Below are 68,123 nucleotides of genomic sequence, written 5' to 3' on the forward strand. Positions count from 1 at the left end.
CCTCTGCCGCCATCTGCTGGTGGAAAACGAGTACTGCAGGCGGCCGGGGGGCGCGCAACGCGCGGTGACGCCCGCGGGCGCCCTCTGCCGCCACCTGCTGGTGGGAAGCAAGTACTGCAGGCGGCCGGGGGACGCGCATGCGCCGTGGGGTCCGGTGGCGACCTCTGCCGCCACCTGCTGGTGCAAAACGAATACTGCAGGCGGCCGGGGGACGCGCATGCGCGTTGGCACCCGCGGGCGCCCTCTGCCGCCACCTGCTGGTGGGAAAGGGGTACTGCAGGCGGCCGAGGGGCGCGCATGCGCGGTGACGCCCGCGGGCGCCCTCTGCCGCCACCTGCTGGTTTTAATCGGGTACTGCAGGCGGCCGAGGGGCGCGCATGCGCGGTGACGCCCGCGGGCGCCCTCTGCCGCCACCTGCTGGTTTTAATCGGGTACTGCAGGCGGCCGAGGGGCGCGCATGCGCGGTGACGCCCGCGGGCGCCCTCTGCCGCCACCTGCTGGTTTTAATCGGGTACTGCAGGCGTCCGGGGGGCGCGCATGCGCGGTGACGCCCGCGGGCGCCCTCTGCCGCCACCTGCTGGTTTTAATCGGGTACTGCAGGCGGCCGGGGGCCGCGCATGCGCGGTGACGCCCGCGGGCGCCCTCTGCCGCCACCTGCTGGTTTTAATCGGGTATTGCAGGCGGCCGAGGGGCGCGCATGCGCGGTGGGGCCCCGGGGGCGCCCTCTGCCGCCACCTGCTGGTGGAGAACTAGTACTGCAGGCGGCCGAGGGGGGCGCATGCGCGGTGAGGCCCGGGGGCGCCCTCTGCCGCCTCCTGCTGGTGGAAAACGAGTACTGCAGGCGGCCGAGGGGCGCGCATGCGCGGTGGGGCCCGGGGGCGCCCTCTGCCGCCTCCTGCTGGTGGAAAACGAGTACTGCAGGCGGCCGTGGGGCCGTGCATGCGCGTTGCTTATTACGTCGTTGTTTTTTTTGCTGTGTAATTTCCTACGCTCCTAGATTTTTCTTCATATGTAAATCACACAGAATCACAGATCTTCTAGGTTGGAAGAGACCTCAAGATCATTGAGTCCAACCTCTGACCTAACACTAACGTTTGAGCTAATTCCCGTGGAAAATATTTCATTTACTTTCTTGGTTGTATTGTCCTTTCTATGTTCAAAGCTGAGGCATAAATACGGTAAATTTTGCTTCTAGAAACACCCCAGTTCTTTTGTCTGCACTCTGCATGCTGTAAACTAGGGATAGGCACAAAAAAAACCAAATAAATAAATAAATAAAAGAACACAGCTGCTGCTGCTCCTGCTCTCTTTCTTGTGGTTTGCCCCCTCCTCTTTCCCAGGTGATTGGGTTTGGGTGCTGGGCGGGGCCAAATGGTATAGGAGCCCCAGGCATGCCATCAGAGAGCTCCTTCTGCCCGGGCTGCTCTTTGGGGTCAGTGCTTTGTTGATGCTTCTGTTAGCTACATGCAGGGTTCTTTTGGTGGGTCAGGGTCTGGTACGATCTTTTAGAGGAAACCGATCTAGTAGTATGTGCATTTATTGCTTGAAGCTCTTTGGAGGTGATTAATTGTTATAGCACATTTATGGATAGGATGTCAATGTTATTTTGTGCGTTTGCTTTGTTCTAGGTCCCTCGTGATTTTTGCAGGGTTACAGGGCAGATGCCACCAGATCTACCCCTTTTGTTGTTTTTGTTTTGTTTGATTTTTTTTTTTCTTGATTTTTCTTTTTCTTTTTTGGAAGGGGGTTTGGGATTTGAGCATCTCAATTTTGCGGGTTTGGGATTTGAGCGTCTTAATTTATTGGGTTAGGGGTTTTAGGCATAGGACTTCAGGGGTTTAGTGTGGTAAATAGTTTGGGTTAGGTCCGTAGGGGTTTCGAGGATGTTTAGGGATAGGGCTTGAGGCTTTTTTGTGTAAGGGCGGGAAGGGCTAGGGTTACAGTGAGCGCTGTTAAATGTAGTTCTCGAAAACTCGGCCTCTGATTGGCCGTGCTGGCTGTCCAGGGAATTCTGGTAGGTGTAGTTTTCCGGCACCAGGCTTCCGGTAGGCCGTGTTGACTGCCCGGAGCATGCCGGGAGATGTAGTTCTGGGACTCCGAACTTCCGGGAGGCCATGTTGGGTGCCCGGAGCATGCCGGGCAATGTAGTTCTGGGACTCCGGACCTCCGGGAGGCCATGTTGAGCGCCCAGAGCATGCCTGGAAATGAAGTTCTCGGGAACCAGGGTTGGGCTTAGGGACTAGGGCTGGGGCTAGGGTTAGAGTTTAGGGTGAGGGTTGGGGTTAGGGTTAGGGCTAGTGAATGCTGGTTCTCTGTGTTTGCAGATGACGGTGAGCGTGTTTAAACTAATTCCAGTTGAAGAAGTTTCAGTTACTTGCTTGGTGCCGTTATCAGTTCAACATTAAAAGCTGCAGCAAAAGCAAAAGGGGATTTTTGCTTCTAGAAACACCACAGGTCTCTTGTCTGCTCTCTGAATGTTTTTGAGATAAAACAGATTTTAAAAAACAAAGGAAAGGAAAGGAAAACAAAACAAAACAAAACAAAACACAGCTGCTCCTTTTGCTCTCTTCCTACTTTCATGTGCTTTGCCCCTCCCCTTTCCCAGGTGATTGGGTTTGGGTGCTGGGCGGGGCTAAATGCTATATGAGCCCCAGGCATGCCATCAGAGAGCTCCTTCTGCCTGGGCTGCTCTTTTGGGGACAGTGCTTTGTTTTTCCTTCTGTCCGTTGCAGGGTTGTTTAGGCAGGCTGGAGTCTATGGATTTCTGGATTTTAAGTGCTTGGAATTCACTTAGGAGAGGGATGTTTAGTAGGGGCTGCTGGCTCAGTTTGGGGCGCGGTTGTCACTGCAGTTATTTTCCTACAGCCAATAGAGTAAAATTCCAGTTTGCCTTTTAGAGGTGCTATAAGTGGGTAAAGAGAACAGATGGAAGCGTGTGCCACGTGGGGTAGGCAAGCGGCTGAGGTACAGGAGGGGATGAGAGCATGTGATTTTTTTTCTGGGGATGAAATGGACTCAATTTTGTTGGTGTATAATCTGTTCTGCTCCTAGATTTTTCTTTCAATGTGAAGAAAAGTTTGAGCTAATTCCAGGTAAGAAAGTTCCAGTTACTTGCTGGGTCGTATTGTCCTTTTAATATTCAAAGCTACAGCAAAAGCGTGGGGATTGTTGCTTCTAGAAACACCCCAGTTTTCTTGTCTGCACTCTGCATGCCGTTGAGCTAAAGCAGACTAAAAAATAAATAAATACAGGAAACACACACACAAAAAACAACAATAACAAAAACAACAACAACAAAAAAAACACACCATTGGGTGATGTGTTGTGAACGCAACGATCATTTAATCCCTTTGTTTTCCCAGGTGGTGTGGATGATACTGGTTGCAGTGTTGGAGCTTGGATTTGGAGAGGAACAGGTGAGCATAGTTGTATGTTGCATCAGCAGTAGTCAGCATTGTGGAGAAGGTGGGCATCATGACCGGCATGCTAGTGAATGCTGGTACTCTGTTTTTGCAGCTGGTGATGAGCCTGGCAATTGACTAAGATGACGACCAGTGCCTGTGTATTTCTTGAGGCGGAGGGAATTTACCATGCAGCAACCTGAGAGCTAAGTTGGGGGGCACCTGGTATTTGCATATCTGGGGTGGCTAATGGGAGCTGGGAGCCAGAGCAGCGTGGAGCCAGCTGGCTGAAAATACTTGGTGCCGCTGCGAGGGTGGTTCAGGCTGGGTCACGTTCAGGCTGCTTGTGGCTGGGTCACCAGGCTAATAGAAGCAGCGGGATTATTTTGTAGCGTGAGTGCGTGCGCCAGGCAGGACAGTTTCCTTCTGTTCGTCTGTCCTGTAGTGTTGCTTCTGCAATGTCTGTTCTGTGCTTCTCGGGTCTTGATATCCTTCTAGCTTTTTACACTGGACAGACCAGACAGGCGACTTGGTAGCGGTGCTGAAGGGCCTCAGTGCTTGTTTTGTCATCGTGGCTCTGATCCGAGCACTTCTTGTCTTGCAGTCGCTGCTTGAAGTGCAGTTCTGTTTCAGGTCTCGTGCATCATATTCGGTTTGAGATCGCATCTGTTTCCATCCTCGCTCTTGTGGAAGTCATCTGGGCCGCATCAGGAGCTCTTGCTTGGGAATTGATTTCCTAAGCGTCGTCTTATGTGATTAAGGAGGTATTGGGGAGGCAAGGACAGTCCCCAGACAAGGACTGTATATCTCGAAACAAGACACCGGAACTCACGATAAGGAAGCGGCAGACGGACAGAGAAACAAATGTAAGGACTATAAATCTCAAAACTGGACGTTGGAATTCATTATAAAGACACAACAAAGGGAAGAATTAGCAACAGCCAGCTCTTGCGGTTAAGAAACATGCCAACTCAGCGGATTCCTGACCAAAGGTGAAAAGTACAATGTGAGGAAGACTCGGGGTCTTCCTCCCAAAGACCCCTGCCCACGTCCCAAAGGCCCCTGCCCACAGTTCTTGGGAGGCTCTACTCAGGCGCAAGGTGCCAAAAGGCTAATTAGCATGAGAAGCGAGGGAAGGCGGGGGTAGGCAATGAATATGTATAGGCGCCGGTAGAATATTGATAGATTGATTGTATAAATTCAAGACTGCTTTCTGCTTTGGGTATGCACGATAGGTGGAGAGATCCCCCCGTGCATCCAGCGCTGCAATAAAGAATATACCGCTTAAAGGAATTTCGGCTTCGATCTTTGAATCATATGGGGTTTTCAGTCCCCATCCTTCTGGTCTCTTGTCTTGAAGGAAGGCTTTTTAGGCCTCCATCACCCCAGTTCTGGCAGTGTCTTCCAGTCGCGTGTCGTGACATTTGAGTCTCTCCTTGGGTCTGGTGCAGAGCACCTGTTGTGACTTGCTGTTGCCATAGGGCTTCCCTCCGGGGGTCACTTTTTCTTGCGCCTTGTGTTGTGTGTTTTGTTTGTAGTGTTTGTGGCGTGGCTGTGTGTGTATGTGTTTGGTCTGGAGCTGTCCTGCCTGGCAGTTAGTGATGACAGCTAACGTGGCAGTGCATGGGTGTGCTAATACATTGTCCGGACTGTGTTGGCGAAGACATCTGGTCTGCCTCTGCGCACGTACTGAAGGGCAGCAGGCACAGTCATCTCTGTGGTGTTTGTCAGATGTGCGTGTGGGGGGGAAGAGTTGAGCTGCTTGTGAGCAGCTGCTCGCATAGTGCTTGAACGGTGTGCTTGAGGAGGAGGTCTGTGGAATCTTGAAAGCTTACAGATAAGGGGTTTTTGAAACTTTTATTTTTATTTCTGTCCTGTCCCCAGTAGAGTGTAAACCTTTGGAGGAACCAGTCACAGGAAAGAGCTCCTTCCGGAACTGTTCAGCGCTCCGTAGGCAGCTCGGTGACTGGCTTGGTCTACTCCTGAGGTGTGCTGAGGTATGGGGGCTGCTGTTTTGAAATGATAATATTGTAAACGGGGTCCCTTTGTGTTGTTGAGGGATGGGTGCTAATGCTGGCAGCTGAATGATTATCTTGTGACCGTTTTCATTTGTTAAAGCTGAAACACAGTGTACAACGCGGGACTTGACCGGAGCTGCTTTTGGCAAGGTGAGCGATGAACAGATGTAGCAGGTACTTTAGGGGTGCAGTTGTCACTGCAGTTACTTAACTGCACAAAGTACAGTAAAAATCCTGTTGATATTTCAGGGGTGTTGTAGCTGGCCTAAGAGAGCAGATGGAAGCATCTGCCTCGAGGGCAGGTGAGGGAGCAGAGGTTAGGGAGCAGATGAGAGTAACTGTCCCAGCTGTGCTGTGGCTTTGGATGCTGCTTCAGCCTATGCTTTTCTTTTTGTTTCACAGGTGTGTCGCACAGGCTCAGAGGGGCCAAGCTGCACTCTGAAGAGCAGCACGGGAAGGGCGGGCTGTTTGTGAGCTGGATTGGAGCAGAACTGCCAAGTAGCACGAGGTGACTGCGAAGGGTCTTGCTTTGCAGGTGCCATGGCAGGCTCTCCACAGAAGCGGTTGAGGATTTGAGAAGAGGTTGCAGATCATCGAGGAGCGACACGTGCAGGGACGGCTTGAAAACGGTATGGCTGCTTTCTCTTCTGTTTATCAGGTGTCCCAGGCGACGTGGGCTGTGATGTTAGCCTTTAGGATCGGAACAAAGCAGGTGCTGATGGCGGTCTTCTTCGGTAGGCAAAGAGGTGCCCGAAGCCCCCTCCTGTGCAGCCTGAGCACGCCTCGCTGAGGATGAAGCTTGCTTTCCAGCAGTTCTGGAAACTGTGTTGAGGCTGAAATGCTGCGTCTGTGTTCGGGTTGGGGTTGCACCTTGGTGAGTGTAGGGATGGGTTTTAAGTGGGTGCAGCGGAGGGCCCGGCCCCAGTGTCCTGTAGTGTGTTTTGACCCATCAGCATAGCCTTTTGGTTCTCAGATAGCCTGCTGAAGTAAGTGATTTTTGCTGCGAGTGGAACGGAATTGATTTTGTTGGCGTATAATCTGTTCTGCTCCTAGATTTTTCTTTCTGCGTAAATAAAAGTTTGAGCTAATTCGAGCTGAAAAAGCTTCAGTTACTTGCTTGGTTGTGTTGTCCTTTCAATATTCAAAGCTGCAGCGAAAGCATGGGGATTGTTGCTTCTAGAAACACCCCAGTTCTCCTGTCTGCCCTCTGCATGCTGTTGAGCTAAGCCTTATAAATAAGTAAATAAACCACAGCTGCTGCTCCTCCTCTTTCTACTTTCATGTGCTTTGCCCCTCCCCTTTCCCAGGTGATTGGGTTTGGGTGCTGGGTGGGACCAAAAGGTATATGAGCCCCAAGTATGCCGTCAGAGAGCTCCTTCTGCCTTCTGGGCTGCTCTTTGGGGGTAAGTGCTTTGTTTTTCCTTCAGTCAGTTGCCGGGTTCTCTAGGCAGGCTGGAGTCTATGGATTTCTGGAATTCTAAGGGCTTGGAATTCACTTCATAGAGGGATATGTAGCAGAGGTTGCTGGCTCTACTTTTTTTTTGGGATGGTGGGATACGCTCCTGTGTTTGATCTGTATTTTAATCTCTAGATGAATCAACCCACTTGTGTAACTCTCCAGAGGACTAAAACCAGCTTGATGACATGCTACAAGAGGCTTGACCGTGTTGGTGCAGTATTACCAGGAGACTGAGCAGGGTCACCTTTTTCATCTGCAAAGGGTATGTCTGCCATTACCCCTGCCGGGGCTGCTATGCATTCATGGCCTTGTGGCATTTGTGGACTTCAGTTTGTTTGTTTGTTTGTTTGTTTGTTTGTTTTATTTGTCTGGCTCTGGTCTCTGTGTTTGAGTCCTCTGCATGTGCCGCACTGTTTGCGTATCCATTGTGGATGTGACCTTCTCTCTTTGTTTCTTGTAGCTCAGGGCGTAGGCACGGAAGCTTGAACGAAGCATGAGGGTGAGTGGACAGCAGTGGGGGCCCCGAGTTGCTCGGTGGACTGTGTGAGTCTGCTTCAGCCGTCGGGCCGGCTTTGCAAGTGCCTTGCGACAGCAGAGTACGTCTCCTGCCACGTTTCTGACACGTGCCAGACGTCAGCGGTTCCAGGGTTCCAGTTCCTGAAATGCTGGAGATGCTCGGAGCACGAGAGGAGCTGGGGCGGCTTCGGGGGGCTGGGGGAGAGGGGACAGGGGAGAGGGGGGGCGGCTGCGGCGGCGGGGGGGGGCAGAGAGGGCAGCAGGAGGAGGTGCCGTTGCGTGCGCGTGGCCGACGCCCCTCTGGATTGGCTGGAGTGCTCCGTCCCGAGGCATGCTGGGAGCTGTAGTTCTGCGCTGCCGGGCGGCCACGTGGGCTCCGGGCTGCGCGGCCGGGCCGGGGCCGGGCCGGGGCCGGGCCGTGCGCGCCGGGAGGCGCAGGTTGCCGCTGGCGGCGAGCGCGGTTGCCGGCGGTGAGGCGAGCGAGAGCCTCCGGGGGTGCCTCCTCGGAGCGTCGGGCCGGGAGGGGCGGGGGGTGTTGAGGCCGGGCGCGGGTCCTCGCTGCGCTTGATCGTTGGGCTGCGCCGCGCCGCGCCTCGGAGGCTTTCCTCTCCCTGCGTCCTGACAGCCGGCTCTCTCCTTGTGCTGCGGTTCACCGGGGCAGAAGCAGCTCCCCGCCGCTAGGACCCCTGCGGGGTTTGTTGCCGAGCGAAGGTGGCGCACCGGGTAAAGCGAGGAAAGCCGCAGCTGGCGTGCTGCGGTCGCAGGGTTCTCAGGAGAGAGAGCAGCCCGTCCGTCCCGACTGCCCAGGTAAGTCGCAGCGACCTCGGGGTGGAATCAAGGCGTGCTCGTAAGCTTCCTGCAGCCCCGGCTCCAAGGCTTCATTGAATTTGCGGAAGCGCGAGCTGCTCGGCGCTGGGAAGCGCAAAGGGAAGGAAGGCACGTAGTGCCTGCCGAGTCGTAGTAGCCTCTTAGACCTAGAATGAACTGGCCTGTCAGGCTCTGTCTGTTGCTCAGTCTTTGGTACGAGAGGCTAAACTTTGTCCCGCCTCAGCTTTCGGAGTTGTCCTAGGAATAGACCGGTGCTTGCGGGGCTTTCCAGGACGCTGGTTGCGGTCAGTGAGGACAGACGTGAGAGGCAATTTCTGTCTGTCTGTCTGTCTGTCTCTTGGTTATGTCCCAAGAGTTTTTTGCTTGAACTGTGTGCAATAAAGGAGGCCTTGGGCCTGTACTGAGCAGCGAGAGAGAGCAAAGCTCTGCGTAAGCACTGGCCGTGGCAACGTTGCTTGGGAGTTGAGCGGCTGGGGGTCTTTCCAGAGGTGGGGGGTCTTCCCAGCGGAACTCGGTACGCAGGCAGAAACGTGACCTTCGAGGTCTTTGTTTGTCTTGCGCTGCAGCTGTGGTATTTGCCCCATAACTGTATGGAGTTGCTGAATTCTAGAGGGGATGATGATAGAGACGTCCCTGGTTCAGCCTTTTTTTGCCGCAGTCCTTGCAGAAGTTGTGGAAAAATGAGTAGTATCCTTCTCTTTAAGTTCACCTTTTAAAGAGTTCTTCCTGCAGACTCCTGTCTCCGTGGTTTAGGTACGTGATTTGTGTGAAACAGAGCCAGGCTTTCCTGTTAACGAGTGCCCTGATTGAAATTCCCTGTTGTTGGAGAACAAGAACCATCAGTGGTGCTTGGCAGTTTAAAACCTCTTGGCTTACGCAAAGGCTAACTTGCCAAAGCGAATGGGAAGTAGCCTAAAGTTCAGTAAATGCGCTGAATAGAAAAGGCCGTCTTCTTGACGGGAAAAGAGCTTTGCAGAACGTGAGCTTTGTTTCCCGTAGGGCTCCCTGCTTGCCCACCTGTTCAGCGATTACTGCAGGCTTTGACTGGTCCCCTCAGGCCCAATATCGCACACGTGCTGTGCTGCAGACGGTGCCTTAGCTTCCTTGCCGTCTCGTGCTGCGTTACTTGTACCTGCGGAAAACTTACTTCAGTGTCACAGAAACCCCGTGGGAAGCGTTCCCGACTCACGCCGGTAGGACCATCCCGTCGCGGCTGGTAAAATCCAGGAGCAGGACGATGCTTGGAAGAACGTCACCTATGGAGGAGAAGACAACAGTCTCCTTCCTGTTAGGCAACAGGTTTCCAAGACTGGTTTCCCCACCCCCCTGTGCGTTTTGAAGGAGGCAGTCCCTAAGCTGATGCAATCCAACTATCCAACTGCATCTAAGATGCTGGTTGTTACTTCCATAAGCTATAAAGGAACTTAATGTGTTCTGTGTTTTTAGGTCGAGGCTCGTGTGCGTGAGTTTGGCTTGTCGCGATGGCCGGTGTAGATGATCGCTCACGTGCCCCAAAGCTCCTTGTGCTGATGCTGGATCTGCCCCACGGTAAAGGACCGCATGCTGTGTGTTCAGCTTTTCTTCCTTACCGTGTCGTCCGTATGTATGTATGTATTTACTTCTCTGAAGGAAAGGGTGGATTTTTCGTGGGTCCCTCTGTGCGCGTCTCGAACCAGGCTGCAGTAAATACGCGTAAGCGAGTAGGCTGCTGCAGCGCGTCCTGGACAGTATCAGGGTGCTACTCTGCTAGCAGTGGAGAGCTGGGTGAAGGTGCCCAGGGTAAGGGCTTGTTCTGCCTCAAGTTGAACAGAAAGTTTCAGGAGTTGAGCATCCCAGGGGATGTTTGTGGGACTGCTGTTAGACGATAAAGGTTCGGATGGCTGTCGACGAAGGGGATTTTGTTGGTTCTTTTTCGATAGCTGTTCCTGCCAAAGATCGCGTCGGTCACAAAAGGTAGTAGTAACCTTGCGGTTTCTATGTTCTGTAGCGTTTGTACTAAAATACACTGGCAGATGAATAAATGAGCAGGTACAAATACACGTGACTCTGTAGCTGAGACTAAATAACGTGCAGTTTCTTCTGTGTTTTATCTTTCAAAGCACGTTGTTGCTGAGCGCCTGAGCTTTTTGCTCGCATTACCGAGGAAAGGAATGGCAGTGCTTCTTCCCCCCTCATCTCTCTTTTTTTTTTTTTTTTTTTTTTTCCCCCCTCTCCTCTTCTTCCTCGATGACAGGGTACTCAATGTTTTCCTCGGATGTCCACGTGAAAAACGAAATAAATAAATAAATGCTGATGGTGAAGACACTGACAGAATTGGGTGACATTTTCAAGGTAGAGGAGGGGCGAAGAATGTGGAAATTCCTGGTACATTAGTGGTGCTCTGTTAACAAAACTGACGTATACGCCACTTGCTGTTCCTAGTTTTTTGGTTTGGTTTTCCTTTCAGTAGTCTCCCCGAAGGCTTTTGCGGACACACGGTGTATCTTTTCTGTTCTTTTCAGTATTCTGAAAAGTATTCAGTATTTCTTTTTCAGTATTCGTTTGTCAGGAAAGACGACCGTGCAATCCGAGGGCTGTGGACAACCATCTACCAGGTGGTTGTTGCAGCCTCCATCGGTCATGTTATTTGTGCTTTTAGCTCGCCCTCTCCTGTATCTTGAGTTGAATTTTTTTTTTTTTTTTTTTGGCAACACTATGTTTGCAGTGATAGCATTGCTGCCGAGGTATTTTTGACTAAAAATGATCTTAACTGTAGTAGTGAATTCACAGAGTGTGGCTTTGTGTAACGACTCCCGCGATCACAACTTTTTTTTTTTCCTTTGTCACAGATAGGAGGAAAGCTCTTTCCAGAGAGATGGAAAGAAAGTTGTTTCAGAATACGTTCAGAATGTCTGAAGTTGTTTTGGAATTTTTTTTTGTTTTGTTTTTTTTTTTTTAGTAGTTAACAGTAGTACAGCCCACAGAGCAATTTCTTTGTGCGTGAGAACTCGCGGGTTAACTGAAAGTTACTTGTTTTATTATAAAACTAGGATTTGAAGCCACGGGCATTCAGAAATGCATATGATATGTCTTGTCACAGTCTTCTAGATCAGCTAACCGGAATGAGAACCAATCTTCTGAAAACACACAGGGATATCGTGGGGCAGGATGAAGGTAAATGGACACAATTATTTATTAATATTCTGGTACAGCTATTTAATTCACCTAAGTAGTGTTTCTGTCCTCGGTGTGGGAGAGGAAGTAGACTTTGCATCGTTTCTTGGGTCAGTCGTCCTTCCCTAGATTCCGAAGGAAAAGAATGAAATTTCTGCCTTCTGTCACAAAACATGTTGTGCGTGCTTGGAATTTGAAAATTAAGTTTCATGGGTGAGCTTTCCTGTGCAACAGGATGCAGTAGATGTTCTTATAGTGATGGTGAAAGGAAAGAGGGGCTTTATTTGCCTTTTGCTTTTCCTTTGTTTTGTAGAGGGAGGAAATAGTGATTTCTAGATCTTAAATGCTAACACTGGAAATGGAAGCATGCGAGGCTTGTATTTCCTTAGTCTTAAGGTAGACTAAATTTAGATACCTTGTTCTGCTGCAGACTGCCTTCACGGCGTTCCTGTTGCTCAAAGGGGAAATCATCAGGAGTAGTTGAAAATGATGCCTTCACCCCTTCGGGAGATTGATCCAGATCAACCAAAAAGGCTTCTTCATACACTTGGCAGTCTGTTCAAACAGGATGAGAAGGTAGGAGAAGTCTTGCTATCTGCTGTATCATTATTTGAAAAGTAACTGAATTGTAACACGGAGGCAAATACTCTGGTAGTGAATTGACGAAGCAATTGTTTTTTACTTATATTAAAAAAAAAAAAAAAAGTCTTTTCAGGGTACGATGATAGATGAAGCAGATAAATTTGTTGCTGGGCCTCAGAATAAGATCAAGCGTCCTGGAGAGCCCAATACTCCAGCATCACTAAAGAGAGAAGGCGTAGCACGTCGCCGCTATTGCGACGGCCACAGTCACTGTTGTGACAAACCATGTTGGTGGGAAAGGGCCACCCTGTGCTGCTGGATCTCCGTCACCATATCTGAACCTCAAAGGCATGCCAACAAATAAAGGTGTGTTGGAGTTGTTGTAGTACAGGAACTTGTGTGGTCATAAATGGACATAGTGTGCAGGAAAAAAAAAAAAGGTCTCCGTGCTTTCTGTGTTAATTCAAAAGGACACGTAAGTTTTAGAGTTAATTGGGACTGAATTTCTTTGGTCGGCTTAGACAAACAGGCTGTTGCTATAGGTAACGAAGTCCTGAATGAGCAATAATTTGGAACTGTTTCTAAAAAGTGCTGAAACCTTTCACCACGATGGTTTGGCGGTAGCAAGGATTTCATTTCAGCTTTTAATTCTCATTTGTGTATTCTATAGTGGGGAAGGGAGAAGTGGGGAAGGAAAGTGTGTAAAAAAAAAAAAAAAAAAAATTTTTAAATTTCTCACAAATAGTAATTTACCCACCTGTTGCAGCAGAGTCGAAAGAAAAATTTGCTGGAACTGGGGGAAGGAGGGGAAACTTTAGTTTGCTTTAGTCACTGAAATGGGAATACAGCAAATAACTTCACGACAGTCATATGAGACGGTAGCAGCCCAAAAGGAGGTATTCCTGTGGTTGCGTCAAAGGGTGAATAAAACTACTGAAGTGATCTGACAGTGCTGAGTAACTCTCTCCACAGTACTTTCAACAAGAAGGGATGCAGAATAATGTCCTTCTGTGTTTTTTGATCCTGCAGTTATATGCACTACTAAGCTCCTTCTTAATTTTCAGACACTGGTATCAGTACTGTCCAAGATGGTAATGGAGAGAAGAAAGCAGAAAACTGTCAGTTGCTGGAAGAGCAAATTGATGGCTTGTCTGTGCAAATGGCTTCTTCGGTTCCAGCTGTTAAGGGAGAGGATGAAATGTCACCTGGTGACTTAGACTCTCTACATGATGAGTTCAATTGCTTAAATGATGCAAAGATGGCTTGGATCGTAAACCTGGTACCAATGCACTTGTTCGAGGGCCTCTAAATTACAGCGTGGCTGGAGATGACCAAAAACGAGTGATGGAGTCTACTTCTGAATCTGTGCCAAATTGATTTAAAATAACACCTACAATGTTGGAGGGAAGCGATGCTGGTATTAAAATCAGAGTGGTGAAAGAGGTTTGCAAACGTGGAAGAAGTAAGTTCTTTATTAGTGTATTAAAAATAGGCTAGGGGTACAGAAGACTTTTTCTTGAAATGAGGATCTATTTTGAAAATAAAACCTCAGATTTGGAATGATTTTTGATTACTCGTGTACAAGTAGTGGAAGAACAAGAAAGTAAGTACATGTATTCAGAGTCCAACTTTATATCCTCACCGTCCTTACTGCAGCACTCTTAAGCAGGCTTAGTCACAGCACCATTCGTGTTTTCATAGTTGGTTCAGAGAAGAAAACACAGAAACCAATGAAAAAATACTGTTGTTTCACATCTAAGGTGTCCGGTTCATTCTTTTGCGCTACTTTTTTTTTTTTTGTTGTTAAACTTTATACGAGACAATCGTGCTCATGCTCCACATAGATCGGTCATCTTGTAAAGAGTAGTTATCTTAAACCTCTGCTTTCAAAAATGACAGCTCTAGGTTGAAACATGGCTCGGTATCCCTTTGTTTCTATTAACTGCTGATCATGGCAGCGTGTTCGTGGAGATACAAGGCTTCTCTGCTGATTAAACCTAGTCTGCATTTTCCAAGGGCAGGTGTTTCTAGATACTGCTCTTTTAAGAGAACAAAATTCAGCGTTACATTTGAATATCAGCTAATCGATATCACTTCAAATTATTGGTATGCTGGCTTTTTTTTCTTACGTGCATTACTGTATGCAGAAATGGGAAACTCTAGGCTTTGTTGTTTTTCCTTTGGCTGTTGAGATTTACTGAAAATGCATTTACAAGATCTGTTTCTAATATCTGTTTGGATCTCTTCTTTAAGATCGTGAAAAAAATCTTCTCTCTTCTTGAGGAGGTACGTACAAGGACGGATGGAAACTCAGAAGTATTTCATTGAATTTGCTATAAGGGAAGGAGCAAGGTTTGTATAGATACGAATGATTCGGAGTTAAACGCTAACGTTGTTCATGATAGCAAATCTCAGTCTTTTCCAAAACAAGTGTTTTGTTTTGACATACCTAAATTATTACAGTTTCAGCGGTCAAACTGCCGTTGTATTTTCTGAAGTAAATGGTCGTTACCTAGAGCTGAAGTGTGAAATAGAAAGATACGGGTGGTTATGGAAGAAAGACCCAGAATTTGCGTGGGTTGGGGAAAGATGGCTGTATCAAATTAAATTTGCCATTCTGATGTCAGAAATGAGGGAAGCTCTTCCATGCTGGAAACAGAGAGCCTCCGCTAATACTGTTTGTCGTGGCCAAATAATACTGAGTTATTTAACTGCTGTTTTTGGAAGAAGAAATGAAATTACTTCCCTAGGTTTAAAAATCGTGTCTTAATACAGCACTTAGAGAGAACGCTAGAGGAGCTAGAGTTCAACAGCCTACCCAACAGAGTTAATCAGGTGAACGGTAGATAATAGTGTACCAGCCAGAGGAATACGGACCGGGAATGAGTTTGCTGTGCCGCAGAAGAGTGGAAGAGGACGTAGCTGTTGCCCTCGCCATCCTGGCGGTCAAGTGATCTTACTGTCAGAGTCCGAGAAGAAGCAGCAGAGCTTTAACTTTACGAACCTCTATCGGCAGAAGCTGGGCTGTAACCTTAAGGACGTGCTATGAAAGGTGTGGCTTTTTTCCTGTGGAGGGTGCTCTTTGCTCAACAGGCTGAAAAAAATAACCATTGCTGCCCCTCCTGCAGGTGGTGAGAATTTACTCACTTGAATACTGTCATTAGCTGTTTTACGTGCAATAGGCAGTGGATCGCACTAAAATGGGGCACTGTCAAATGCACACAGTGTCTGCATTGTGGAGAGATCCCATCTGTTGTGTCCCCCCCCTCCCCCCCCCCCCCCCCCCAATAAAAAACCAACCAAACAAACAAAACTCCCAGAAACACCTGCACTGGTAATATTGCATGTTGCCAGCACAGAGACGAGGGCCTTGTTCCCGAGAACTGCTAGCCATGCCTTTAAACTTGAGATTCAGCGTAGATCGAGAGTAAAGAAACTGCTGTTGTGTTAATGAAAGCTAAAGACAGCCCTGTGACTGTTACCACTTGGTGGTTACTAAACAATCTACCTCAGACTCTCTTCTGTTTTTATCTGCAGACATTATGAAAGCGCACCTGAGGCTTCCCAGGTCCCTGACTTCAGTTCTCTTTCCTCCCGTGAGGAGGACGGAGATTCTTCAGGTGGCCTTGCCTTGGCACACGCTGTGCTTTGGAAGCACTAAAAAGAAATGCTTTTAAAAGTGTGCATTTATTTTAATGTTCATACAAAAGAGATTGGTTTTGAACAGTGTTGTTACCGGATCACTAATTTGATATTTTAACTGTATGCATTTTTTTGAACATAGGTGGGGGTGTGTGTGTGTGTATATGTGTATATATATATATATATAAAAAAAATAAACCGTTTTATTAATTCTCGTTAAGTGCTGATCTGAGGAGTCTGTAATGGGCAGCGCTGAATTCCTCAAATTGTCTGTCACCAACAGACCGCTAATATTTTTTGTGAAACCAGTCTGCATATCCTGAAACCCCACTTCTGGTAATAGCTGCGGAATGTGTTTGTTACTTACCTCCCGGTAGCACGTACCCTGGAGCACCTGCCTCATCAGTCAGCTCAGCCTGTACAGGGTGTACATTTTTGCTCCAAGGCTAAAGTGTTAAAGACACCAAGTTCCAGCTTACCAAATCCTTGGTTACCCGAGTTAATATCCTCCCTTCCGTTCCTCTTACTCTTTTGTTCAAAGGTAATGTTGTGAATCACAGAAAATGCAACGAAGACTGGAGCACCTGCACGTAATTAATATTTTCCTTTTAAACGGTAATATGCCAGTAGTAAGTGGCTCTTCAGATAATTTTATTTTCGGTTGTTCTCATTTAAAAACAGTCTCCTGCTCCTTTAACAGCTTTCTTTTAAAAGACAGGTTGAAGTTGTGCTGGCGTTAAGAAGCTCTTCACAAGGTACTGGGGCTGTCCTGAGGATTCCACTTGACCAGCCAGCAGAAGAGGCAGGGAAACATACTTACATTGATGGCCTGAACTTCTCTTCCTATTACTCTTTTTAGTACTAGCCAGCGTGTGTGAGACATCTTTTCCTTCTCCTGTGAAGCAGTGGGCTGGTCTTTCTGGAAGAGGTTGTTTGACCATTGGAATTACACCAGTGAGATTCAAGAAGGAAATAAAATCCAAAAGCAGCAGCGTATCTTTATTACTACGTTAAGTGAGAAAGTGACACTTGGAACGAACTCGTTATAAACAATTCTGAACTCTTTTCTTAGCGGGAACGTACTTATCTGTACCGTTGAACGTACTTGAAAAAAACAAACAAACAAACCACAGGAGTACCTTGGAATACATAGGGCGATTCATCCCTTCAGGATCATTACACGGCAGCTGTATGTCACCACAATACACCTCTTTTGCTTAATGGTGGACTTCTCAGAGGGAATTTACTTGGGTCAGGTATACTGTGTGTATGTGGTTTTATGCACGTAGAACTGCCTGTACTACACTATCTTTTAAATAGGTGGTGGTAAGAGGAGACAGCTTTCTTCTAGTAGATTCTTCCTTAAGTTTCTTTAGTGATTCCGGGGGCGCTCACTTGACCGTGATGTGCCTGACCTGGTTAGCATCTAAACCTCCTCCTCTGATGTGGTACAGCTGTCTGCTAAATTAGTTACAGAAAGATGGTGACTTTAACTCAGACAGTTCTCTCTTACCTCGCTATTGTTTTATCTGGATAATTTGAATTTGGATTAGAGCAGCGGAGGGAAAAGATGCCTTACACTGAAACGGACGCGAGTCTGTGAGAAGAAAGCCAGGCGTCCTTGGAGACTGTGCCAATGAAAAGGGGAAGAAAAATGAGTGGAATAAATCTGAGTGCACATAGTCCTGCATCCCGAAGGGAGCACAGAAGGAAGGTTGCTTGCTTAGAAGAGCAGTGGATGCTTCGTGCCCGCCTTAAAGAGAATATTAACAGAGAGAATTCTTTGTAAGACAAGCTGCCCCGCGGGGTGTGGGTAGCAAATACGTTGGAAAAAATACAGCCACAAGCTCCGAATGGCACAGTAGGCGAGCTGTGATCCGCCCGACAAGGCCTCCCGCGGGCGCCCTCTGCCGCCACCTGCTGGTGGAAAACGAGTACTGCAGGCGGCCGAGGGGCGCGCATGCGCGGTGGCACCGGCGGGCGCCCTCTGCCGCCACCTGCTGCTGTTACTCGGGTACTGCAGGCGGCCGAGGGGCGCGCATAGCGCGGAGACGCCCGCGGGCGCCCTCTGCCGCCACCTGCTGGTGGAAAACGAGTACTGCAGGCGTCCGGGGGCCGCGCATGCGCGGTGGGGTCCGGTGGCGCCCCCTGCCGCCACCTGCTGGTGGTGAAGGGGTACTGCAGGCAGCCGGGGGGCGCGCATGCGCGGTGGGGCCCGGGGGGCGCCCTCTGCCGCCACCTGCTGGTGGGAAGCGAGTACTGCAGGCTGCCGGGCGCCACGAATGCCGCATGACGCCCGTGGGCACCCTCTGCCGCCATCTGCTGGTGGAAAACGAGTACTGCAGGCGGCCGGGGGGCGCGCAACGCGCGGTGACGCCCGCGGGCGCCCTCTGCCGCCACCTGCTGGTGGGAAGCAAGTACTGCAGGCGGCCGGGGGACGCGCATGCGCCGTGGGGTCCGGTGGCGACCTCTGCCGCCACCTGCTGGTGCAAAACGAATACTGCAGGCGGCCGGGGGACGCGCATGCGCGTTGGCACCCGCGGGCGCCCTCTGCCGCCACCTGCTGGTGGGAAAGGGGTACTGCAGGCGGCCGAGGGGCGCGCATGCGCGTTGGCACCCGCGGGCGCCCTCTACCGCCACCTGCTGGTGGGAAGCGAGTACTGCAGGCGGCCGAGGGGCGCGCATGCGCGGTGACGCCCGCGGGCGCCCTCTGCCGCCACCTGCTGGTTTTAATCGGGTACTGCAGGCGGCCGAGGGGCGCGCATGCGCGGTGACGCCCGCGGGCGCCCTCTGCCGCCACCTGCTGGTTTTAATCGGGTACTGCAGGCGTCCGGGGGGCGCGCATGCGCGGTGACGCCCGCGGGCGCCCTCTGCCGCCACCTGCTGGTTTTAATCGGGTACTGCAGGCGGCCGGGGGCCGCGCATGCGCGGTGACGCCCGCGGGCGCCCTCTGCCGCCACCTGCTGGTTTTAATCGGGTATTGCAGGCGGCCGAGGGGCGCGCATGCGCGGTGGGGCCCCGGGGGCGCCCTCTGCCGCCACCTGCTGGTGGAGAACTAGTACTGCAGGCGGCCGAGGGGGGCGCATGCGCGGTGAGGCCCGGGGGCGCCCTCTGCCGCCTCCTGCTGGTGGAAAACGAGTACTGCAGGCGGCCGAGGGGCGCGCATGCGCGGTGGGGCCCGGGGGCGCCCTCTGCCGCCTCCTGCTGGTGGAAAACGAGTACTGCAGGCGGCCGTGGGGCCGTGCATGCGCGTTGCTTATTACGTCGTTGTTTTTTTTGCTGTGTAATTTCCTACGCTCCTAGATTTTTCTTCATATGTAAATCACACAGAATCACAGATCTTCTAGGTTGGAAGAGACCTCAAGATCATTGAGTCCAACCTCTGACCTAACACTAACGTTTGAGCTAATTCCCGTGGAAAATATTTCATTTACTTTCTTGGTTGTATTGTCCTTTCTATGTTCAAAGCTGAGGCATAAATACGGTAAATTTTGCTTCTAGAAACACCCCAGTTCTTTTGTCTGCACTCTGCATGCTGTAAACTAGGGATAGGCACAAAAAAAACCAAATAAATAAATAAATAAAAGAACACAGCTGCTGCTGCTCCTGCTCTCTTTCTTGTGGTTTGCCCCCTCCTCTTTCCCAGGTGATTGGGTTTGGGTGCTGGGCGGGGCCAAATGGTATAGGAGCCCCAGGCATGCCATCAGAGAGCTCCTTCTGCCCGGGCTGCTCTTTGGGGTCAGTGCTTTGTTGATGCTTCTGTTAGCTACATGCAGGGTTCTTTTGGTGGGTCAGGGTCTGGTACGATCTTTTAGAGGAAACCGATCTAGTAGTATGTGCATTTATTGCTTGAAGCTCTTTGGAGGTGATTAATTGTTATAGCACATTTATGGATAGGATGTCAATGTTATTTTGTGCGTTTGCTTTGTTCTAGGTCCCTCGTGATTTTTGCAGGGTTACAGGGCAGATGCCACCAGATCTACCCCTTTTGTTGTTTTTGTTTTGTTTGATTTTTTTTTTTCTTGATTTTTCTTTTTCTTTTTTGGAAGGGGGTTTGGGATTTGAGCATCTCAATTTTGCGGGTTTGGGATTTGAGCGTCTTAATTTATTGGGTTAGGGGTTTTAGGCATAGGACTTCAGGGGTTTAGTGTGGTAAATAGTTTGGGTTAGGTCCGTAGGGGTTTCGAGGATGTTTAGGGATAGGGCTTGAGGCTTTTTTGTGTAAGGGCGGGAAGGGCTAGGGTTACAGTGAGCGCTGTTAAATGTAGTTCTCGAAAACTCGGCCTCTGATTGGCCGTGCTGGCTGTCCAGGGAATTCTGGTAGGTGTAGTTTTCCGGCACCAGGCTTCCGGTAGGCCGTGTTGACTGCCCGGAGCATGCCGGGAGATGTAGTTCTGGGACTCCGAACTTCCGGGAGGCCATGTTGGGTGCCCGGAGCATGCCGGGCAATGTAGTTCTGGGACTCCGGACCTCCGGGAGGCCATGTTGAGCGCCCAGAGCATGCCTGGAAATGAAGTTCTCGGGAACCAGGGTTGGGCTTAGGGACTAGGGCTGGGGCTAGGGTTAGAGTTTAGGGTGAGGGTTGGGGTTAGGGTTAGGGCTAGTGAATGCTGGTTCTCTGTGTTTGCAGATGACGGTGAGCGTGTTTAAACTAATTCCAGTTGAAGAAGTTTCAGTTACTTGCTTGGTGCCGTTATCAGTTCAACATTAAAAGCTGCAGCAAAAGCAAAAGGGGATTTTTGCTTCTAGAAACACCACAGGTCTCTTGTCTGCTCTCTGAATGTTTTTGAGATAAAACAGATTTTAAAAAACAAAGGAAAGGAAAGGAAAGGAAAACAAAACAAAACAAAACACAGCTGCTCCTTTTGCTCTCTTCCTACTTTCATGTGCTTTGCCCCTCCCCTTTCCCAGGTGATTGGGTTTGGGTGCTGGGCGGGGCTAAATGCTATATGAGCCCCAGGCATGCCATCAGAGAGCTCCTTCTGCCTGGGCTGCTCTTTTGGGGACAGTGCTTTGTTTTTCCTTCTGTCCGTTGCAGGGTTGTTTAGGCAGGCTGGAGTCTATGGATTTCTGGATTTTAAGTGCTTGGAATTCACTTAGGAGAGGGATGTTTAGTAGGGGCTGCTGGCTCAGTTTGGGGCGCGGTTGTCACTGCAGTTATTTTCCTACAGCCAATAGAGTAAAATTCCAGTTTGCCTTTTAGAGGTGCTATAAGTGGGTAAAGAGAACAGATGGAAGCGTGTGCCACGTGGGGTAGGCAAGCGGCTGAGGTACAGGAGGGGATGAGAGCATGTGATTTTTTTTCTGGGGATGAAATGGACTCAATTTTGTTGGTGTATAATCTGTTCTGCTCCTAGATTTTTCTTTCAATGTGAAGAAAAGTTTGAGCTAATTCCAGGTAAGAAAGTTCCAGTTACTTGCTGGGTCGTATTGTCCTTTTAATATTCAAAGCTACAGCAAAAGCGTGGGGATTGTTGCTTCTAGAAACACCCCAGTTTTCTTGTCTGCACTCTGCATGCCGTTGAGCTAAAGCAGACTAAAAAATAAATAAATACAGGAAACACACACACAAAAAACAACAATAACAAAAACAACAACAACAAAAAAAACACACCATTGGGTGATGTGTTGTGAACGCAACGATCATTTAATCCCTTTGTTTTCCCAGGTGGTGTGGATGATACTGGTTGCAGTGTTGGAGCTTGGATTTGGAGAGGAACAGGTGAGCATAGTTGTATGTTGCATCAGCAGTAGTCAGCATTGTGGAGAAGGTGGGCATCATGACCGGCATGCTAGTGAATGCTGGTACTCTGTTTTTGCAGCTGGTGATGAGCCTGGCAATTGACTAAGATGACGACCAGTGCCTGTGTATTTCTTGAGGCGGAGGGAATTTACCATGCAGCAACCTGAGAGCTAAGTTGGGGGGCACCTGGTATTTGCATATCTGGGGTGGCTAATGGGAGCTGGGAGCCAGAGCAGCGTGGAGCCAGCTGGCTGAAAATACTTGGTGCCGCTGCGAGGGTGGTTCAGGCTGGGTCACGTTCAGGCTGCTTGTGGCTGGGTCACCAGGCTAATAGAAGCAGCGGGATTATTTTGTAGCGTGAGTGCGTGCGCCAGGCAGGACAGTTTCCTTCTGTTCGTCTGTCCTGTAGTGTTGCTTCTGCAATGTCTGTTCTGTGCTTCTCGGGTCTTGATATCCTTCTAGCTTTTTACACTGGACAGACCAGACAGGCGACTTGGTAGCGGTGCTGAAGGGCCTCACTGCTTGTTTTGTCATCGTGGCTCTGATCCGAGCACTTCTTGTCTTGCAGTCGCTGCTTGAAGTGCAGTTCTGTTTCAGGTCTCGTGCATCATATTCGGTTTGAGATCGCATCTGTTTCCATCCTCGCTCTTGTGGAAGTCATCTGGGCCGCATCAGGAGCTCTTGCTTGGGAATTGATTTCCTAAGCGTCGTCTTATGTGATTAAGGAGGTATTGGGGAGGCAAGGACAGTCCCCAGACAAGGACTGTATATCTCGAAACAAGACACCGGAACTCACGATAAGGAAGCGGCAGACGGACAGAGAAACAAATGTAAGGACTATAAATCTCAAAACTGGACGTTGGAATTCATTATAAAGACACAACAAAGGGAAGAATTAGCAACAGCCAGCTCTTGCGGTTAAGAAACATGCCAACTCAGCGGATTCCTGACCAAAGGTGAAAAGTACAATGTGAGGAAGACTCGGGGTCTTCCTCCCAAAGACCCCTGCCCACGTCCCAAAGGCCCCTGCCCACAGTTCTTGGGAGGCTCTACTCAGGCGCAAGGTGCCAAAAGGCTAATTAGCATGAGAAGCGAGGGAAGGCGGGGGTAGGCAATGAATATGTATAGGCGCCGGTAGAATATTGATAGATTGATTGTATAAATTCAAGACTGCTTTCTGCTTTGGGTATGCACGATAGGTGGAGAGATCCCCCCGTGCATCCAGCGCTGCAATAAAGAATATACCGCTTAAAGGAATTTCGGCTTCGATCTTTGAATCATATGGGGTTTTCAGTCCCCATCCTTCTGGTCTCTTGTCTTGAAGGAAGGCTTTTTAGGCCTCCATCACCCCAGTTCTGGCAGTGTCTTCCAGTCGCGTGTCGTGACATTTGAGTCTCTCCTTGGGTCTGGTGCAGAGCACCTGTTGTGACTTGCTGTTGCCATAGGGCTTCCCTCCGGGGGTCACTTTTTCTTGCGCCTTGTGTTGTGTGTTTTGTTTGTAGTGTTTGTGGCGTGGCTGTGTGTGTATGTGTTTGGTCTGGAGCTGTCCTGCCTGGCAGTTAGTGATGACAGCTAACGTGGCAGTGCATGGGTGTGCTAATACATTGTCCGGACTGTGTTGGCGAAGACATCTGGTCTGCCTCTGCGCACGTACTGAAGGGCAGCAGGCACAGTCATCTCTGTGGTGTTTGTCAGATGTGCGTGTGGGGGGGAAGAGTTGAGCTGCTTGTGAGCAGCTGCTCGCATAGTGCTTGAACGGTGTGCTTGAGGAGGAGGTCTGTGGAATCTTGAAAGCTTACAGATAAGGGGTTTTTGAAACTTTTATTTTTATTTCTCTCCTGTCCCCAGTAGAGTGTAAACCTTTGGAGGAACCAGTCACAGGAAAGAGCTCCTTCCGGAACTGTTCAGCGCTCCGTAGGCAGCTCGGTGACTGGCTTGGTCTACTCCTGAGGTGTGCTGAGGTATGGGGGCTGCTGTTTTGAAATGATAATATTGTAAACGGGGTCCCTTTGTGTTGTTGAGGGATGGGTGCTAATGCTGGCAGCTGAATGATTATCTTGTGACCGTTTTCATTTGTTAAAGCTGAAACACAGTGTACAACGCGGGACTTGACCGGAGCTGCTTTTGGCAAGGTGAGCGATGAACAGATGTAGCAGGTACTTTAGGGGTGCAGTTGTCACTGCAGTTACTTAACTGCACAAAGTACAGTAAAAATCCTGTTGATATTTCAGGGGTGTTGTAGCTGGCCTAAGAGAGCAGATGGAAGCATCTGCCTCGAGGGCAGGTGAGGGAGCAGAGGTTAGGGAGCAGATGAGAGTAACTGTCCCAGCTGTGCTGTGGCTTTGGATGCTGCTTCAGCCTATGCTTTTCTTTTTGTTTCACAGGTGTGTCGCACAGGCTCAGAGGGGCCAAGCTGCACTCTGAAGAGCAGCACGGGAAGGGCGGGCTGTTTGTGAGCTGGATTGGAGCAGAACTGCCAAGTAGCACGAGGTGACTGCGAAGGGTCTTGCTTTGCAGGTGCCATGGCAGGCTCTCCACAGAAGCGGTTGAGGATTTGAGAAGAGGTTGCAGATCATCGAGGAGCGACACGTGCAGGGACGGCTTGAAAACGGTATGGCTGCTTTCTCTTCTGTTTATCAGGTGTCCCAGGCGACGTGGGCTGTGATGTTAGCCTTTAGGATCGGAACAAAGCAGGTGCTGATGGCGGTCTTCTTCGGTAGGCAAAGAGGTGCCCGAAGCCCCCTCCTGTGCAGCCTGAGCACGCCTCGCTGAGGATGAAGCTTGCTTTCCAGCAGTTCTGGAAACTGTGTTGAGGCTGAAATGCTGCGTCTGTGTTCGGGTTGGGGTTGCACCTTGGTGAGTGTAGGGATGGGTTTTAAGTGGGTGCAGCGGAGGGCCCGGCCCCAGTGTCCTGTAGTGTGTTTTGACCCATCAGCATAGCCTTTTGGTTCTCAGATAGCCTGCTGAAGTAAGTGATTTTTGCTGCGAGTGGAACGGAATTGATTTTGTTGGCGTATAATCTGTTCTGCTCCTAGATTTTTCTTTCTGCGTAAATAAAAGTTTGAGCTAATTCGAGCTGAAAAAGCTTCAGTTACTTGCTTGGTTGTGTTGTCCTTTCAATATTCAAAGCTGCAGCGAAAGCATGGGGATTGTTGCTTCTAGAAACACCCCAGTTCTCCTGTCTGCCCTCTGCATGCTGTTGAGCTAAGCCTTATAAATAAGTAAATAAACCACAGCTGCTGCTCCTCCTCTTTCTACTTTCATGTGCTTTGCCCCTCCCCTTTCCCAGGTGATTGGGTTTGGGTGCTGGGTGGGACCAAAAGGTATATGAGCCCCAAGTATGCCGTCAGAGAGCTCCTTCTGCCTTCTGGGCTGCTCTTTGGGGGTAAGTGCTTTGTTTTTCCTTCAGTCAGTTGCCGGGTTCTCTAGGCAGGCTGGAGTCTATGGATTTCTGGAATTCTAAGGGCTTGGAATTCACTTCATAGAGGGATATGTAGCAGAGGTTGCTGGCTCTACTTTTTTTTTGGGATGGTGGGATACGCTCCTGTGTTTGATCTGTATTTTAATCTCTAGATGAATCAACCCACTTGTGTAACTCTCCAGAGGACTAAAACCAGCTTGATGACATGCTACAAGAGGCTTGACCGTGTTGGTGCAGTATTACCAGGAGACTGAGCAGGGTCACCTTTTTCATCTGCAAAGGGTATGTCTGCCATTACCCCTGCCGGGGCTGCTATGCATTCATGGCCTTGTGGCATTTGTGGACTTCAGTTTGTTTGTTTGTTTGTTTGTTTGTTTGTTTTATTTGTCTGGCTCTGGTCTCTGTGTTTGAGTCCTCTGCATGTGCCGCACTGTTTGCGTATCCATTGTGGATGTGACCTTCTCTCTTTGTTTCTTGTAGCTCAGGGCGTAGGCACGGAAGCTTGAACGAAGCATGAGGGTGAGTGGACAGCAGTGGGGGCCCCGAGTTGCTCGGTGGACTGTGTGAGTCTGCTTCAGCCGTCGGGCCGGCTTTGCAAGTGCCTTGCGACAGCAGAGTACGTCTCCTGCCACGTTTCTGACACGTGCCAGACGTCAGCGGTTCCAGGGTTCCAGTTCCTGAAATGCTGGAGATGCTCGGAGCACGAGAGGAGCTGGGGCGGCTTCGGGGGGCTGGGGGAGAGGGGACAGGGGAGAGGGGGGGCGGCTGCGGCGGCGGGGGGGGGCAGAGAGGGCAGCAGGAGGAGGTGCCGTTGCGTGCGCGTGGCCGACGCCCCTCTGGATTGGCTGGAGTGCTCCGTCCCGAGGCATGCTGGGAGCTGTAGTTCTGCGCTGCCGGGCGGCCACGTGGGCTCCGGGCTGCGCGGCCGGGCCGGGGCCGGGCCGGGGCCGGGCCGTGCGCGCCGGGAGGCGCAGGTTGCCGCTGGCGGCGAGCGCGGTTGCCGGCGGTGAGGCGAGCGAGAGCCTCCGGGGGTGCCTCCTCGGAGCGTCGGGCCGGGAGGGGCGGGGGGTGTTGAGGCCGGGCGCGGGTCCTCGCTGCGCTTGATCGTTGGGCTGCGCCGCGCCGCGCCTCGGAGGCTTTCCTCTCCCTGCGTCCTGACAGCCGGCTCTCTCCTTGTGCTGCGGTTCACCGGGGCAGAAGCAGCTCCCCGCCGCTAGGACCCCTGCGGGGTTTGTTGCCGAGCGAAGGTGGCGCACCGGGTAAAGCGAGGAAAGCCGCAGCTGGCGTGCTGCGGTCGCAGGGTTCTCAGGAGAGAGAGCAGCCCGTCCGTCCCGACTGCCCAGGTAAGTCGCAGCGACCTCGGGGTGGAATCAAGGCGTGCTCGTAAGCTTCCTGCAGCCCCGGCTCCAAGGCTTCATTGAATTTGCGGAAGCGCGAGCTGCTCGGCGCTGGGAAGCGCAAAGGGAAGGAAGGCACGTAGTGCCTGCCGAGTCGTAGTAGCCTCTTAGACCTAGAATGAACTGGCCTGTCAGGCTCTGTCTGTTGCTCAGTCTTTGGTACGAGAGGCTAAACTTTGTCCCGCCTCAGCTTTCGGAGTTGTCCTAGGAATAGACCGGTGCTTGCGGGGCTTTCCAGGACGCTGGTTGCGGTCAGTGAGGACAGACGTGAGAGGCAATTTCTGTCTGTCTGTCTGTCTGTCTCTTGGTTATGTCCCAAGAGTTTTTTGCTTGAACTGTGTGCAATAAAGGAGGCCTTGGGCCTGTACTGAGCAGCGAGAGAGAGCAAAGCTCTGCGTAAGCACTGGCCGTGGCAACGTTGCTTGGGAGTTGAGCGGCTGGGGGTCTTTCCAGAGGTGGGGGGTCTTCCCAGCGGAACTCGGTACGCAGGCAGAAACGTGACCTTCGAGGTCTTTGTTTGTCTTGCGCTGCAGCTGTGGTATTTGCCCCATAACTGTATGGAGTTGCTGAATTCTAGAGGGGATGATGATAGAGACGTCCCTGGTTCAGCCTTTTTTTGCCGCAGTCCTTGCAGAAGTTGTGGAAAAATGAGTAGTATCCTTCTCTTTAAGTTCACCTTTTAAAGAGTTCTTCCTGCAGACTCCTGTCTCCGTGGTTTAGGTACGTGATTTGTGTGAAACAGAGCCAGGCTTTCCTGTTAACGAGTGCCCTGATTGAAATTCCCTGTTGTTGGAGAACAAGAACCATCAGTGGTGCTTGGCAGTTTAAAACCTCTTGGCTTACGCAAAGGCTAACTTGCCAAAGCGAATGGGAAGTAGCCTAAAGTTCAGTAAATGCGCTGAATAGAAAAGGCCGTCTTCTTGACGGGAAAAGAGCTTTGCAGAACGTGAGCTTTGTTTCCCGTAGGGCTCCCTGCTTGCCCACCTGTTCAGCGATTACTGCAGGCTTTGACTGGTCCCCTCAGGCCCAATATCGCACACGTGCTGTGCTGCAGACGGTGCCTTAGCTTCCTTGCCGTCTCGTGCTGCGTTACTTGTACCTGCGGAAAACTTACTTCAGTGTCACAGAAACCCCGTGGGAAGCGTTCCCGACTCACGCCGGTAGGACCATCCCGTCGCGGCTGGTAAAATCCAGGAGCAGGACGATGCTTGGAAGAACGTCACCTATGGAGGAGAAGACAACAGTCTCCTTCCTGTTAGGCAACAGGTTTCCAAGACTGGTTTCCCCACCCCCCTGTGCGTTTTGAAGGAGGCAGTCCCTAAGCTGATGCAATCCAACTATCCAACTGCATCTAAGATGCTGGTTGTTACTTCCATAAGCTATAAAGGAACTTAATGTGTTCTGTGTTTTTAGGTCGAGGCTCGTGTGCGTGAGTTTGGCTTGTCGCGATGGCCGGTGTAGATGATCGCTCACGTGCCCCAAAGCTCCTTGTGCTGATGCTGGATCTGCCCCACGGTAAAGGACCGCATGCTGTGTGTTCAGCTTTTCTTCCTTACCGTGTCGTCCGTATGTATGTATGTATTTACTTCTCTGAAGGAAAGGGTGGATTTTTCGTGGGTCCCTCTGTGCGCGTCTCGAACCAGGCTGCAGTAAATACGCGTAAGCGAGTAGGCTGCTGCAGCGCGTCCTGGACAGTATCAGGGTGCTACTCTGCTAGCAGTGGAGAGCTGGGTGAAGGTGCCCAGGGTAAGGGCTTGTTCTGCCTCAAGTTGAACAGAAAGTTTCAGGAGTTGAGCATCCCAGGGGATGTTTGTGGGACTGCTGTTAGACGATAAAGGTTCGGATGGCTGTCGACGAAGGGGATTTTGTTGGTTCTTTTTCGATAGCTGTTCCTGCCAAAGATCGCGTCGGTCACAAAAGGTAGTAGTAACCTTGCGGTTTCTATGTTCTGTAGCGTTTGTACTAAAATACACTGGCAGATGAATAAATGAGCAGGTACAAATACACGTGACTCTGTAGCTGAGACTAAATAACGTGCAGTTTCTTCTGTGTTTTATCTTTCAAAGCACGTTGTTGCTGAGCGCCTGAGCTTTTTGCTCGCATTACCGAGGAAAGGAATGGCAGTGCTTCTTCCCCCCTCATCTCTCTTTTTTTTTTTTTTTTTTTTTTTCCCCCCTCTCCTCTTCTTCCTCGATGACAGGGTACTCAATGTTTTCCTCGGATGTCCACGTGAAAAACGAAATAAATAAATAAATGCTGATGGTGAAGACACTGACAGAATTGGGTGACATTTTCAAGGTAGAGGAGGGGCGAAGAATGTGGAAATTCCTGGTACATTAGTGGTGCTCTGTTAACAAAACTGACGTATACGCCACTTGCTGTTCCTAGTTTTTTGGTTTGGTTTTCCTTTCAGTAGTCTCCCCGAAGGCTTTTGCGGACACACGGTGTATCTTTTCTGTTCTTTTCAGTATTCTGAAAAGTATTCAGTATTTCTTTTTCAGTATTCGTTTGTCAGGAAAGACGACCGTGCAATCCGAGGGCTGTGGACAACCATCTACCAGGTGGTTGTTGCAGCCTCCATCGGTCATGTTATTTGTGCTTTTAGCTCGCCCTCTCCTGTATCTTGAGTTGAATTTTTTTTTTTTTTTTTTTGGCAACACTATGTTTGCAGTGATAGCATTGCTGCCGAGGTATTTTTGACTAAAAATGATCTTAACTGTAGTAGTGAATTCACAGAGTGTGGCTTTGTGTAACGACTCCCGCGATCACAACTTTTTTTTTTTCCTTTGTCACAGATAGGAGGAAAGCTCTTTCCAGAGAGATGGAAAGAAAGTTGTTTCAGAATACGTTCAGAATGTCTGAAGTTGTTTTGGAATTTTTTTTTGTTTTGTTTTTTTTTTTTTAGTAGTTAACAGTAGTACAGCCCACAGAGCAATTTCTTTGTGCGTGAGAACTCGCGGGTTAACTGAAAGTTACTTGTTTTATTATAAAACTAGGATTTGAAGCCACGGGCATTCAGAAATGCATATGATATGTCTTGTCACAGTCTTCTAGATCAGCTAACCGGAATGAGAACCAATCTTCTGAAAACACACAGGGATATCGTGGGGCAGGATGAAGGTAAATGGACACAATTATTTATTAATATTCTGGTACAGCTATTTAATTCACCTAAGTAGTGTTTCTGTCCTCGGTGTGGGAGAGGAAGTAGACTTTGCATCGTTTCTTGGGTCAGTCGTCCTTCCCTAGATTCCGAAGGAAAAGAATGAAATTTCTGCCTTCTGTCACAAAACATGTTGTGCGTGCTTGGAATTTGAAAATTAAGTTTCATGGGTGAGCTTTCCTGTGCAACAGGATGCAGTAGATGTTCTTATAGTGATGGTGAAAGGAAAGAGGGGCTTTATTTGCCTTTTGCTTTTCCTTTGTTTTGTAGAGGGAGGAAATAGTGATTTCTAGATCTTAAATGCTAACACTGGAAATGGAAGCATGCGAGGCTTGTATTTCCTTAGTCTTAAGGTAGACTAAATTTAGATACCTTGTTCTGCTGCAGACTGCCTTCACGGCGTTCCTGTTGCTCAAAGGGGAAATCATCAGGAGTAGTTGAAAATGATGCCTTCACCCCTTCGGGAGATTGATCCAGATCAACCAAAAAGGCTTCTTCATACACTTGGCAGTCTGTTCAAACAGGATGAGAAGGTAGGAGAAGTCTTGCTATCTGCTGTATCATTATTTGAAAAGTAACTGAATTGTAACACGGAGGCAAATACTCTGGTAGTGAATTGACGAAGCAATTGTTTTTTACTTATATTAAAAAAAAAAAAAAAAGTCTTTTCAGGGTACGATGATAGATGAAGCAGATAAATTTGTTGCTGGGCCTCAGAATAAGATCAAGCGTCCTGGAGAGCCCAATACTCCAGCATCACTAAAGAGAGAAGGCGTAGCACGTCGCCGCTATTGCGACGGCCACAGTCACTGTTGTGACAAACCATGTTGGTGGGAAAGGGCCACCCTGTGCTGCTGGATCTCCGTCACCATATCTGAACCTCAAAGGCATGCCAACAAATAAAGGTGTGTTGGAGTTGTTGTAGTACAGGAACTTGTGTGGTCATAAATGGACATAGTGTGCAGGAAAAAAAAAAAAGGTCTCCGTGCTTTCTGTGTTAATTCAAAAGGACACGTAAGTTTTAGAGTTAATTGGGACTGAATTTCTTTGGTCGGCTTAGACAAACAGGCTGTTGCTATAGGTAACGAAGTCCTGAATGAGCAATAATTTGGAACTGTTTCTAAAAAGTGCTGAAACCTTTCACCACGATGGTTTGGCGGTAGCAAGGATTTCATTTCAGCTTTTAATTCTCATTTGTGTATTCTATAGTGGGGAAGGGAGAAGTGGGGAAGGAAAGTGTGTAAAAAAAAAAAAAAAAAAAATTTTTAAATTTCTCACAAATAGTAATTTACCCACCTGTTGCAGCAGAGTCGAAAGAAAAATTTGCTGGAACTGGGGGAAGGAGGGGAAACTTTAGTTTGCTTTAGTCACTGAAATGGGAATACAGCAAATAACTTCACGACAGTCATATGAGACGGTAGCAGCCCAAAAGGAGGTATTCCTGTGGTTGCGTCAAAGGGTGAATAAAACTACTGAAGTGATCTGACAGTGCTGAGTAACTCTCTCCACAGTACTTTCAACAAGAAGGGATGCAGAATAATGTCCTTCTGTGTTTTTTGATCCTGCAGTTATATGCACTACTAAGCTCCTTCTTAATTTTCAGACACTGGTATCAGTACTGTCCAAGATGGTAATGGAGAGAAGAAAGCAGAAAACTGTCAGTTGCTGGAAGAGCAAATTGATGGCTTGTCTGTGCAAATGGCTTCTTCGGTTCCAGCTGTTAAGGGAGAGGATGAAATGTCACCTGGTGACTTAGACTCTCTACATGATGAGTTCAATTGCTTAAATGATGCAAAGATGGCTTGGATCGTAAACCTGGTACCAATGCACTTGTTCGAGGGCCTCTAAATTACAGCGTGGCTGGAGATGACCAAAAACGAGTGATGGAGTCTACTTCTGAATCTGTGCCAAATTGATTTAAAATAACACCTACAATGTTGGAGGGAAGCGATGCTGGTATTAAAATCAGAGTGGTGAAAGAGGTTTGCAAACGTGGAAGAAGTAAGTTCTTTATTAGTGTATTAAAAATAGGCTAGGGGTACAGAAGACTTTTTCTTGAAATGAGGATCTATTTTGAAAATAAAACCTCAGATTTGGAATGATTTTTGATTACTCGTGTACAAGTAGTGGAAGAACAAGAAAGTAAGTACATGTATTCAGAGTCCAACTTTATATCCTCACCGTCCTTACTGCAGCACTCTTAAGCAGGCTTAGTCACAGCACCATTCGTGTTTTCATAGTTGGTTCAGAGAAGAAAACACAGAAACCAATGAAAAAATACTGTTGTTTCACATCTAAGGTGTCCGGTTCATTCTTTTGCGCTACTTTTTTTTTTTTTGTTGTTAAACTTTATACGAGACAATCGTGCTCATGCTCCACATAGATCGGTCATCTTGTAAAGAGTAGTTATCTTAAACCTCTGCTTTCAAAAATGACAGCTCTAGGTTGAAACATGGCTCGGTATCCCTTTGTTTCTATTAACTGCTGATCATGGCAGCGTGTTCGTGGAGATACAAGGCTTCTCTGCTGATTAAACCTAGTCTGCATTTTCCAAGGGCAGGTGTTTCTAGATACTGCTCTTTTAAGAGAACAAAATTCAGCGTTACATTTGAATATCAGCTAATCGATATCACTTCAAATTATTGGTATGCTGGCTTTTTTTTCTTACGTGCATTACTGTATGCAGAAATGGGAAACTCTAGGCTTTGTTGTTTTTCCTTTGGCTGTTGAGATTTACTGAAAATGCATTTACAAGATCTGTTTCTAATATCTGTTTGGATCTCTTCTTTAAGATCGTGAAAAAAATCTTCTCTCTTCTTGAGGAGGTACGTACAAGGACGGATGGAAACTCAGAAGTATTTCATTGAATTTGCTATAAGGGAAGGAGCAAGGTTTGTATAGATACGAATGATTCGGAGTTAAACGCTAACGTTGTTCATGATAGCAAATCTCAGTCTTTTCCAAAACAAGTGTTTTGTTTTGACATACCTAAATTATTACAGTTTCAGCGGTCAAACTGCCGTTGTATTTTCTGAAGTAAATGGTCGTTACCTAGAGCTGAAGTGTGAAATAGAAAGATACGGGTGGTTATGGAAGAAAGACCCAGAATTTGCGTGGGTTGGGGAAAGATGGCTGTATCAAATTAAATTTGCCATTCTGATGTCAGAAATGAGGGAAGCTCTTCCATGCTGGAAACAGAGAGCCTCCGCTAATACTGTTTGTCGTGGCCAAATAATACTGAGTTATTTAACTGCTGTTTTTGGAAGAAGAAATGAAATTACTTCCCTAGGTTTAAAAATCGTGTCTTAATACAGCACTTAGAGAGAACGCTAGAGGAGCTAGAGTTCAACAGCCTACCCAACAGAGTTAATCAGGTGAACGGTAGATAATAGTGTACCAGCCAGAGGAATACGGACCGGGAATGAGTTTGCTGTGCCGCAGAAGAGTGGAAGAGGACGTAGCTGTTGCCCTCGCCATCCTGGCGGTCAAGTGATCTTACTGTCAGAGTCCGAGAAGAAGCAGCAGAGCTTTAACTTTACGAACCTCTATCGGCAGAAGCTGGGCTGTAACCTTAAGGACGTGCTATGAAAGGTGTGGCTTTTTTCCTGTGGAGGGTGCTCTTTGCTCAACAGGCTGAAAAAAATAACCATTGCTGCCCCTCCTGCAGGTGGTGAGAATTTACTCACTTGAATACTGTCATTAGCTGTTTTACGTGCAATAGGCAGTGGATCGCACTAAAATGGGGCACTGTCAAATGCACACAGTGTCTGCATTGTGGAGAGATCCCATCTGTTGTGTCCCGTCCCCCCCCCCCCCCCCCCCCCCCCCCAATAAAAAACCAACCAAACAAACAAAACTCCCAGAAACACCTGCACTGGTAATATTGCATGTTGCCAGCACAGAGACGAGGGCCTTGTTCCCGAGAACTGCTAGCCATGCCTTTAAACTTGAGATTCAGCGTAGATCGAGAGTAAAGAAACTGCTGTTGTGTTAATGAAAGCTAAAGACAGCCCTGTGACTGTTACCACTTGGTGGTTACTAAACAATCTACCTCAGACTCTCTTCTGTTTTTATCTGCAGACATTATGAAAGCGCACCTGAGGCTTCCCAGGTCCCTGACTTCAGTTCTCTTTCCTCCCGTGAGGAGGACGGAGATTCTTCAGGTGGCCTTGCCTTGGCACACGCTGTGCTTTGGAAGCACTAAAAAGAAATGCTTTTAAAAGTGTGCATTTATTTTAATGTTCATACAAAAGAGATTGGTTTTGAACAGTGTTGTTACCGGATCACTAATTTGATATTTTAACTGTATGCATTTTTTTGAACATAGGTGGGGGTGTGTGTGTGTGTATATGTGTGTGTATATATATATATATATAAAAAAAATAAACCGTTTTATTAATTCTCGTTAAGTGCTGATCTGAGGAGTCTGTAATGGGCAGCGCTGAATTCCTCAAATTGTCTGTCACCAACAGACCGCTAATATTTTTTGTGAAACCAGTCTGCATATCCTGAAACCCCACTTCTGGTAATAGCTGCGGAATGTGTTTGTTACTTACCTCCCGGTAGCACGTACCCTGGAGCACCTGCCTCATCAGTCAGCTCAGCCTGTACAGGGTGTACATTTTTGCTCCAAGGCTAAAGTGTTAAAGACACCAAGTTCCAGCTTACCAAATCCTTGGTTACCCGAGTTAATATCCTCCCTTCCGTTCCTCTTACTCTTTTGTTCAAAGGTAATGTTGTGAATCACAGAAAATGCAACGAAGACTGGAGCACCTGCACGTAATTAATATTTTCCTTTTAAACGGTAATATGCCAGTAGTAAGTGGCTCTTCAGATAATTTTATTTTCGGTTGTTCTCATTTAAAAACAGTCTCCTGCTCCTTTAACAGCTTTCTTTTAAAAGACAGGTTGAAGTTGTGCTGGCGTTAAGAAGCTCTTCACAAGGTACTGGGGCTGTCCTGAGGATTCCACTTGACCAGCCAGCAGAAGAGGCAGGGAAACATACTTACATTGATGGCCTGAACTTCTCTTCCTATTACTCTTTTTAGTACTAGCCAGCGTGTGTGAGACATCTTTTCCTTCTCCTGTGAAGCAGTGGGCTGGTCTTTCTGGAAGAGGTTGTTTGACCATTGGAATTACACCAGTGAGATTCAAGAAGGAAATAAAATCCAAAAGCAGCAGCGTATCTTTATTACTACGTTAAGTGAGAAAGTGACACTTGGAACGAACTCGTTATAAACAATTCTGAACTCTTTTCTTAGCGGGAACGTACTTATCTGTACCGTTGAACGTACTTGAAAAAAAAAAACAAACAAACCACAGGAGTACCTTGGAATACATAGGGCGATTCATCCCTTCAGGATCATTACACGGCAGCTGTATGTCACCACAATACACCTCTTTTGCTTAATGGTGGACTTCTCAGAGGGAATTTACTTGGGTCAGGTATACTGTGTGTATGTGGTTTTATGCACGTAGAACTGCCTGTACTACACTATCTTTTAAATAGGTGGTGGTAAGAGGAGACAGCTTTCTTCTAGTAGATTCTTCCTTAAGTTTCTTTAGTGATTCCGGGGGCGCTCACTTGACCGTGATGTGCCTGACCTGGTTAGCATCTAAACCTCCTCCTCTGATGTGGTACAGCTGTCTGCTAAATTAGTTACAGAAAGATGGTGACTTTAACTCAGACAGTTCTCTCTTACCTCGCTATTGTTTTATCTGGATAATTTGAATTTGGATTAGAGCAGCGGAGGGAAAAGATGCCTTACACTGAAACGGACGCGAGTCTGTGAGAAGAAAGCCAGGCGTCCTTGGAGACTGTGCCAATGAAAAGGGGAAGAAAAATGAGTGGAATAAATCTGAGTGCACATAGTCCTGCATCCCGAAGGGAGCACAGAAGGAAGGTTGCTTGCTTAGAAGAGCAGTGGATGCTTCGTGCCCGCCTTAAAGAGAATATTAACAGAGAGAATTCTTTGTAAGACAAGCTGCCCCGCGGGGTGTGGGTAGCAAATACGTTGGAAAAAATACAGCCACAAGCTCCGAATGGCACAGTAGGCGAGCTGTGATCCGCCCGACAAGGCCTCCCGCGGGCGCCCTCTGCCGCCACCTGCTGGTGGAAAACGAGTACTGCAGGCGGCCGAGGGGCGCGCATGCGCGGTGGCACCGGCGGGCGCCCTCTGCCGCCACCTGCTGCTGTTACTCGGGTACTGCAGGCGGCCGAGGGGCGCGCATAGCGCGGAGACGCCCGCGGGCGCCCTCTGCCGCCACCTGCTGGTGGAAAACGAGTACTGCAGGCGTCCGGGGGCCGCGCATGCGCGGTGGGGTCCGGTGGCGCCCCCTGCCGCCACCTGCTGGTGGTGAAGGGGTACAGCAGGCAGCCGGGGGGCGCGCATGCGCGGTGGGGCCCGGGGGGCGCCCTCTGCCGCCACCTGCTGGTGGGAAGCGAGTACTGCAGGCTGCCGGGCGCCACGAATGCCGCATGACGCCCGTGGGCACCCTCTGCCGCCATCTGCTGGTGGAAAACGAGTACTGCAGGCGGCCGGGGGGCGCGCAACGCGCGGTGACGCCCGCGGGCGCCCTCTGCCGCCACCTGCTGGTGGGAAGCAAGTACTGCAGGCGGCCGGGGGACGCGCATGCGCCGTGGGGTCCGGTGGCGACCTCTGCCGCCAGCTGCTGGTGCAAAACGAATACTGCAGGCGGCCGGGGGACGCGCATGCGCGTTGGCACCCGCGGGCGCCCTCTGCCGCCACCTGCTGGTGGGAAAGGGGTACTGCAGGCGGCCGAGGGGCGCGCATGCGCGTTGGCACCCGCGGGCGCCCTCTACCGCCACCTGCTGGTGGGAAGCGAGTACTGCAGGCGGCCGGGGGGCGCGCATGCGCGGTGACGCCCGCGGGCGCCCTCTGCCGCCACCTGCTGGTTTTAATCGGGTACTGCAGGCGGCCGAGGGGCGCGCATGCGCGGTGACGCCCGCGGGCGCCCTCTGCCGCCACCTGCTGGTTTTAATCGGGTACTGCAGGCGGCCGGGGGGCGCGCATGCGCGGTGACGCCCGCGGGCGCCCTCTGCCGCCACCTGCTGGTTTTAATCGGGTACTGCAGGCGGCCGGGGGGCGCGCATGCGCGGTGACGCCCGCGGGCGCCCTCTGCCGCCACCTGCTGGTTTTAATCGGGTACTGCAGGCGGCCGGGGGCCGCGCATGCGCGGTGACGCCCGCGGGCGCCCTCTGCCGCCACCTGCTGGTTTTAATCGGGTATTGCAGGCGGCCGAGGGGCGCGCATGCGCGGTGGGGCCCCGGGGGCGCCCTCTGCCGCCACCTGCTGGTGGAGAACTAGTACTGCAGGCGGCCGAGGGGGGCGCATGCGCGGTGAGGCCCGGGGGCGCCCTCTGCCGCCTCCTGCTGGTGGAAAACGAGTACTGCAGGCGGCCGAGGGGCGCGCATGCGCGGTGGGGCCCGGGGGCGCCCTCTGCCGCCTCCTGCTGGTGGAAAACGAGTACTGCAGGCGGCCGTGGGGCCGTGCATGCGCGTTGCTTATTACGTCGTTGTTTTTTTTGCTGTGTAATTTCCTACGCTCCTAGATTTTTCTTCATATGTAAATCACACAGAATCACAGATCTTCTAGGTTGGAAGAGACCTCAAGATCATTGAGTCCAACCTCTGACCTAACACTAACGTTTGAGCTAATTCCCGTGGAAAATATTTCATTTACTTTCTTGGTTGTATTGTCCTTTCTATGTTCAAAGCTGAGGCATAAATACGGTAAATTTTGCTTCTAGAAACACCCCAGTTCTTTTGTCTGCACTCTGCATGCTGTAAACTAGGGATAGGCACAAAAAAAACCAAATAAATAAATAAATAAAAGAACACAGCTGCTGCTGCTCCTGCTCTCTTTCTTGTGGTTTGCCCCCTCCTCTTTCCCAGGTGATTGGGTTTGGGTGCTGGGCGGGGCCAAATGGTATAGGAGCCCCAGGCATGCCATCAGAGAGCTCCTTCTGCCCGGGCTGCTCTTTGGGGTCAGTGCTTTGTTGATGCTTCTGTTAGCTACATGCAGGGTTCTTTTGGTGGGTCAGGGTCTGGTACGATCTTTTAGAGGAAACCGATCTAGTAGTATGTGCATTTATTGCTTGAAGCTCTTTGGAGGTGATTAATTGTTATAGCACATTTATGGATAGGATGTCAATGTTATTTTGTGCGTTTGCTTTGTTGTTCTAGGTCCCTCGTGATTTTTGCAGGGTTACAGGGCAGATGCCACCAGATCTACCCCTTTTGTTGTTTTTGTTTTGTTTGATTTTTTTTTTTCTTGATTTTTCTTTTTCTTTTTTGGAAGGGGGTTTGGGATTTGAGCATCTCAATTTTGCGGGTTTGGGATTTGAGCGTCTTAATTTATTGGGTTAGGGGTTTTAGGCATAGGACTTCAGGGGTTTAGTGTGGTAAATAGTTTGGGTTAGGTCCGTAGGGGTTTCGAGGATGTTTAGGGATAGGGCTTGAGGCTTTTTTGTGTAAGGGCGGGAAGGGCTAGGGTTACAGTGAGCGCTGTTAAATGTAGTTCTCGAAAACTCGGCCTCTGATTGGCCGTGCTGGCTGTCCAGGGAATTCTGGTAGGTGTAGTTTTCCGGCACCAGGCTTCCGGTAGGCCGTGTTGACTGCCCGGAGCATGCCGGGAGATGTAGTTCTGGGACTCCGAACCTCCGGGAGGCCATGTTGGGTGCCCGGGGCATGCCGGGCAATGTAGTTCTGGGACTCCGGACCTCCGGGAGGCCATGTTGAGCGCCCAGAGCATGCCTGGAAATGAAGTTCTCGGGAACCAGGGTTGGGCTTAGGGACTAGGGCTGGGGCTAGGGTTAGAGTTTAGGGTGAGGGTTGGGGTTAGGGTTAGGGCTAGTGAATGCTGGTTCTCTGTGTTTGCAGATGACGGTGAGCGTGTTTAAACTAATTCCAGTTGAAGAAGTTTCAGTTACTTGCTTGGTGCCGTTATCAGTTCAACATTAAAAGCTGCAGCAAAAGCAAAAGGGGATTTTTGCTTCTAGAAACACCACAGGTCTCTTGTCTGCTCTCTGAATGTTTTTGAGATAAAACAGATTTTAAAAAACAAAGGAAAAAACAAAACAAAACAAAACACAGCTGCTCCTTTTGCTCTCTTCCTACTTTCATGTGCTTTGCCCTTCCCCTTTCCCAGGTGATTGGGTTTGGGTGCTGGGCGGGGCTAAATGCTATATGAGCCCCAGGCATGCCATCAGAGAGCTCCTTCTTCCTGGGCTGCTCTTTGGGGGCAGTGCTTTGTTCTTCCTTCTGTCCGTTGCAGGGTTGTTTAGGCAGGCTGGAGTCTATGGATTTCTGGATTTTAAGTGCTTGGAATTCACTTAGGAGAGGGATGTTTAGTAGGGGCTGCTGGCTCAGTTTGGGGCGCGGTTGTCACTGCAGTTATTTTCCTACAGCCAATAGAGTAAAATTCCAGTTTGCCTTTTAGAGGTGCTATAAGTGGGTAAAGAGAACAGATGGAAGCGTGTGCCACGTGGGGTAGGCAAGCGGCTGAGGTACAGGAGGGGATGAGAGCATGTGATTTTTTTTTTCTGGGGATGAAATGGAATCAATTTTGTTGGTGTATAATCTGTTCTGCTCCTAGATTTTTCTTTCAATGTGAAGAAAAGTTTGAGCTAATTCCAGGTAAGAAAGTTCCAGTTACTTGCTGGGTCGTATTGTCCTTTTAATATTCAAAGCTACAGCAAAAGCGTGGGGATTGTTGCTTCTAGAAACACCCCAGTTTTCTTGTCTGCACTCTGCATGCCGTTGAGCTAAAGCAGACTAAAAAAATAAATAAATACAGGAAACACACACACAAAAAACAATAACAAAAAAAACACACACACACACAAAAAAACACACCATTGGGTGATGTGTTGTGAACGCAACGATCATTTAATCCCTTTGTTTTCCCAGGTGGTGTGGATGATACTGGTTGCACTGTTGGAGCTTGGATTTGGAGAGGAACAGGTGGGCATAGTTGTATGTTGCGTCAGCAGTAGTCAGCGTTGTGGAGAAGGTGGGCATCATGACCGGCATGCTAGTGAATGCTGTTACTCTGTTTTTGCAGCTGATGATGAGCCTGGCAATTGACTAAGATGACAATCAGTGCCTGTGCATTTCTTGAGGCGGAGGGAATTTACCATGCAGCAACCTGAGAGCTAAGTTGGGGGGCACCTGGTATTTGCATATCTGGGGTGGCTAATGGGAGCTGGGAGCCAGAGCAGCGTGGAGCCAGCTGGCTGAAAATACTTGGTGCCGCTGCGAGGGTGGTTCAGGCTGGGTCACGTTCAGGCTGCTTGTGGCAGGGTCACCAGGCTAATAGAAGCAGCGGGATTATTTTGTAGCGTGAGTGCGTGCGCCAGGCATGACAGTTTCCTTCTGTTCGTCTGTCCTGTAGTGTTGCTTCTGCAATGTCTGTTCTGTGCTTCTTAGGTCTTGATATCCTTCTAGCTTTTGACACTGGACTGACCAGACAGGCGACTTGGTAGCAGTGCTGAAGGGCCTCAGTTCTTGTTTTGTCATCGTGGCTCTGATCCGAGCACTTCTTGTCTTGCAGTCGCTGCTTGAAATGCAGTTCTGTTTCAGGTCTCGTGCATCATATTCGGTTTGAGATGGCGTCTGTTTCCATCCTCACTCTTGCGGAAGTCATCTGGGCCGCATCAGGAGCTCCTGCTTGGGAATTGATTTCCTAAGCGTCGTCTTATGGGGTTTTCAGTCCCCATCCTTCTGGTCTCTTGTCTTGAAGGCAGGCTTTTTAGGCCTCCATCACCCCAGTTCTGGCAGTTGCTTCCAGTCGCGTGTCGTGACATTCGAGTCTCTCCTTGGGTCTGGTGCAGAGCACCTGTTGTGACTTGCTGTTGCCATAGGGCTTCCCTCCGGGGGTCACTTTTTCTTGCGCCTTGTGTTGTGTGTTTGGTTTGTAGTGTTTGCGGCGTGCCTGTGTGTGTATGTGTCTGGTCTGGAGCTGTCCTGCCTGGCAGTTAGTGATGACAGCTAACGTGGCAGTGCATGGGTGTGCTAATACATTGTCCGGACTGTGTTGGCGAAGACATCTGGTCTGCCTCTGGGCACGTACTGAAGGGCAGCAGGCACAGTCATCTCTGTGGTGTTTGTCAGATGTGCGTGTGGGGGGGAGAGTTGAGCTGCTTGTGAGCAGCTGCTCGCATAGTGCTTGAACGGTGTGCTTGAGGAGGAGGTCTGTGGAATCTTGAAAGCTTACAGATAAGGGGTTTTTGAAAGTTTTATTTTTATTTCTCTCCTGTCCCCAGTAGAGTGTAAACCTTTGGAGGAACCTGTCACAGGAAAGAGCTCCTTCCGGAACTGTTCAGTGCTCTGTAGGCAGCTCGGTGACTGGCTTGGTCTACTTCTGAGGTGTGCTGAGGTATGGGGGCTTCTGTTTAGAAATGATAATATTGTAAATGGGGTCCCTTTGTGTTGTTGAGGGATGGGTGCTAATGCTGGCAGCTGAACGATTATCTTGTGACCGTTTTCATTTGCTAAAGCTGAAACACAGTGTACAACACAGGACTTGACCGCAGCTTCTTTTAGCAAGGTGAGCGATGAGCAGATCTAGCAGTTACTTTAGTGGTGCAGTTGTCACTGCAGTTACTTAACTGCACAAAGTACTGAAGCTGTCCTGCCTGGCAGTTAGTGATGACAGCTAACGTGGCAGTGCATGGGTGTACTAATACATTGTCCGGACTGTATTGGCAAAGACATCCGGTCTGCCTCTGGGCGCGTACTGACGGGCAGCTGGCACAGTCATCTCTGGAGGTTGGTAGATGTGGATTTGGCAGAGTTGAGCTGCTTGCGAGCAGCTGCTCCCATAATGCTTGAACAGTGCACTGTTGAATCATGAAAGCTTACAGATACGGGGTTTTGAAACTTTTATTTTTATATCTTTCCTGTCCCCAGCAGAGTGTGTACCTTAGTAGGAACTGCTCACAGGAAAGAGCTCCTTTTGGAACTGTCCAGCACTCGGTAGGCAGCTCGGTGACTGGCTTGATCTACTTCTGAGGTGCTGAGGTAAGGGGGCTGCTGTTTTGAAAGGATAATTTGTAAATGGGGTCCCTTCTGTTGTTGAGGGATGGGTGCTAATGCTGGCAGCTGAATGATTATCTTGTGACCGTTTTCATTTGCTAAAGCTGAAACACAGTGTACAACACAGGACTTGACCACAGCTTCTTTTAGCAAGGTGAGCGATGAGCAGATCTAGCAGTTACTTTAGTGGTGCAGTTGTCACTGCAGTTACTTAACTGCACAAAGTACAGTAAAAATCCTGTTTATATTTCAGAGGTGTGTTGTAGCTGGCCTAAGAGAGCAGATGGAAGCATCTTCCTCGAGGGCAGGTGAGGAGGCAGAGGTAAGGGAGCAGATGAGAGTAACTGTCCTAGCTGTGCTGTGTCTTTGGATGCTGCTTCAGCCTATGCTTTTCTTTTTGTTTCACAGGTGTGTCGCACAGGCTGAGTGGGGCCAAGTTGCACTCTGAAGATCAGCACGAGAAGGGCGGGCTGTTTGTGAGCTGGATTGGAGCAGAACTGCCAAGTAGCACGAGGTGACTGCGAAGGGTCTTGCTTTGCAGGTGCCATGGCAGGCTCTCCACAGAAGTGGTTGAGGATTTGAGAAGAAGTTGCAGATCATCGAGGAGCGACACGTGCAGGGACGGCTTGAAAACGGTATGGCTGCTTTCTCTTCTGTTTATCAGGTGTCCCAGGCAACGTGGGCTGTGATGTTAGTCTTTAGAATCTGAACAAAGCAGGTGCTGATGGCGGTCTTCTTTGGTAGGCAAAGAGGTGCCCGAAGCCCTGTCCTGTGTAGCCTGGGCATGCCTCGCTGAGTATGAAGCTTGCTTTCCAGCAGTTCTCAAAACTGTGTTGAGGCTGAAATGCTGCGTCTGTGTTTGGGTTGGGGTTGCACCTTGGTGAGTGTAGGGATGGGTTTTAAGTGGGTGCAGCGGAGGGCCTGGCCCCAGTGTCCTGTAGTGTGTTTTAACACATCAGCGTAGCCTTTTGGTTCTCAGATAGCCTACTGAAGTAAGTGATTTCTCCTGCGAGTGGAATGGAATTGAATACTTCTTTTGGCATGTAATCTGTTCTGCTCCTAGATTTTTCTTTGTAAATGAAAGATTGAGGTAATTCCAGGTGGAAAAAAAAAAAAAGAGTTACTTGCTTGTTTGTATTTTCCTTTCAATATTCAAAGCTGCAGCAAAAGCATGGGGATTTTTGTTTCTAGAAACACCCCAGTTCTCTTGTCTGCGCTCTGCATGCTGTTGAGCTAAGCCATATAAAGAAGTTAATAAAACCACAGCTGCTGCTCCTCCTCTTTCTGCTTTTTTGTGCTTTCCCCCTGCACTTTGCCAGGTGATTGGCTTCAGGTTCCAGGTGGGACCTAATGGTAACTGAGTTGCAGGTATGCCATGAGAGAGCTCCTTCTGCCTGGGCTGCACTTTGGGGTAAGTGCTTTGGTTTTACTTCAGTTGTTTGGAGGGTTCTTTAGGTGGGTCAGTCTATGGACTGATGCGTTTTCAAGTAGAAACCAGTACTCCTATCTTTTTGAGGTTGCAACTGGCAGGATCTGTCATTGTAAAGCAATCTAGTAGTAGGTGCCTGTATTGCATGCAGCTCTTCCTCAGGTGAGTAGTAGTTATAGCAGTGTTACGGATAGTATGGTGATGTTACTTTGTGTGTTTGCTTTGTGGTTCTGGGTCCCTTATGATTTTTGCAGAATTACGGGGTTTTCTGTGAGTCTTTGCCTTTATGTCAAATCATATCAAAGTCACAACCTTGGTGGCAAAGTGATGGAGCAGGGTTTAGGAGAAATGTATCATTGAAGCTCCCTGTGTGAGCATGTATCTGAAAATGGCAGCAGTGGGCATGTAAGGGGTATTCTGTTTCAGGTTTAGGGACAGTTTATTGTATTTCTGGAGCTTTTGCCTGTGGTTTTGCTGTCAGTTGAGTCTTTAGACCTTGCAGCCTTCTAGTCTTGATGTCCTTGAATTGACATATTAGAAGTATGTTTATGAGGTGTTGCTAGGTAGTTGTATTTAGGAAACAGTTGAGCATGGTTCCTTGACTGCGTAAGTGCAGTACTGCCAAGAGACTGAGCAGGGTCACCTGCTTCATGTCTAAAGAATAAGTCTGTTGGGGCCCGTTTCGGCGCGGTGCCGCCCGGGCCCGTTTCGGCGCGGCGCTGCCTGGGCCCATTACTCAGGTGGAGCTACTGAGCAGGTGAGATAAAGGAGTTGGGAACAGAGTGGTATTGCACAACTGTATGTTGCATTAGTTGTAGTGTGCTTTGTGCAGGAGGTGGTTTTTAGGGCTTGCATGGTAATGAATGCTGGTTCTCTGCGTTTACAGATGGGGATGAGCCTGTTTAAAGTAATTCCAGTTCAAAAAGTTTCAGTTATTAGCTTGGTGATATTGTCAATTCAATATTAAAACCTGCAGAGAAAGCCAAAGGCGATTTTTGCTTCTAAAATCACTGCAAATATTTGGGCTGCTCTCTGCATGCTTTTGAGATAAAGTTTATTTTAAAAAAGAAAGAAAAAGAAAAACAGCCACTTCTCTTGCTCTATTTCTACTTTCTTGTGCTTTGCCCCTCCCATTTCCCAGGTGATTTGGTTTGGGTGCTGGGCGGGGCCAAAAGGTATATGAGCCCCAGGCATGGCATCAGAGTGCTCCTTCTGCCTGGGCTGCTCTTTGGGGTAAGTGCTTTGTGTTTCCTTCAGTCAGTTGCAGGGTTCTCTAGGCAGGCTGGAGTCTATGGATTTCTGGATTTCTAAGTGGTTGGAATTCTAGATCTCTAAGTGCTTGAAATAGAGGGATATTTAGTAGAGGCTGCTGGCTTACTTTTTTTTTGGGATGGCCGCATATTCTCCTGTTTTTGACCTATATTTTAAACTCTACATGTTTAAAACCACTTGTTTTAGTCCCCTGGAGAGTTACACCAGCTTGATTACATGCAATATGTGGCTTGGCAGCGTAGATGCAGCATTACCAAGAGCCTGAGCAGGGTTGTTTCAGAGTCCCCTTTTTCATCTGCAAAGGGTAAGTCTGTGATTACTCCTGCCGGGGTTGCTGTGTGTGCGTGTCTTTTTGGCATTTGTGGAGCTCTGTTCTTTTTGTTTTGTTTGTGTGTGTGTATGTTCTATGTTTCTGGTTTTCTGAGGGGTAAACAGTGTCCTGAACGTGGTAGGCAGGAGGAGGATGGGAGCTGCTCAGGACTGGAAGGTTTGGTTTCTAGGAGTATGCGGCATCCATCCTGTGCGATGCGACTGATTGTTGGGCGGGAACGTTCCAGCTTGTGTGTCCTAAGCAATGTAGCTTGTGTAGCGTGTATTGTGTGGCCCGGGCAGAGTTTCCTGTGGTGCTGTGAGCGAAGAATCTGAGTTAGAGCTGTTGAGCAGCTGAACTACAGGAGCTGGGAAGAGAGAGGTATTGCAGCAGGTACGCTGTGGTTGTGAGGTGCCTCAGAGTGTGCTTTTCTCTCGTCTCTACAGGTGCTTTGTGCAGTCGTGGACAGGGAAGGGAAATCCTCATGTCACGAAGCACTGAGGGAAGGCGAGTGTTGTCAGCCTGGTCATCCCTTATCCGAAGCGAAGGGAAGACGCTCAGGTGTTTCCCTGTGAGGGTCCGAGGTGAGGCTGTGTGGGATAGAGGAGCAGTGTGGCAGGTGGTTGCTTGCAAGCACAGTGGTCATTGTGTCCTTCTGTGTTCCCAGGTGGCGTGGGTGATGCTGGCCGCTCCTTTCAAGCTTGGACCTAATTTGCAGGTACAGAGGCAAGTGGCCTGCTGTTTTGAAAGGATAAAACTAAAGATGGGGTCCCTTTTGTTGTTGAGGGATGGGTGCTACTGCTGTCAGCTGAATGTTTATCTTCTGCCTGTGTTTTTCCTTTTGTTCAGGCTGAAACGCAGTGCGCAGTGCAGGACGTCTTGACCCGAGCTGCCTCTGCAGTGACTCTGGTGCGTGGTGAGCAGAGGTAACTGTTGTTTTTGGGGCGCGGTTGTCGCTGCAGTTATTTTCCTACAGCCAATAGAGTAAAATTCCAGTTTGTCTTTTAGAGGTGCTATAAGTGGGTAAAGAGAACAGATGGAAGCGTGTGCCACGTGGGGTAGGCAAGCGGCTGAGGTACAGGAGGGGATGAGAGTATGTGATTTTTTTTCTGGGGATGAAATGGAATTAATTTTGTTGGTGTATAATGTGTTCTGCTCCTAGATTTTTCTTTCAATGTGAAGAAAAGTTTGAGCTAATTCCAGGTAAGAAAGTTCCAGTTACTTGCTGGGTCGTATTGTCCTTTTAATATTCAAAGCTGCAGCAAAAGCATGGGGATTGTTGCTTCTAGAAACACCCCGGTTTTCTTGTTTGCACTCTGCATGCTGTTGAGCTAAAGCAGACCAAAAAAAAAAAAAAAAAGGAAACACACACACACACACAAAAAACAACAATAACAAAAAAAAAACCACCATTGGGTGATGTGTTGTGAACGCAACGATCATTTAATCCCTTTGTTTTCCCAGGTGGTGTGGATGATACTGGTTGCACTGTTGGAGCTTGGATTTGGAGAGGAACAGGTGAGCATAGTTGTATGTTGCATCAGCAGTAGTCAGCATTGTGGAGAAGGTGGGCATCATGACCGGCATGCTAGTGAATGCTGGTACTCTGTTTTTGCAGCTGATGATGAGCCTGGCAATTGCCTAAGATGACGACCAGTGCCTGTGCATTTCTTGAGGCGGAGGGAATTTACCATGCAGCAACCTGAGAGCTAAGTTGGGGGGCACCTGGTATTTGCATATCTGGGGTGGCTAATGGGAGCTGGGAGCCAGAGGAGCATGGTGCCTGCTGGCTGACTAGACTTGGTTCCACGGTGAGGGTGGTTCAGGCTGGGTCACGTTCAGGCTGCTTGTGGCCGGGTCACCAGGCTAATAGAAGCAGCGGGATTATTTTGTAGCGTGAGTGCGTGCGCCAGGCAGGACAGTTTCCTTCTGTTCGTCTGTCTTGTAGTGTTGCTTCTGCAGCGTCTGTTCTGTGCTTCTCGGGTCTTGATATCCTCCTAGCTTTTGACACTGGACTGACCAGACAGGCGACTTGGTAGCGGTGCTGAAGGGCCTCAGTGCTTGTTTTGTCATCGTGGCTCTGATCCGAGCACTTCTTGTCTTGCAGTCGCTGCTTGAAATGCAGTTCTGTTTCAGGTCTCGTGCATCCTATTCGGTTTGAGATCGCATCTGTTTCCATCCTCACTCTTGCAGAAGTCATCTGGGCCGCATCAGGAGCTCTTGCTTGGGAATTGATTTCCTAAGCGTTGTCTTATGGGGTTTTCAGTCCCCATCCTTCTGGTCTCTTGCCTTGAAGGCAGGCTTTTTAGGCCTCCATCATCCCAGTTCTGGCAGTTGCTTCCAGTCGCGTGTCGTGACATTTGAGTCTCCTCTAGGGTCTGGTGCAGAGCACCTGTTGTGACTTGCTGTTGCCATAGGGCTTCCCTCCGGGGGTCACTTTTTCTTGCGCCTTGTGTTGTGTGTTTTGTTTGTAGTGTTTGTGGCGTGGCTGTGTGTGTATGTGTTTGGTCTGGAGCTGTCCTGCCTGGCAGTTAGTGATGACAGCTAACATGGCAGTGCATGGGTGTGCTAATACATTGTCTGGAGTGTTTTGGCGAAGACATCCGGTCTGCATCTGGGCACGTACTGAAGGGCAGCTGGCACAGTCATCTCTGGAGGTTGGTAGATGTGGATTTGGCAGAGTTGAGCTGCTTGCGAGCAGCTGCTCCCATAATGCTTGAACAGTGCACTGTTGAATCATGAAAGCTTACAGATACGGGGTTTTGAAACTTTTATTTTTATATCTTTCCTGTCCCCAGTAGAGTGTGTACCTTAGTAGGAACTGCTCACAGGAAAGAGCTCCCTCTGGAACTGTCCAGCACTCGGTAGGCAGCTCGGTGACTAGCTTGATCTACTTCTGAGGTGCTGAGGTAAGGGGGCTGCTGTTTTGAAAGGATAATTTGTAAATGGGGTCCCTTCTGTTGTTGAGGGATGGGTGCTAATGCTGGCAGCTGAATGATTATCTTGTGACCGTTTTCATTTGCTAAAGCTGAAACACAGTGTACAACACAGGACTTGACCACAGCTTCTTTTAGCAAGGTGAGCGATGAGCAGATCTAGCAGGTACTTTAGTGGTGCAGTTGTCACTGCAGTTACTTAACTGCACAAAGTACAGTAAAAATCCTGTTTATATTTCAGAGGTGTGTTGTAGCTGGCCTAAGAGAGCAGATGGAAGCATCTTCCTCGAGGGCAGGTGAGGGGGCAGAGGTTAGGGAGCAGATGAGAGTAACTGTCCTATCTGTGCTGTGTCTTTGGATGCTGCTTCAGCCTATGCTTTTCTTTTTGTTTCACAGGTGTGTCGCACAGGCTGAGTGGGGCCAAGCTGCACTCTGAAGAGCAGCACGGGAAGGGCGGGCTGTTTGTGAGCTGGATTGGAGCAGAACTGCCAAGTAGCACGAGGTGACTGCGAAGGGTCTTGCTTTGCAGGTGCCATGGCAGGCTCTCCACAGAAGCGGTTGAGGATTTGAGAAGAGGTTGCAGATCATCGAGGAGCGACACGTGCAGGGACGGCTTGAAAACGGTATGGCTGCTTTCTCTTCTGTTTATCAGGTGTCCCAGGCGACGTGGGCTGTGATGTTAGCCTTTAGGATCGGAACAAAGCAGGTGCTGATGGCGGTCTTCTTCGGTAGGCAAAGAGTTGCCCGCAGCCCTGTCCTGTGTAGCCTGGGCATGCCTCGCTGAGGATGAAGCTTGCTTTCCAGCAGTTCTCAAAACTGTGTTGAGGCTGAAATGCTGCGTCTGTGTTTGGGTTGGGGTTGCACCTTGGTGAGTGTAGGGATGGGTTTTAAGTGGGTGCAGCGGAGGGCCCGGCCCCAGTGTCCTGTAGTGTGTTTTGACCCATCAGCATAGCCTTTTGGTTCTCAGATAGCCTGCTGAAGTAAGTGATTTCTCCTGCGAGTGGAATGGAATCGAATTCTTCTTTTGGCATGTAATCTATTCTGCTCCTAGATTTTTCTTTGTAAATGAAAGATTGAGGTAATTCCAGGTGGAAAAAAAAAAAAAAGAGTTGCTTGTTTGTATTTTCCTTTCAATATTCAAAGCTGTAGCAAAAGCATGGGGATTTTTGTTTCTAGAAACACCCCAGTTCTCTTGTCTGCGCTCTGCATGCTGTTGAGCTAAGCCATATAAAGAAGTTAATAAAACCACAGCTGCTCCTCCTCCTCTTTCTGCTTTTTTGTGCTTTCCCCTTGCACTTTCCCAGGTGATTGGCTTCAGGTTCCAGGTGGGACCTAATGGTAACTGAGTTGCAGGTATGCCATGAGAGAGCTCCTTCTGCCTGGGCTGCACTTTGGGGTAAGTGCTTTGGTTTTCCTTCAGTTGTTTGGAGGGTTCTTTAGGTGGGTCAGTCTATGGACTGATGCGTTTTCAAGTAGAAACCAGTACTCCTATCTTTTTGAGGTTGCAACTGGCAGGATCTGTCATTGTAAAGCAATCTAGTAGTAGGTGCCTGTATTGCATGCAGCTCTTCCTCAGGTGAGTAGTAGTTATAGCAGTGTTACGGATAGTATGGTGATGTTACTTTGTGTGTTTGCTTTGTGTTTCTGGGTCCCTTATGATTTTTGCAGAATTACGTTTTTTTTTGTGAGTCTTTGCCTATATGTCAAATCTTATCAAAGTCACAACCTTGGTGGCAAAGTGATGGAGCAGGGTTTAGGAGAAATGTATCATTGAAGCTCCCTGTGTGAGCGTGTATCTGAAAATGGCAGCATTGGGCATGTAAGGGGTATTCTGTTTCAGGTTTAGGGACAGTTTATTGTATTTCTGGAGCTTTTGCCTGTGTGTTTGCTGTCTGTCGAGTCGTTAGACCATAAAGCCTTCTAGGCTTTATGTGCATGAAATTCACATATTTGAGGTATGTTTATGAGGGGTTGCCAGGTACGTTGTTTTTGGGAAACCGTGGGGTACGGTTTCTTGACCGCATAAATGCAGTACTGCCAAGAGACTGAGCAGGGTCGCCGCCCGGGCCCATTTCGGCGCGGCGCCGCCCGGGCCCATTTCGGCGCGGCGCCGCCCGGGCCCATTTCGGCGCGGCGCCGCCCGGGCCCATTTCGGCGCGGCGCCGCCCGGGCCCATTTCGGCGCGGCGCCGCCCGGGCCCATTTCGGCGCGGCGCCGCCCGGGCCCATTTCGGCGCGGCGCCGCCCGGGCCCATTTCGGCGCGGCGCCGCCCGGGCCCATTTCGGCGCGGCGCCGCCCGGGCCCATTTCGGCGCGGCGCCGCCCGGGCCCATTTCGGCGCGGCGCCGCCCGGGCCCATTTCGGCGCGGCGCCGCCCGGGCCCATTACTCAGGTGGAGCTACTGAGCAGGTGAGGTAAAGGAACCGGGAACAGAGAAGTATTGCACAATGGTATGTTGCATTAGTTGTAGTGTGCGTTGTGCAGGACATGGGTATTAGGGCTTGCATGGTAGTGAATGCTGGTTCTCTGTGTTTACAGATGGGGATGAGCCTGTTTAAAGTAATTCCAGTTCAAAAAGTTTCAGTTATTAGCTTGGTGATATTGTCAATTCAATATTAAAACCTGCAGAATAAGCCAAAGGCGGTTTTTGCTTCTAGAATCACTGCAAATATTTGGTCTGCTCTCTGCATGCTTTTGAGATAAAGTTTATTTAAAAAAAGAAACAAAAAGAAAAACAGCTACTTCTCTTGCTCTATTTCTACTTTCTTGTGCTTTGCCCCTCCCATTTCCCAGGTGATTGGGTTTGGGTGCTGGGCGGGGCCAAAAGGTATATGAGCCCCAGGCATGGCATCAGAGTGCTCCTTCTGCCTGGGCTGCTCTTTGGGGGTAAGTGCTTTGTGTTTCCTTCAGTCAGTTGCAGGGTTCTCTAGGCAGTCTGGAGTCTATGGATTTCTGGATTTCTAAGTGGTTGGAATTCTAGATCTCTAAGTGCTTGAATTAGAGGGATATTTAGTAGAGGCTGCTGGCTCACTTTTTTTTAGGATGGCCGCATATTCTCCTGTTTTTGAGATGTATTTTAATCTCTGCATGTTTAAAACCACTTGTTTTAGTCCCCTGGAGAGTTACACCAGCTTGATTACATGCTACATGTGGCTTGGCAGCGTAGATGCAGCATTACCAAGAGCCTGAGCAGGGTTGTATCAGAGTCCCCTTTTTCATCTGCAAAGGGTAAGTCTGTGATTACTGCTGCCGGGGTTGCTGTGTGTGCATGTCTTTTTGGCGTTTGTGGAGTTGTGTTTTTTTTTTTGTTGTTGTTGTTTGTGTGTGTGTATGTTCTAAGTTTCTGGTTTTCTGAGGGGTAAACAGTTAGTGTGCTGAACGTGGTAGGCAGGTGGAGGTTGGGAGCTGCTCAGGACTGGAAGGTTTGGTTTCTAGGAGTATGCGGCATCCATCCTGTGCGATGCGACTGATTGTTGGGCGGGAACGTTCCAGCTTGTGTGTCCTAAGCAATGTAGCTTGTGTAGCGTGTATTGTGTGGCCCGGGCAGAGTTTCCTGTGGTGCTGTGAGCGAAGAATCTGAGTTAGAGCTGTTGAGCAGCTGAACTACAGGAGCTGGGAAGAGAGAGGTATTGCAGCAGGTACGCTGTGGTTGTGAGGTGCCTCAGAGTGTGCTTTTCTCTCGTCTCTACAGGTGCTTTGTGCAGTCGTGGACAGGGAAGGGAAATCCTCATGTCACGAAGCACTGAGGGAAGGCGAGTGTTGTCAGCCTGGTCATCCCTTATCCGAAGCGAAGGGAAGACGCTCAGGTGTTTCCCTGTGAGGGTCCGAGGTGAGGCTGTGTGGGATAGAGGAGCAGTGTGGCAGGTGGTTGCTTGCAAGCACAGTGGTCATTGTGTCCTTCTGTGTTCCCAGGTGGCGTGGGTGATGCTGGCCGCTCCTTTCAAGCTTGGACCTAATTTGCAGGTACAGAGGCAAGTGGCCTGCTGTTTTGAAAGGATAAAACTAAAGATGGGGTCCCTTTTGTTGTTGAGGGATGGGTGCTACTGCTGTCAGCTGAATGTTTATCTTCTGCCTGTGTTTTTCCTTTTGTTCAGGCTGAAACGCAGTGCGCAGTGCAGGACGTCTTGACCCGAGCTGCCTCTGCAGTGACTCTGGTGCGTGGTGAGCAGAGGTAACTGTTGTTTCTGGGGCGCGGTTGTCGCTGCAGTTATTTTCCTACAGCCAATAGAGTAAAATTCCAGTTTGTCTTTTAGAGGTGCTATAAGTGGGTAAAGAGAACAGATGGAAGCGTGTGCCACGTGGGGTAGGCAAGCGGCTGAGGTACAGGAGGGGATGAGAGTATGTGATTTTTTTTCTGGGGATGAAATGGAATTAATTTTGTTGGTGTATAATGTGTTCTGCTCCTAGATTTTTCTTTCAATGTGAAGAAAAGTTTGAGCTAATTCCAGGTAAGAAAGTTCCAGTTACTTGCTGGGTCGTATTGTCCTTTTAATATTCAAAGCTGCAGCAAAAGCATGGGGATTGTTGCTTCTAGAAACACCCCGGTTTTCTTGTTTGCACTCTGCATGCTGTTGAGCTAAAGCAGACCAAAAAAAAAAAAAAAAGGAAACACACACACACACACAAAAAACAACAATAACAAAAAAAAAACCACCATTGGGTGATGTGTTGTGAACGCAACGATCATTTAATCCCTTTGTTTTCCCAGGTGGTGTGGATGATACTGGTTGCACTGTTGGAGCTTGGATTTGGAGAGGAACAGGTGAGCATAGTTGTATGTTGCATCAGCAGTAGTCAGCATTGTGGAGAAGGTGGGCATCATGACCGGCATGCTAGTGAATGCTGGTACTCTGTTTTTGCAGCTGATGATGAGCCTGGCAATTGCCTAAGATGACGACCAGTGCCTGTGCATTTCTTGAGGCGGAGGGAATTTACCATGCAGCAACCTGAGAGCTAAGTTGGGGGGCACCTGGTATTTGCATATCTGGGGTGGCTAATGGGAGCTGGGAGCCAGAGGAGCATGGTGCCTGCTGGCTGACTAGACTTGGTTCCACGGTGAGGGTGGTTCAGGCTGGGTCACGTTCAGGCTGCTTGTGGCCGGGTCACCAGGCTAATAGAAGCAGCGGGATTATTTTGTAGCGTGAGTGCGTGCGCCAGGCAGGACAGTTTCCTTCTGTTCGTCTGTCTTGTAGTGTTGCTTCTGCAGCGTCTGTTCTGTGCTTCTCGGGTCTTGATATCCTCCTAGCTTTTGACACTGGACTGACCAGACAGGCGACTTGGTAGCGGTGCTGAAGGGCCTCAGTGCTTGTTTTGTCATCGTGGCTCTGATCCGAGCACTTCTTGTCTTGCAGTCGCTGCTTGAAATGCAGTTCTGTTTCAGGTCTCGTGCATCCTATTCGGTTTGAGATCGCATCTGTTTCCATCCTCACTCTTGCAGAAGTCATCTGGGCCGCATCAGGAGCTCTTGCTTGGGAATTGATTTCCTAAGCGTTGTCTTATGGGGTTTTCAGTCCCCATCCTTCTGGTCTCTTGCCTTGAAGGCAGGCTTTTTAGGCCTCCATCATCCCAGTTCTGGCAGTTGCTTCCAGTCGCGTGTCGTGACATTTGAGTCTCCTCTAGGGTCTGGTGCAGAGCACCTGTTGTGACTTGCTGTTGCCATAGGGCTTCCCTCCGGGGGTCACTTTTTCTTGCGCCTTGTGTTGTGTGTTTTGTTTGTAGTGTTTGTGGCGTGGCTGTGTGTGTATGTGTTTGGTCTGGAGCTGTCCTGCCTGGCAGTTAGTGATGACAGCTAACATGGCAGTGCATGGGTGTGCTAATACATTGTCTGGAGTGTTTTGGCGAAGACATCCGGTCTGCATCTGGGCACGTACTGAAGGGCAGCTGGCACAGTCATCTCTGGAGGTTGGTAGATGTGGATTTGGCAGAGTTGAGCTGCTTGCGAGCAGCTGCTCCCATAATGCTTGAACAGTGCACTGTTGAATCATGAAAGCTTACAGATACGGGGTTTTGAAACTTTTATTTTTATATCTTTCCTGTCCCCAGTAGAGTGTGTACCTTAGTAGGAACTGCTCACAGGAAAGAGCTCCCTCTGGAACTGTCCAGCACTCGGTAGGCAGCTCGGTGACTAGCTTGATCTACTTCTGAGGTGCTGAGGTAAGGGGGCTGCTGTTTTGAAAGGATAATTTGTAAATGGGGTCCCTTCTGTTGTTGAGGGATGGGTGCTAATGCTGGCAGCTGAATGATTATCTTGTGACCGTTTTCATTTGCTAAAGCTGAAACACAGTGTACAACACAGGACTTGACCACAGCTTCTTTTAGCAAGGTGAGCGATGAGCAGATCTAGCAGTTACTTTAGTGGTGCAGTTGTCACTGCAGTTACTTAACTGCACAAAGTACAGTAAAAATCCTGTTTATATTTCAGAGGTGTGTTGTAGCTGGCCTAAGAGAGCAGATGGAAGCATCTTCCTCGAGGGCAGGTGAGGGGGCAGAGGTTAGGGAGCAGATGAGAGTAACTGTCCTATCTGTGCTGTGTCTTTGGATGCTGCTTCAGCCTATGCTTTTCTTTTTGTTTCACAGGTGTGTCGCACAGGCTGAGTGGGGCCAAGCTGCACTCTGAAGAGCAGCACGGGAAGGGCGGGCTGTTTGTGAGCTGGATTGGAGCAGAACTGCCAAGTAGCACGAGGTGACTGCGAAGGGTCTTGCTTTGCAGGTGCCATGGCAGGCTCTCCACAGAAGCGGTTGAGGATTTGAGAAGAGGTTGCAGATCATCGAGGAGCGACACGTGCAGGGACGGCTTGAAAACGGTATGGCTGCTTTCTCTTCTGTTTATCAGGTGTCCCAGGCGACGTGGGCTGTGATGTTAGCCTTTAGGATCGGAACAAAGCAGGTGCTGATGGCGGTCTTCTTCGGTAGGCAAAGAGTTGCCCGCAGCCCTGTCCTGTGTAGCCTGGGCATGCCTCGCTGAGGATGAAGCTTGCTTTCCAGCAGTTCTCAAAACTGTGTTGAGGCTGAAATGCTGCGTCTGTGTTTGGGTTGGGGTTGCACCTTGGTGAGTGTAGGGATGGGTTTTAAGTGGGTGCAGCGGAGGGCCCGGCCCCAGTGTCCTGTAGTGTGTTTTGACCCATCAGCATAGCCTTTTGGTTCTCAGATAGCCTGCTGAAGTAAGTGATTTCTCCTGCGAGTGGAATGGAATCGAATTCTTCTTTTGGCATGTAATCTATTCTGCTCCTAGATTTTTCTTTGTAAATGAAAGATTGAGGTAATTCCAGGTGGAAAAAAAAAAAAAGAGTTGCTTGTTTGTATTTTCCTTTCAATATTCAAAGCTGTAGCAAAAGCATGGGGATTTTTGTTTCTAGAAACACCCCAGTTCTCTTGTCTGCGCTCTGCATGCTGTTGAGCTAAGCCATATAAAGAAGTTAATAAAACCACAGCTGCTCCTCCTCCTCTTTCTGCTTTTTTGTGCTTTCCCCTTGCACTTTCCCAGGTGATTGGCTTCAGGTTCCAGGTGGGACCTAATGGTAACTGAGTTGCAGGTATGCCATGAGAGAGCTCCTTCTGCCTGGGCTGCACTTTGGGGTAAGTGCTTTGGTTTTCCTTCAGTTGTTTGGAGGGTTCTTTAGGTGGGTCAGTCTATGGACTGATGCGTTTTCAAGTAGAAACCAGTACTCCTATCTTTTTGAGGTTGCAACTGGCAGGATCTGTCATTGTAAAGCAATCTAGTAGTAGGTGCCTGTATTGCATGCAGCTCTTCCTCAGGTGAGTAGTAGTTATAGCAGTGTTACGGATAGTATGGTGATGTTACTTTGTGTGTTTGCTTTGTGTTTCTGGGTCCCTTATGATTTTTGCAGAATTACGTTTTTTTTTGTGAGTCTTTGCCTATATGTCAAATCTTATCAAAGTCACAACCTTGGTGGCAAAGTGATGGAGCAGGGTTTAGGAGAAATGTATCATTGAAGCTCCCTGTGTGAGCGTGTATCTGAAAATGGCAGCATTGGGCATGTAAGGGGTATTCTGTTTCAGGTTTAGGGACAGTTTATTGTATTTCTGGAGCTTTTGCCTGTGTGTTTGCTGTCTGTCGAGTCGTTAGACCATAAAGCCTTCTAGGCTTTATGTGCATGAAATTCACATATTTGAGGTATGTTTATGAGGGGTTGCCAGGTACGTTGTTTTTGGGAAACCGTGGGGTACGGTTTCTTGACCGCATAAATGCAGTACTGCCAAGAGACTGAGCAGGGTCGCCGCCCGGGCCCATTTCGGCGCGGCGCCGCCCGGGCCCATTTCGGCGCGGCGCCGCCCGGGCCCATTTCGGCGCGGCGCCGCCCGGGCCCATTTCGGCGCGGCGCCGCCCGGGCCCATTTCGGCGCGGCGCCGCCCGGGCCCATTTCGGCGCGGCGCCGCCCGGGCCCATTTCGGCGCGGCGCCGCCCGGGCCCATTTCGGCGCGGCGCCGCCCGGGCCCATTTCGGCGCGGCGCCGCCCGGGCCCATTTCGGCGCGGCGCCGCCCGGGCCCATTTCGGCGCGGCGCCGCCCGGGCCCATTACTCAGGTGGAGCTACTGAGCAGGTGAGGTAAAGGAACCGGGAACAGAGAAGTATTGCACAATGGTATGTTGCATTAGTTGTAGTGTGCGTTGTGCAGGACATGGGTATTAGGGCTTGCATGGTAGTGAATGCTGGTTCTCTGTGTTTACAGATGGGGATGAGCCTGTTTAAAGTAATTCCAGTTCAAAAAGTTTCAGTTATTAGCTTGGTGATATTGTCAATTCAATATTAAAACCTGCAGAATAAGCCAAAGGCGGTTTTTGCTTCTAGAATCACTGCAAATATTTGGTCTGCTCTCTGCATGCTTTTGAGATAAAGTTTATTTAAAAAAAGAAACAAAAAGAAAAACAGCTACTTCTCTTGCTCTATTTCTACTTTCTTGTGCTTTGCCCCTCCCATTTCCCAGGTGATTGGGTTTGGGTGCTGGGCGGGGCCAAAAGGTATATGAGCCCCAGGCATGGCATCAGAGTGCTCCTTCTGCCTGGGCTGCTCTTTGGGGGTAAGTGCTTTGTGTTTCCTTCAGTCAGTTGCAGGGTTCTCTAGGCAGTCTGGAGTCTATGGATTTCTGGATTTCTAAGTGGTTGGAATTCTAGATCTCTAAGTGCTTGAATTAGAGGGATATTTAGTAGAGGCTGCTGGCTCACTTTTTTTTAGGATGGCCGCATATTCTCCTGTTTTTGAGATGTATTTTAATCTCTGCATGTTTAAAACCACTTGTTTTAGTCCCCTGGAGAGTTACACCAGCTTGATTACATGCTACATGTGGCTTGGCAGCGTAGATGCAGCATTACCAAGAGCCTGAGCAGGGTTGTATCAGAGTCCCCTTTTTCATCTGCAAAGGGTAAGTCTGTGATTACTGCTGCCGGGGTTGCTGTGTGTGCATGTCTTTTTGGCGTTTGTGGAGTTGTGTTTTTTTTTTTGTTGTTGTTGTTTGTGTGTGTGTATGTTCTAAGTTTCTGGTTTTCTGAGGGGTAAACAGTTAGTGTGCTGAACGTGGTAGGCAGGTGGAGGTTGGGAGCTGCTCAGGACTGGAAGGTTTGGTTTCTAGGAGTATGCGGCATCCATCCTGTGCGATGCGACTGATTGTTGGGCGGGAACGTTCCAGCTTGTGTGTCCTAAGCAATGTAGCTTGTGTAGCGTATGTTGTGTGGCCCGGGCAGAATTTGCTGTGGCGCTGTGAGCGAAGAATCTGAGTTAGAGCTGTTGAGCAACTGAAGTAAAGGAACTGGGAAGAGAGAGGTATTGCAGCAGGTACGCTGTGGTTGTGAGGTGCCTCAGAGTGTGCTTTTCTCTCGTCTCTACAGGTGCTTTGTGCAGTCGTGGACAGGGAAGGGAAATCCTCATGTCACGAAGCACTGAGGGAAGGCGAGTGTTGTCAGCCTGGTCATCCCTTATCCGAAGCGAAGGGAAGACGCTCAGGTGTTTCCCTGTGAGGGTCCGAGGTGAGGCTGTGTGGGATAGAGGAGCAGTGTGGCAGGTGGTTGCTTGCAAGCACAGTGGTCATTGTGTCCTTCTGTGTTCCCAGGTGGCGTGGGTGATGCTGGCCGCTCCTTTCAAGCTTGGACCTAATTTGCAGGTACAGAGGCAAGTGGCCTGCTGTTTTGAAAGGATAAAACTAAAGATGGGGTCCCTTTTGTTGTTGAGGGATGGGTGCTACTGCTGTCAGCTGAATGTTTATCTTCTGCCTGTGTTTTTCCTTTTGTTCAGGCTGAAACGCAGTGCGCAGTGCAGGACGTCTTGACCCGAGCTGCCTCTGCAGTGACTCTGGTGCGTGGTGAGCAGAGGTAACTGTTGTTTTTGGGGCGCGGTTGTCGCTGCAGTTATTTTCCTACAGCCAATAGAGTAAAATTCCAGTTTGTCTTTTAGAGGTGCTATAAGTGGGTAAAGAGAACAGATGGAAGCGTGTGCCACGTGGGGTAGGCAAGCGGCTGAGGTACAGGAGGGGATGAGAGTATGTGATTTTTTTTCTGGGGATGAAATGGAATTAATTTTGTTGGTGTATAATGTGTTCTGCTCCTAGATTTTTCTTTCAATGTGAAGAAAAGTTTGAGCTAATTCCAGGTAAGAAAGTTCCAGTTACTTGCTGGGTCGTATTGTCCTTTTAATATTCAAAGCTGCAGCAAAAGCATGGGGATTGTTGCTTCTAGAAACACCCCGGTTTTCTTGTTTGCACTCTGCATGCTGTTGAGCTAAAGCAGACCAAAAAAAAAAAAAAAGGAAACACACACACACACACAAAAAACAACAATAACAAAAAAAAAAACACCATTGGGTGATGTGTTGTGAACGCAACGATCATTTAATCCCTTTGTTTTCCCAGGTGGTGTGGATGATACTGGTTGCACTGTTGGAGCTTGGATTTGGAGAGGAACAGGTGAGCATAGTTGTATGTTGCATCAGCAGTAGTCAGCATTGTGGAGAAGGTGGGCATCATGACCGGCATGCTAGTGAATGCTGGTACTCTGTTTTTGCAGCTGATGATGAGCCTGGCAATTGCCTAAGATGACGACCAGTGCCTGTGCATTTCTTGAGGCGGAGGGAATTTACCATGCAGCAACCTGAGAGCTAAGTTGGGGGGCACCTGGTATTTGCATATCTGGGGTGGCTAATGGGAGCTGGGAGCCAGAGGAGCATGGTGCCTGCTGGCTGACTAGACTTGGTTCCACGGTGAGGGTGGTTCAGGCTGGGTCACGTTCAGGCTGCTTGTGGCCGGGTCACCAGGCTAATAGAAGCAGCGGGATTATTTTGTAGCGTGAGTGCGTGCGCCAGGCAGGACAGTTTCCTTCTGTTCGTCTGTCTTGTAGTGTTGCTTCTGCAGCGTCTGTTCTGTGCTTCTCGGGTCTTGATATCCTCCTAGCTTTTGACACTGGACTGACCAGACAGGCGACTTGGTAGCGGTGCTGAAGGGCCTCAGTGCTTGTTTTGTCATCGTGGCTCTGATCCGAGCACTTCTTGTCTTGCAGTCGCTGCTTGAAATGCAGTTCTGTTTCAGGTCTCGTGCATCCTATTCGGTTTGAGATCGCATCTGTTTCCATCCTCACTCTTGCAGAAGTCATCTGGGCCGCATCAGGAGCTCTTGCTTGGGAATTGATTTCCTAAGCGTTGTCTTATGGGGTTTTCAGTCCCCATCCTTCTGGTCTCTTGCCTTGAAGGCAGGCTTTTTAGGCCTCCATCATCCCAGTTCTGGCAGTTGCTTCCAGTCGCGTGTCGTGACATTTGAGTCTCCTCTAGGGTCTGGTGCAGAGCACCTGTTGTGACTTGCTGTTGCCATAGGGCTTCCCTCCGGGGGTCACTTTTTCTTGCGCCTTGTGTTGTGTGTTTTGTTTGTAGTGTTTGTGGCGTGGCTGTGTGTGTATGTGTTTGGTCTGGAGCTGTCCTGCCTGGCAGTTAGTGATGACAGCTAACATGGCAGTGCATGGGTGTGCTAATACATTGTCTGGAGTGTTTTGGCGAAGACATCCGGTCTGCATCTGGGCACGTACTGAAGGGCAGCTGGCACAGTCATCTCTGGAGGTTGGTAGATGTGGATTTGGCAGAGTTGAGCTGCTTGCGAGCAGCTGCTCCCATAATGCTTGAACAGTGCACTGTTGAATCATGAAAGCTTACAGATACGGGGTTTTGAAACTTTTATTTTTATATCTTTCCTGTCCCCAGTAGAGTGTGTACCTTAGTAGGAACTGCTCACAGGAAAGAGCTCCCTCTGGAACTGTCCAGCACTCGGTAGGCAGCTCGGTGACTAGCTTGATCTACTTCTGAGGTGCTGAGGTAAGGGGGCTGCTGTTTTGAAAGGATAATTTGTAAATGGGGTCCCTTCTGTTGTTGAGGGATGGGTGCTAATGCTGGCAGCTGAATGATTATCTTGTGACCGTTTTCATTTGCTAAAGCTGAAACACAGTGTACAACACAGGACTTGACCACAGCTTCTTTTAGCAAGGTGAGCGATGAGCAGATCTAGCAGGTACTTTAGTGGTGCAGTTGTCACTGCAGTTACTTAACTGCACAAAGTACAGTAAAAATCCTGTTTATATTTCAGAGGTGTGTTGTAGCTGGCCTAAGAGAGCAGATGGAAGCATCTTCCTCGAGGGCAGGTGAGGGGGCAGAGGTTAGGGAGCAGATGAGAGTAACTGTCCTATCTGTGCTGTGTCTTTGGATGCTGCTTCAGCCTATGCTTTTCTTTTTGTTTCACAGGTGTGTCGCACAGGCTGAGTGGGGCCAAGCTGCACTCTGAAGAGCAGCACGGGAAGGGCGGGCTGTTTGTGAGCTGGATTGGAGCAGAACTGCCAAGTAGCACGAGGTGACTGCGAAGGGTCTTGCTTTGCAGGTGCCATGGCAGGCTCTCCACAGAAGCGGTTGAGGATTTGAGAAGAGGTTGCAGATCATCGAGGAGCGACACGTGCAGGGACGGCTTGAAAACGGTATGGCTGCTTTCTCTTCTGTTTATCAGGTGTCCCAGGCGACGTGGGCTGTGATGTTAGCCTTTAGGATCGGAACAAAGCAGGTGCTGATGGCGGTCTTCTTCGGTAGGCAAAGAGTTGCCCGCAGCCCTGTCCTGTGTAGCCTGGGCATGCCTCGCTGAGGATGAAGCTTGCTTTCCAGCAGTTCTCAAAACTGTGTTGAGGCTGAAATGCTGCGTCTGTGTTTGGGTTGGGGTTGCACCTTGGTGAGTGTAGGGATGGGTTTTAAGTGGGTGCAGCGGAGGGCCCGGCCCCAGTGTCCTGTAGTGTGTTTTGACCCATCAGCATAGCCTTTTGGTTCTCAGATAGCCTGCTGAAGTAAGTGATTTCTCCTGCGAGTGGAATGGAATCGAATTCTTCTTTTGGCATGTAATCTATTCTGCTCCTAGATTTTTCTTTGTAAATGAAAGATTGAGGTAATTCCAGGTGGAAAAAAAAAAAAAAGAGTTGCTTGTTTGTATTTTCCTTTCAATATTCAAAGCTGTAGCAAAAGCATGGGGATTTTTGTTTCTAGAAACACCCCAGTTCTCTTGTCTGCGCTCTGCATGCTGTTGAGCTAAGCCATATAAAGAAGTTAATAAAACCACAGCTGCTCCTCCTCCTCTTTCTGCTTTTTTGTGCTTTCCCCTTGCACTTTCCCAGGTGATTGGCTTCAGGTTCCAGGTGGGACCTAATGGTAACTGAGTTGCAGGTATGCCATGAGAGAGCTCCTTCTGCCTGGGCTGCACTTTGGGGTAAGTGCTTTGGTTTTCCTTCAGTTGTTTGGAGGGTTCTTTAGGTGGGTCAGTCTATGGACTGATGCGTTTTCAAGTAGAAACCAGTACTCCTATCTTTTTGAGGTTGCAACTGGCAGGATCTGTCATTGTAAAGCAATCTAGTAGTAGGTGCCTGTATTGCATGCAGCTCTTCCTCAGGTGAGTAGTAGTTATAGCAGTGTTACGGATAGTATGGTGATGTTACTTTGTGTGTTTGCTTTGTGTTTCTGGGTCCCTTATGATTTTTGCAGAATTACGTTTTTTTTTGTGAGTCTTTGCCTATATGTCAAATCTTATCAAAGTCACAACCTTGGTGGCAAAGTGATGGAGCAGGGTTTAGGAGAAATGTATCATTGAAGCTCCCTGTGTGAGCGTGTATCTGAAAATGGCAGCATTGGGCATGTAAGGGGTATTCTGTTTCAGGTTTAGGGACAGTTTATTGTATTTCTGGAGCTTTTGCCTGTGTGTTTGCTGTCTGTCGAGTCGTTAGACCATAAAGCCTTCTAGGCTTTATGTGCATGAAATTCACATATTTGAGGTATGTTTATGAGGGGTTGCCAGGTACGTTGTTTTTGGGAAACCGTGGGGTACGGTTTCTTGACCGCATAAATGCAGTACTGCCAAGAGACTGAGCAGGGTCGCCGCCCGGGCCCATTTCGGCGCGGCGCCGCCCGGGCCCATTTCGGCGCGGCGCCGCCCGGGCCCATTTCGGCGCGGCGCCGCCCGGGCCCATTTCGGCGCGGCGCCGCCCGGGCCCATTTCGGCGCGGCGCCGCCCGGGCCCATTTCGGCGCGGCGCCGCCCGGGCCCATTTCGGCGCGGCGCCGCCCGGGCCCATTTCGGCGCGGCGCCGCCCGGGCCCATTTCGGCGCGGCGCCGCCCGGGCCCATTTCGGCGCGGCGCCGCCCGGGCCCATTTCGGCGCGGCGCCGCCCGGGCCCATTACTCAGGTGGAGCTACTGAGCAGGTGAGGTAAAGGAACCGGGAACAGAGAAGTATTGCACAATGGTATGTTGCATTAGTTGTAGTGTGCGTTGTGCAGGACATGGGTATTAGGGCTTGCATGGTAGTGAATGCTGGTTCTCTGTGTTTACAGATGGGGATGAGCCTGTTTAAAGTAATTCCAGTTCAAAAAGTTTCAGTTATTAGCTTGGTGATATTGTCAATTCAATATTAAAACCTGCAGAATAAGCCAAAGGCGGTTTTTGCTTCTAGAATCACTGCAAATATTTGGTCTGCTCTCTGCATGCTTTTGAGATAAAGTTTATTTAAAAAAAGAAACAAAAAGAAAAACAGCTACTTCTCTTGCTCTATTTCTACTTTCTTGTGCTTTGCCCCTCCCATTTCCCAGGTGATTGGGTTTGGGTGCTGGGCGGGGCCAAAAGGTATATGAGCCCCAGGCATGGCATCAGAGTGCTCCTTCTGCCTGGGCTGCTCTTTGGGGGTAAGTGCTTTGTGTTTCCTTCAGTCAGTTGCAGGGTTCTCTAGGCAGTCTGGAGTCTATGGATTTCTGGATTTCTAAGTGGTTGGAATTCTAGATCTCTAAGTGCTTGAATTAGAGGGATATTTAGTAGAGGCTGCTGGCTCACTTTTTTTTAGGATGGCCGCATATTCTCCTGTTTTTGAGATGTATTTTAATCTCTGCATGTTTAAAACCACTTGTTTTAGTCCCCTGGAGAGTTACACCAGCTTGATTACATGCTACATGTGGCTTGGCAGCGTAGATGCAGCATTACCAAGAGCCTGAGCAGGGTTGTATCAGAGTCCCCTTTTTCATCTGCAAAGGGTAAGTCTGTGATTACTGCTGCCGGGGTTGCTGTGTGTGCATGTCTTTTTGGCGTTTGTGGAGTTGTGTTTTTTTTTTTGTTGTTGTTGTTTGTGTGTGTGTATGTTCTAAGTTTCTGGTTTTCTGAGGGGTAAACAGTTAGTGTGCTGAACGTGGTAGGCAGGTGGAGGTTGGGAGCTGCTCAGGACTGGAAGGTTTGGTTTCTAGGAGTATGCGGCATCCATCCTGTGCGATGCGACTGATTGTTGGGCGGGAACGTTCCAGCTTGTGTGTCCTAAGCAATGTAGCTTGTGTAGCGTGTATTGTGTGGCCCGGGCAGAGTTTCCTGTGGTGCTGTGAGCGAAGAATCTGAGTTAGAGCTGTTGAGCAGCTGAACTACAGGAGCTGGGAAGAGAGAGGTATTGCAGCAGGTACGCTGTGGTTGTGAGGTGCCTCAGAGTGTGCTTTTCTCTCGTCTCTACAGGTGCTTTGTGCAGTCGTGGACAGGGAAGGGAAATCCTCATGTCACGAAGCACTGAGGGAAGGCGAGTGTTGTCAGCCTGGTCATCCCTTATCCGAAGCGAAGGGAAGACGCTCAGGTGTTTCCCTGTGAGGGTCCGAGGTGAGGCTGTGTGGGATAGAGGAGCAGTGTGGCAGGTGGTTGCTTGCAAGCACAGTGGTCATTGTGTCCTTCTGTGTTCCCAGGTGGCGTGGGTGATGCTGGCCGCTCCTTTCAAGCTTGGACCTAATTTGCAGGTACAGAGGCAAGTGGCCTGCTGTTTTGAAAGGATAAAACTAAAGATGGGGTCCCTTTTGTTGTTGAGGGATGGGTGCTACTGCTGTCAGCTGAATGTTTATCTTCTGCCTGTGTTTTTCCTTTTGTTCAGGCTGAAACGCAGTGCGCAGTGCAGGACGTCTTGACCCGAGCTGCCTCTGCAGTGACTCTGGTGCGTGGTGAGCAGAGGTAACTGTTGTTTTTGGGGCGCGGTTGTCGCTGCAGTTATTTTCCTACAGCCAATAGAGTAAAATTCCAGTTTGTCTTTTAGAGGTGCTATAAGTGGGTAAAGAGAACAGATGGAAGCGTGTGCCACGTGGGGTAGGCAAGCGGCTGAGGTACAGGAGGGGATGAGAGTATGTGATTTTTTTTCTGGGGATGAAATGGAATTAATTTTGTTGGTGTATAATGTGTTCTGCTCCTAGATTTTTCTTTCAATGTGAAGAAAAGTTTGAGCTAATTCCAGGTAAGAAAGTTCCAGTTACTTGCTGGGTCGTATTGTCCTTTTAATATTCAAAGCTGCAGCAAAAGCATGGGGATTGTTGCTTCTAGAAACACCCCGGTTTTCTTGTTTGCACTCTGCATGCTGTTGAGCTAAAGCAGACCAAAAAAAAAAAAAAAAAGGAAACACACACACACACACAAAAAACAACAATAACAAAAAAAAAACCACCATTGGGTGATGTGTTGTGAACGCAACGATCATTTAATCCCTTTGTTTTCCCAGGTGGTGTGGATGATACTGGTTGCACTGTTGGAGCTTGGATTTGGAGAGGAACAGGTGAGCATAGTTGTATGTTGCATCAGCAGTAGTCAGCATTGTGGAGAAGGTGGGCATCATGACCGGCATGCTAGTGAATGCTGGTACTCTGTTTTTGCAGCTGATGATGAGCCTGGCAATTGCCTAAGATGACGACCAGTGCCTGTGCATTTCTTGAGGCGGAGGGAATTTACCATGCAGCAACCTGAGAGCTAAGTTGGGGGGCACCTGGTATTTGCATATCTGGGGTGGCTAATGGGAGCTGGGAGCCAGAGGAGCATGGTGCCTGCTGGCTGACTAGACTTGGTTCCACGGTGAGGGTGGTTCAGGCTGGGTCACGTTCAGGCTGCTTGTGGCCGGGTCACCAGGCTAATAGAAGCAGCGGGATTATTTTGTAGCGTGAGTGCGTGCGCCAGGCAGGACAGTTTCCTTCTGTTCGTCTGTCTTGTAGTGTTGCTTCTGCAGCGTCTGTTCTGTGCTTCTCGGGTCTTGATATCCTCCTAGCTTTTGACACTGGACTGACCAGACAGGCGACTTGGTAGCGGTGCTGAAGGGCCTCAGTGCTTGTTTTGTCATCGTGGCTCTGATCCGAGCACTTCTTGTCTTGCAGTCGCTGCTTGAAATGCAGTTCTGTTTCAGGTCTCGTGCATCCTATTCGGTTTGAGATCGCATCTGTTTCCATCCTCACTCTTGCAGAAGTCATCTGGGCCGCATCAGGAGCTCTTGCTTGGGAATTGATTTCCTAAGCGTTGTCTTATGGGGTTTTCAGTCCCCATCCTTCTGGTCTCTTGCCTTGAAGGCAGGCTTTTTAGGCCTCCATCATCCCAGTTCTGGCAGTTGCTTCCAGTCGCGTGTCGTGACATTTGAGTCTCCTCTAGGGTCTGGTGCAGAGCACCTGTTGTGACTTGCTGTTGCCATAGGGCTTCCCTCCGGGGGTCACTTTTTCTTGCGCCTTGTGTTGTGTGTTTTGTTTGTAGTGTTTGTGGCGTGGCTGTGTGTGTATGTGTTTGGTCTGGAGCTGTCCTGCCTGGCAGTTAGTGATGACAGCTAACATGGCAGTGCATGGGTGTGCTAATACATTGTCTGGAGTGTTTTGGCGAAGACATCCGGTCTGCATCTGGGCACGTACTGAAGGGCAGCTGGCACAGTCATCTCTGGAGGTTGGTAGATGTGGATTTGGCAGAGTTGAGCTGCTTGCGAGCAGCTGCTCCCATAATGCTTGAACAGTGCACTGTTGAATCATGAAAGCTTACAGATACGGGGTTTTGAAACTTTTATTTTTATATCTTTCCTGTCCCCAGTAGAGTGTGTACCTTAGTAGGAACTGCTCACAGGAAAGAGCTCCCTCTGGAACTGTCCAGCACTCGGTAGGCAGCTCGGTGACTAGCTTGATCTACTTCTGAGGTGCTGAGGTAAGGGGGCTGCTGTTTTGAAAGGATAATTTGTAAATGGGGTCCCTTCTGTTGTTGAGGGATGGGTGCTAATGCTGGCAGCTGAATGATTATCTTGTGACCGTTTTCATTTGCTAAAGCTGAAACACAGTGTACAACACAGGACTTGACCACAGCTTCTTTTAGCAAGGTGAGCGATGAGCAGATCTAGCAGTTACTTTAGTGGTGCAGTTGTCACTGCAGTTACTTAACTGCACAAAGTACAGTAAAAATCCTGTTTATATTTCAGAGGTGTGTTGTAGCTGGCCTAAGAGAGCAGATGGAAGCATCTTCCTCGAGGGCAGGTGAGGGGGCAGAGGTTAGGGAGCAGATGAGAGTAACTGTCCTATCTGTGCTGTGTCTTTGGATGCTGCTTCAGCCTATGCTTTTCTTTTTGTTTCACAGGTGTGTCGCACAGGCTGAGTGGGGCCAAGCTGCACTCTGAAGAGCAGCACGGGAAGGGCGGGCTGTTTGTGAGCTGGATTGGAGCAGAACTGCCAAGTAGCACGAGGTGACTGCGAAGGGTCTTGCTTTGCAGGTGCCATGGCAGGCTCTCCACAGAAGCGGTTGAGGATTTGAGAAGAGGTTGCAGATCATCGAGGAGCGACACGTGCAGGGACGGCTTGAAAACGGTATGGCTGCTTTCTCTTCTGTTTATCAGGTGTCCCAGGCGACGTGGGCTGTGATGTTAGCCTTTAGGATCGGAACAAAGCAGGTGCTGATGGCGGTCTTCTTCGGTAGGCAAAGAGTTGCCCGCAGCCCTGTCCTGTGTAGCCTGGGCATGCCTCGCTGAGGATGAAGCTTGCTTTCCAGCAGTTCTCAAAACTGTGTTGAGGCTGAAATGCTGCGTCTGTGTTTGGGTTGGGGTTGCACCTTGGTGAGTGTAGGGATGGGTTTTAAGTGGGTGCAGCGGAGGGCCCGGCCCCAGTGTCCTGTAGTGTGTTTTGACCCATCAGCATAGCCTTTTGGTTCTCAGATAGCCTGCTGAAGTAAGTGATTTCTCCTGCGAGTGGAATGGAATCGAATTCTTCTTTTGGCATGTAATCTATTCTGCTCCTAGATTTTTCTTTGTAAATGAAAGATTGAGGTAATTCCAGGTGGAAAAAAAAAAAAAGAGTTGCTTGTTTGTATTTTCCTTTCAATATTCAAAGCTGTAGCAAAAGCATGGGGATTTTTGTTTCTAGAAACACCCCAGTTCTCTTGTCTGCGCTCTGCATGCTGTTGAGCTAAGCCATATAAAGAAGTTAATAAAACCACAGCTGCTCCTCCTCCTCTTTCTGCTTTTTTGTGCTTTCCCCTTGCACTTTCCCAGGTGATTGGCTTCAGGTTCCAGGTGGGACCTAATGGTAACTGAGTTGCAGGTATGCCATGAGAGAGCTCCTTCTGCCTGGGCTGCACTTTGGGGTAAGTGCTTTGGTTTTCCTTCAGTTGTTTGGAGGGTTCTTTAGGTGGGTCAGTCTATGGACTGATGCGTTTTCAAGTAGAAACCAGTACTCCTATCTTTTTGAGGTTGCAACTGGCAGGATCTGTCATTGTAAAGCAATCTAGTAGTAGGTGCCTGTATTGCATGCAGCTCTTCCTCAGGTGAGTAGTAGTTATAGCAGTGTTACGGATAGTATGGTGATGTTACTTTGTGTGTTTGCTTTGTGTTTCTGGGTCCCTTATGATTTTTGCAGAATTACGTTTTTTTTTGTGAGTCTTTGCCTATATGTCAAATCTTATCAAAGTCACAACCTTGGTGGCAAAGTGATGGAGCAGGGTTTAGGAGAAATGTATCATTGAAGCTCCCTGTGTGAGCGTGTATCTGAAAATGGCAGCATTGGGCATGTAAGGGGTATTCTGTTTCAGGTTTAGGGACAGTTTATTGTATTTCTGGAGCTTTTGCCTGTGTGTTTGCTGTCTGTCGAGTCGTTAGACCATAAAGCCTTCTAGGCTTTATGTGCATGAAATTCACATATTTGAGGTATGTTTATGAGGGGTTGCCAGGTACGTTGTTTTTGGGAAACCGTGGGGTACGGTTTCTTGACCGCATAAATGCAGTACTGCCAAGAGACTGAGCAGGGTCGCCGCCCGGGCCCATTTCGGCGCGGCGCCGCCCGGGCCCATTTCGGCGCGGCGCCGCCCGGGCCCATTTCGGCGCGGCGCCGCCCGGGCCCATTTCGGCGCGGCGCCGCCCGGGCCCATTTCGGCGCGGCGCCGCCCGGGCCCATTTCGGCGCGGCGCCGCCCGGGCCCATTTCGGCGCGGCGCCGCCCGGGCCCATTTCGGCGCGGCGCCGCCCGGGCCCATTTCGGCGCGGCGCCGCCCGGGCCCATTTCGGC

General features: G+C 49.4%; 10 long non-coding RNA genes across 11 annotated transcripts in view; 9 read left to right on the forward strand and 1 right to left on the reverse strand.

Moving 5' to 3' along the window:
• The first annotated feature begins 3,361 nt into the window (after positions 1-3,361).
• Positions 3,362-15,814, forward strand: LOC311429001. The gene is made up of 14 exons (XR_014687996.1): positions 3,362-3,416; positions 5,286-5,398; positions 5,520-5,569; positions 5,955-6,048; positions 6,158-6,293; positions 7,011-7,140; positions 7,339-7,421; positions 8,056-8,201; positions 11,302-11,375; positions 11,806-11,951; positions 13,022-13,419; positions 14,211-14,309; positions 14,733-15,009; positions 15,495-15,814. It is a non-coding gene; the product is annotated as an uncharacterized lncRNA (long non-coding RNA).
• A 4,735-nt stretch (positions 15,815-20,549) lies between these two features.
• Positions 20,550-22,599, forward strand: LOC311429004. Its single transcript, XR_014688000.1, has 3 exons — positions 20,550-20,997; positions 21,268-21,321; positions 21,422-22,599. It is a non-coding gene; the product is annotated as an uncharacterized lncRNA (long non-coding RNA).
• A 100-nt stretch (positions 22,600-22,699) lies between these two features.
• Positions 22,700-31,616, forward strand: LOC311429002. Of its 2 annotated transcripts, XR_014687998.1 has the most exons (11): positions 22,897-23,303; positions 23,425-23,474; positions 23,860-23,953; positions 24,063-24,198; positions 24,916-25,045; positions 25,244-25,282; positions 25,961-26,106; positions 27,574-27,675; positions 29,207-29,280; positions 29,711-29,856; positions 30,927-31,616. It is a non-coding gene; the product is annotated as an uncharacterized lncRNA (long non-coding RNA). The 2 variants fall into 2 exon arrangements; XR_014687997.1 differs by lacking the exons at positions 24,063-24,198; positions 27,574-27,675 and having other exon boundaries at positions 22,700-23,303.
• A 2,290-nt stretch (positions 31,617-33,906) lies between these two features.
• LOC311429006 lies at positions 33,907-35,801 on the reverse strand. The gene is made up of 2 exons (XR_014688002.1): positions 35,752-35,801; positions 33,907-35,429 (listed from the first exon to the last, which is right to left on the reverse strand). It is a non-coding gene; the product is annotated as an uncharacterized lncRNA (long non-coding RNA).
• Positions 35,802-39,252: 3,451 nt separating this feature from the next.
• On the forward strand, positions 39,253-40,689 carry LOC311429005. Its single transcript, XR_014688001.1, has 3 exons — positions 39,253-39,308; positions 39,383-39,503; positions 40,610-40,689. It is a non-coding gene; the product is annotated as an uncharacterized lncRNA (long non-coding RNA).
• Positions 40,690-41,253: 564 nt separating this feature from the next.
• LOC311429012 lies at positions 41,254-41,689 on the forward strand. Its single transcript, XR_014688010.1, has 3 exons — positions 41,254-41,366; positions 41,486-41,535; positions 41,635-41,689. It is a non-coding gene; the product is annotated as an uncharacterized lncRNA (long non-coding RNA).
• A 3,855-nt stretch (positions 41,690-45,544) lies between these two features.
• On the forward strand, positions 45,545-46,761 carry LOC311429007. The gene is made up of 3 exons (XR_014688003.1): positions 45,545-45,595; positions 45,857-45,910; positions 46,011-46,761. It is a non-coding gene; the product is annotated as an uncharacterized lncRNA (long non-coding RNA).
• Positions 46,762-54,809: 8,048 nt separating this feature from the next.
• Positions 54,810-57,205, forward strand: LOC311429003. Its single transcript, XR_014687999.1, has 3 exons — positions 54,810-54,902; positions 56,590-56,707; positions 57,171-57,205. It is a non-coding gene; the product is annotated as an uncharacterized lncRNA (long non-coding RNA).
• A 3,756-nt stretch (positions 57,206-60,961) lies between these two features.
• LOC311429013 lies at positions 60,962-63,357 on the forward strand. The gene is made up of 3 exons (XR_014688011.1): positions 60,962-61,054; positions 62,742-62,859; positions 63,323-63,357. It is a non-coding gene; the product is annotated as an uncharacterized lncRNA (long non-coding RNA).
• A 3,757-nt stretch (positions 63,358-67,114) lies between these two features.
• LOC311429011 overlaps positions 67,115-68,123 on the forward strand; it is a 2,448-nt gene continuing 1,439 nt past the window's right edge. Inside the window, exon 1 of the long non-coding RNA XR_014688009.1 lies at positions 67,115-67,207. This is a non-coding gene — a long non-coding RNA (uncharacterized lncRNA). The remainder of the gene's footprint in view (positions 67,208-68,123) is intronic.

This window comes from Aythya ferina (genome assembly GCF_964211825.1).
Source record: "Aythya ferina genome assembly, contig: HAP1_SCAFFOLD_238, whole genome shotgun sequence".
Taxonomy (NCBI): domain Eukaryota; kingdom Metazoa; phylum Chordata; class Aves; order Anseriformes; family Anatidae; genus Aythya; species Aythya ferina.